The 58,409-nt window shown below is 54.8% G+C and overlaps 1 protein-coding gene across 1 annotated transcript; it reads left to right on the top strand.

Annotated features, from left to right (window-relative positions):
* Window positions 1-2,333: 2,333 nt before the first annotated feature.
* LOC144489598 (leucine-rich repeat-containing protein 71-like) lies at window positions 2,334-56,066 on the top strand (the record flags this gene model as incomplete). Its single annotated transcript, XM_078207461.1, has 5 exons — window positions 2,334-2,358; window positions 2,489-2,608; window positions 5,461-5,601; window positions 54,965-55,040; window positions 55,992-56,066. Coding segments are annotated over exons 1-5 (437 nt in total), but the record flags the coding sequence as incomplete, so codon positions are not given.
* Between the last annotated feature and the right edge of the window lie 2,343 nt (window positions 56,067-58,409).

Raw genomic sequence — 58,409 nt, forward strand, 5'->3', positions numbered from 1 at the left:
CACTCGGAGCGGCGCGGGGAGGGGGCGGGGGGGGGGGGGGATTTAATCACTGAGGGACCGGGGGGCTTGGATGGAGGAAGTGAGGAGAAAGTGTTTCCCACTGGGCAGGAGGAGAGGGGGAAACCAGAGGGGGAAACCAGAGGGGGCACAGATTGGAGAGAATCGGGACAAGAACCAGACGGGAGGGAGATGGGGAGAATTTTGATGGAAACGCAGCGAGTTGTTGTGATCTGGAAGGCGCTGCCTGAAAGGGCGCTGGAAGCAGATTCAACAGGAACTCTCAAAATGGGGGGGCGTTTTAAACGGGATTTGCCCTTCTGTGTTCCGCTTTCCTACATTAATTGTCGCTGGCTTGTCAATCCCGCAGCATGTGCTGGGGACCCGGGTTCGAATCCCACCACGGCCGATAGTGAGATTGAAATTCATTCAACATCTGGGAGTAAAAATTCAATGGTGACCATGGAACCCATTGTAAAAACCCATCTGGTTCACTGATCATCAAATCATAGCATCCCGACAGTGCAGAAAGAGGCCATTCGGCCCATCGAGTCTGCACCGACAACCATCCCACCCAGGTCCTATCCCCATATCCCCACAAATTTACCCTGCTAATCCCCCTGACACTAAGGGACAATTTAGCATGGCCAATCCCCCTAACCCACACATCTTTGGACACGAAGGGACCTGGCCAATCCACCTAACCTACCCATCTTTGGACACTAAGGGGCAATTTAGCATGGCCAATCCACCTAACCTACCCATCTTTGGACACTAAGGGGCAATTTAGCATGGCCAATCCCCCTAACCTATACATATTTGGACACTAAGGGGCAATTTAGCATGGCCAATCCACCTAACCTACCCATCTTTGGACACTAAGGGGCAATTTAGCATGGCCAATCCACCTAACCTACCCATCTTTGGACACTAAGGGACAATTTAGCATGGCCAATCCACCTAACCTACACATCTTTGGACACTAAGGGGCAATTTAGCATGGCCAATCCACCTAACCTACCCATCTTTGGACACTAAGGGACAATTTAGCATGGCCAATCCACCTAACCTACCCATCTTTGGACACTAAGGGACAATTTAGCATGGCCAATCCACCTAACCTACACATCTTTGGACACTAAGGGACAATTTAGCATGGCCAATCCACCTAACCCACACATCTTTGGACACTAAGGGACAATTTAGCATGGCCAATCCACCTAACCTACCCATCTTTGGACACTAAGGGGCAATTTAGCATGGCCAATCCCCTAACCTACACATCTTTGGACACTAAGGGGCAATTTAGCATGGCCAATCCAACTAACCTACACATCTTTGGACACTAAGGGACAATTTAGCACGGCCAATCCACCGAACCCGCACATCTTCGGACTGTGGGAGGAAACCGGAGCACCCGGAGGAAACCCACGCAGACACGGGGAGAACGTGCAGACTCCGCACAGACAGTGACCCAAGCCAGGAATGGAACCCGGCTCCCTGGCGATGTGAGGCAGCAGTGCTAATCGCTGTGTCACAGGTGCTGGCCAGCCAGTGACGTCCATCTCCCATGACTGAATAAAGGAAAAAGAGATGTGGGCCCTGCCTCGAAAAAGGGACAGAATGTAAAATACTGGAAATCGAAACAGCAGCTGCTGGATAAACTCAGCAGGCCGGGCAGCATCTGCAGATCCGTGCGACTCTTCCTCAAGAGAACAGAGAACCGCACAGGAACAGGCCCTTCGGCCCCTCCAAGCCTGCGCCGATCATGCTGCCTAAACTAAAACCGTTCGCACTTACAGACCCCGTATCCTTCCATTCCCATCCTATTCATGTATCCGTCTAGTTGCCCCTTAAATGCCGCTATCGTACCCGCTCCCACCCCCTCCCCGGGCAGCGCGTTCCAGACATTCACCACCTTCTGTGTAAAAAAACTTACCTCGCACATCTCCTCTAAACTTTTCCCCACGCACCTTAAACCTGTGTCCCCGAGTACTTGGCTCTTCCACCCTGGGGAAAGAGCTTCTGACTACCCACTCTGTCCGTGCCCCTCATAATCTTGTAAACCTCTATCAGGCCACCCCCTCAACCTCCGTCGTTCCAATGAGAACAAACCGAGGTTTTCTCCAACCTCTCCTCATAGCTAACACCCTCCAGACCAGGCAACATCCTGGTAAAACTTCTTCTGTACCCTCTCCAAACCCCCACATCCTTCTAGTATTGAGGCGACCAGAATTGGACACAATATTCTAAATGAGGCCGAACTAAGGTTTTCTAAAGCACAGTACGAAAGGTGGAGACGGGGGGTCGGTGGGGAAGGGGCCTCTAAAGACGGGATGGGCTTGAGGAAGAGGCCAGCAGGTAGGTGGGAGCTCCGAGAGGTTTGGAGTTTTGGCGAAGGGAGTGTTTATGGCCAGGGTTAAAAACTAAAGAGGATGCTAACAGCTGCGTCTCGAATTGGTGATCGAATCTTGTTTTTGCTTTTGCGCAGAGGACTACATTTGCACGGAAAACCTGGAGCTGGACTTCATTGAGATTTGCACTCGCTTGGAGCTGATGGAGATGCCCATAGTGACCCTCCGACATCAGGGAATCTCGGCGAGCGGATTGTGTGAGTTCTCTTCCATAGCGACATCGGAATAAGGCTAATTCAGCCCCTTCGAGCCTGCTCCGCCATTCAATCAGATCATGGCTGATCTCTCCCTGGCCTCCAATCCACCTCCCCATCTATTTTTTATTCATTCATGGTTCATGGGCGTCGCTGGCTGGGCCAGCATTTATTGCCCATCCCTAGTTGCCCTTGTTCAGAGTTCCTGTGTGGCTCTGGAGTCACATGTAGGCCAGACCAGGGTAAGGACGGCAGATTTCCTTCCCTCAAGGGAACCAGATGGGTTTTTCCCACAATGGGTCATCAGTCGATTCTTAATTCCCAGATATTTTTTATTGAGTTTAAATTCCACCATCTGCCGTGGCGGATTCGAACCCGGGTCCCCAGAACAGTAGCTGAGTTTCTGGATTAATAATCTAGTGATAATACCACTCGGCCATCGCCTACCCTTGCCTGTTCCCCGTATCCCCTTATCCCTTTTTTTCATTCGGAATATATCTATCTCCTTCTGAAACCATTCAACGATTCAGACTCCCCCACGCTATGGTGCGGCACGGTGGCCCAGTGGGTAGCACTGCTGCCTCACAGCGCCAGGGACCCGGGTTCGATTCCCGACTTGGGTCACTGTCTGTGCAGAGTCTGCACATTCTCCCCGTGTCTGTGTAGGTTTCCTCCGGCAGCTCTGGTTTCCTCCCACAGTCCAAAGATGTGTAGGTTAGGTGGATTGGCCATGCTAAATTGCCCCTTTGTGTCAAGGGGACTAGCTAAGGTAAATGCATGGGGTTATGGGGATAGGGCTTGGGTGGGCTTGTGGTCGGTGCAGGTTCAAAGGGCCGAATGGCCTCCTGTACTGTAGGGTTCTACGTAGCAACCGCCTCAAAAAGTTTAGGATTGATACAGGGCTACATGGAGAGATATTATCACATGTATTCATATGAAGTTTATATTGTTTCTTGCGTGTTATACAGTCAAAGCATACCGTTCATAGAGAAGGAAAGGAGAGAGTGCAGAATGTAGTGTTAAAGTCATAGCTAGGGTGAAGAGAAAGGTCAACTTAATGCGAGGTAGGTCCATTCAAAAGTCTGACAGCAGCAGGGAAGAAGCTGTTCTTGAGTCGGTTGGTCCGTGACCTCAGACTTTTGTATCTTTTTTCCCGACGGAAGAAGGTGGGAGAGAGAATGTCCGGGGTGCGTGGGGTCTTTGATTATGCTGGCTGCTTTCCCGAGGCAGCGGGAAGTGTAGACAGAGTCAATGGATGGGAGGCTGGTTTGCGTGATGGATTGGGCTACATTCACGACCTTTGTAGTTTCTTGCGGTCTTGGGCAGAGCAGGAGCCCATACCAAGCTGTGATACAACCAGAAAGAATGCTTTCTATGGTGCATCTGTAAAAGTTAGTGAGAGTCGTAGCGGAAATGCCAAATTTCCTTAGTCTTCTGAGAAAGTAGAGGCGTTGGTGGGGCTTTCTTAACTATAGTGTCGGCGTGGGGGACCAGGACAGGTTGTTGGTGATCTGGACACCTGAAAACTTGAAGCTCTCGACCTTTCTACTTCATCCCCGTTGATGTAGACAGAGGCATGTTCTCCTTTACGCTTCCTGAAGTCGATGACAATCTCCTTCGTTTTGTTGACATTGAGGGAGAGGTTATTGTGGCCGCACCGGTTGTGTGGAGGGGGGAGGGTCTGTGTGCGAGAGTGGGTTGTGTCGGGGGGGGAGGGTCTGTGTGCGAGAGTGGGTTGTGTCGGGGGGGGAGGGTCTGTGTGCGAGAGTGGGTTGTGTCGGGGGGGGCGGCGGCAGGGTGGGGGGGGAGTGTTGCCCGGTCGGGTGGGAGGGGGAGGGTCTGTGTGCGAGAGTGGGATGTGTTGGGGGGGGGTGGGAGTGTTGCCCGGTCGGGTGGGAGGGGGAGGGTCTGTGTGCGAGAGTGGGTTGTGTCGGGGGGGAGGGTCTGTGTGCGAGAGTTGGTTGTGTCGGGGGGGGGGGGGGGGAGGGGGGGGCGGGGGGAGGGGGAGTGTTGCCCGGTCGGGTGGGGGGGGGCGGGTCTGTGTGCGAGAGTGGGTTGTGTCGGGGGGGCGGGTCTGTGTGCGAGAGTTGGTTGTGTCGGGGGGGGGGGGGGGGAGTGTTGCCCGGTCGGGTGGGAGGGGGAGGGTCTGTGTGCGAGAGTGGGATGTGTCGGGGGGTTGGGGGGGGGGTGGGAGTGTTGCCCGGTCGGGGGGGAGGGTCTGTGTGCGAGAGTGGGATGTGTCGGGGGGGGGGGGGGGGGGGCGGCGGGGGGGGGGGGGGGGGGGGGAGTGTTGCCCGGTCGGGTGGGAGGGGGAGGGTCTGTGTGCGAGAGTGGGATGTGTCGGGGGGGGGGCGGGGGGGGGGGGGGGGGGGAGTGTTGCCCGGTAGGGTGGGAGGGGGAGGGTCTGTGTGCGAGAGTGGGATGTGTCGGGGGGAGGGTCTGTGTGCGAGAGTGGGATGTGTCGGGGGGTTGGGGGGGGTGGGAGTGTTGCCCGGTCGGGTGGGAGGGGGAGGGTCTGTATGCGAGAGTGGGATGTGTCGGGGGGTTGGGGGGGGGGGGGGGGGAGTGTTGCCCGGTCGGGTGGGAGGGGGAGGGTCTGTGTGCGAGAGTGGGATGTGTCGGGGGGTTGGGGGGGGGGGGGGGGGGGGGGAGTGTTGCCCGGTCGGGTGGGAGGGGGAGGGTCTGTGTGCGAGAGTGGGATGTGTCGGGGGGTGGGGGGGGGGGGGGGTGGGAGTGTTGCCCGGTCGGGTGGGAGGGGGAGGTCTCTCCGTGAGTGGATGGACGGCTCGCTGCGATTTGGAACGTTCCGGCTCACTCGCTGTCTGATTTTCCCCCCTCCCCCCACCCCGCCACAGTCGACGAGATGGAGTCTCTCACAGCCTCAGATGTCTCCTCCGCCCCCCCCACTAAGGATCAGATCTCCTTCTTCAGGCCCAGCATCCAGGTGGAACTGGAGAACGATGACCCGAAGATGGTGAAGGCTATCTACATCCGAGGTAGGCCTCTCGACGGAGGACAGAGCTCCGGAATCCAGGCCCGTCCTGAAACACCAGGGAGGTGGCGTGGGACACTGGGGAACTCCAGTTCGCAGTGCCAGAGAATGGGCGGAGGGAGTGGGATCAGTCTGGGGATTGATACAGGGCTATGGGGAGAGAGCGGGGCAGTGGGATTAGTTTGGGAATTGATACAGGGCTATGGGGAGAGAGCAGGGCAGTGGGATCAGTTTGGGAATTGATACAGGGCTATGGGGAGAGAGCGGGGCAGTGGGATTAGTTTGGGAATTGATACAGGGCTATGGGGAGAGAGCAGGGCAGTGGGATCAGTTTGGGAATTGATACAGGGCTATGGGGAGAGAGCGGGGCAGTGGGATCAGTTTGGGAATTGATACAGGGCTATGGGGAGAGAGCGGGGCAGTGGGATCAGTTTGGGAATTGATACAGGGCTATGGGGAGAGAGCGGGGCAGTGGGATTAGTTTGGGGATTGATACAGGGCTATGGGGAGAGAGCGGGGCAGTGGGATCAGTTTGGGTATTGATACAGGGCTATGGGGAGAGAGCGGGGCAGTGGGATCAGTTTGGGAATTGATACAGGGCTATGGGGAGAGAGCGGGGCAGTGGGATCAGTTTGGGAATTGATACAGGGCTATGGGGAGAGAGCGGGGCAGTGGGATTAGTTTGGGGATTGATACAGGGCTATGGGGAGAGAGCGGGGCAGTGGGATTAGTTTGGGGATTGATACAGGGCTATGGGGAGAGAGCGGGGCAGTGGGATTAGTTTGGGGATTGAAACAGGGCTATGCGGAGAGAGCGGGGCAGTGGGATTAGTTTGGGAATTGATACAGGGCAATGGGGAGAGAGTGGGGCAGTGGGATCAGTTTGGGGATTGATACAGGGCTATGAGAAGAGAGCGGGAATGTGGGATTAGTTTGGGGATTGATACAGGGCTATGGGGAGAGAGCAGGGCAGTGGGATCAGTTTGGGAATTGATACAGGGCTATGGGGAGAGAGCGGGGCAGTGGGATCAGTTTGGGAATTGATACAGGGCTATGGGGAGAGAGCAGGGCAGTGGGATCAGTTTGGGAATTGATACAGGGCTATGGGGAGAGAGCAGGGCAGTGGGATCAGTTTGGGAATTGATACAGGGCGATGGGGAGAGAGCGGGGCAGTGGGATCAGTTTGGGAATTGATACAGGGCTATGGGGAGAGAGCGGGGCAGTGGGATCAGTTTGGGAATTGATACAGGGCTATGGGGAGAGAGCGGGGCAGTGGGATTAGTTTGGGGATTGAAACAGGGCTATGCGGAGAGAGCGGGGCAGTGGGATTAGTTTGGGGATTGATACAGGGCTATGGGGAGAGAGCGGGGCAGTGGGATCAGTTTGGGGATTGATACAGGGCTATGGGAAGAGAGCGGGAATGTGGGATTAGTTTGGGGATTGATACAGGGCTATGGGGAGAGAGCAGGGCAGTGGGATCAGTTTGGGAATTGATACAGGGCTATGGGGAGAAAGCGGGGCAGTGGGATCAGTTTGGGAATTGATACAGGGCTATGGGGAGAGAGCAGGGCAGTGGGATCAGTTTGGGAATTGATACAGGGCTATGGGGAGAGAGCAGGGCAGTGGGATCAGTTTGGGAATTGATACAGGGCGATGGGGAGAGAGCGGGGCAGTGGGATCAGTTTGGGAATTGATACAGGGCTATGGGGAGAGAGCGGGGCAGTGGGATCAGTTTGGGAATTGATACAGGGCTATGGGGAGAGAGCGGGGCAGTGGGATGAGTTTGGGGATTGATACAGGGCTATGGGGAGAGAGCGGGGCAGTGGGATCAGTTTGGGGATTGATACAGGGCTATGGGGAGAGAGCGGGGCAGTGGGATCAGTTTGGGAATTGATACAGGGCTATGGGGAGAGAGCGGGGCAGTGGGATCAGTTTGGGGATTGATACAGGGCTATGGGGAGAGAGCGGGGCAGTGGGATCAGTTTGGGAATTGATACAGGGCTATGGGGAGAGAGCGGGGCAGTGGGATCAGTTTGGGAATTGATACAGGGCTATGGGGAGAGAGCGGGGCAGTGGGATTAGTTTGGGGATTGATACAGGGCTATGGGGAGAGAGCGGGGCAGTGGGATTAGTTTGGGGATTGATACAGGGCGATGGGGAGAGAGCGGGGCAGTGGGATTAGTTTGGGGATTGATACAGGGCTATGCGGAGAGAGCGGGGCAGTGGGATCAGTTTGGGGATTGATACAGGGCTATGGGAAGAGAGCGGGAATGTGGGATTAGTTTGGGTATTGATACAGGGCTATGGAGAGAGAGCGGGGCAGTGGGATTAGTTTGGGGATTGATACAGTGCTATGGGGAGAGAGCGGGGCAGTGGGATTAGTTTGGGGATTGATACAGGGCTATGGGGAGAGAGCGGGGCAGTGGGATTAGTTTGGGGATTGTTACAGGGCTGTGGGGAGAGTGCGGGGCAGTGGGATTAGTTTGCGGATTGATAAAGGGCTATGGGGAGAGAGAGGGGCAGTGGGATTAGTTTGGGATTGATACAGGGCTATGGGGAGAGAGCGGGGCAGTGGTATTAGTTTGGGGATTGATACAGGGCTATGGGGAGAGAGCGGGGCAGTGGGATTATTTTGGGGATTGATACAGGGCTATGGGGAGAGAGCGGGGCAGTGGGATTAGTTTGGGATTGATACAGGGCTATGGGGAGAGAGCGGGGCAGTGGGATTAGTTTGGGATTGATACAGGGCTATGGGGAGAGAGCGGGGCAGTGGGATTAGATTGGGCATTGATACAGGGCTATGGGGAGAGAGCGGGGCAGTGGGATTAGTTTGGGGATTGATACAGGGCTATGGGGAGAGAGTGGGGCAGTGGGATTAGTTTGGGGATTGATACTGGGCTATGGGGAGAGAGTGGGTCAGTGGGATTAGTTTGGGGATTGATACAGGGGTATGGGGAGAGAGTGGGGCAGTGGGATTAGTTTGGGGATTGATACAGGGCTGTGCGGAGAGAGAGGGACAGTGGGATCAGTTTGGGGATTGATACAGGGCTATGGGAAGAGAGCGGGAAAGTGAGATTTGATTGGGGATTGATACAGGGCTATGCGGAGAGAGCGGGGCAGTGGGATTAGTTTGGGGATTGATACAGTGCTATGGGGAGAGAGTGGGGCAGTGGGATTAGTTTGGGGATTGATACAGGGCTATGGGGAGAGAGCTGGGCAGCGGGATTAGTTTGGGGATTGATACAGGGCTATGGGGAGAGAGCGGGGCAGTGGGATTAGTTTGGGGATTGATGCAGGGCGATGGGGAGAGAGCGGGGCAGTGGGATTAGTTTGGGGATTGATACAGGGCTATGCGGAGAGAGCGGGGCAGTGGGATCAGTTTGGGGATTGATACAGGGCTATGGGAAGAGAGCGGGAATGTGGGATTAGTTTGGGTATTGATACAGGGCTATGGAGAGAGAGCGGGGCAGTGGGATTAGTTTGGGGATTGATACAGTGCTATGGGGAGAGAGCGGGGCAGTGGGATTAGTTTGGGGATTGATACAGGGCTATGGGGAGAGAGCGGGGCAGTGGGATTAGTTTGGGGATTGTTACAGGGCTGTGGGGAGAGTGCGGGGCAGTGGGATTAGTTTGCGGATTGATAAAGGGCTATGGGGAGAGAGTGGGGCAGTGGGATTAGTTTGGGATTGATACAGGGCTATGGGGAGAGAGCGGGGCAGTGGTATTAGTTTGGGGATTGATACAGGGCTATGGGGAGAGAGCGGGGCAGTGGGATTATTTTGGGGATTGATACAGGGCTATGGGGAGAGAGCGGGGCAGTGGGATTAGTTTGGGATTGATACAGGGCTATGGGGAGAGAGCGGGGCAGTGGGATTAGTTTGGGATTGATACAGGGCTATGGGGAGAGAGCGGGGCAGTGGGATTAGTTTGGGCATTGATACAGGGCTATGGGGAGAGAGCGGGGCAGTGGGATTAGTTTGGGGATTGATACAGGGCTATGGGGAGAGAGTGGGGCAGTGGGATTAGTTTGGGGATTGATACTGGGCTATGGGGAGAGAGTGGGTCAGTGGGATTAGTTTGGGGATTGATACAGGGGTATGGGGAGAGAGTGGGGCAGTGGGATTAGTTTGGGGATTGATACAGGGCTGTGCGGAGAGAGAGGGACAGTGGGATCAGTTTGGGGATTGATACAGGGCTATGGGAAGAGTGCGGGAAAGTGAGATTTGATTGGGGATTGATACAGGGCTATGCGGAGAGAGCGGGGCAGTGGGATTAGTTTGGGGATTGATACAGTGCTATGGGGAGAGAGTGGGGCAGTGGGATTAGTTTGGGGATTGATACAGGGCTATGGGGAGAGAGCTGGGCAGCGGGATTAGTTTGGGGATTGATACAGGGCTATGGGGAGAGAGCAAGGCAGTGGGATTAGTTTGGGCATTGATACAGGACTATGCGGAGAGAGTGGGGCAGTGGGATCAGTTTGGGGATTGATACAGGGCTGTGGGAAGAGAGCGGGAAAGTGAGATTAGTTTGGGGATTGATACAGGGCTATGGGGAGAGAGCGAGGCAGCGGGATCAGTTTGGGGATTGATACAGGGCTATGCGGAGAGAGCGGGGCAGTGGGATTAGTTTGGGGATTGATACAGGGCTGTGGTGGGAGAGCGGGGCAGTGGGATTAGTCTGGGGATTGATACAGGGCTATGGGGAGAGAGTGGGTCAGTGGGATCAGTTTGGGGATTGATACAGGGCTGTGGTGGGAGAGCGGGGCAGTGGGATTAGTTTGTGGATTGATACAGGGCTATGCGGAGAGAGCGGGGCAGTGGGATTAGTTTGGGGATTGATACAGGGCTATGGGGAGAGAGTGGGGCAATGGGATTAGTTTGGGATTGAAACAGGGCTATGGGGAGAGAGCGGGGCAGTGGGATTAGTTTGGGCATTGATACAGGGCTATGGGGAGAGAGCGGGACAGTGGGATTAGTTTGGGATTGATACAGGGCTATGCGGAGAGAGCGGGGCAGTGGGATTAGTTTGGGGATTGATACAGGGCTATGGGGAGAGAGTGGGGCAGTGGGATTAGTTTGGGGTTTGATACAGGGCTGTGCGGAGAGAGAGGGACAGTGGGATTAGTTTGGGGATTGATACAGGGCTATGGGGTGAGAGCAGGGCAGTGGGATTAGTTTGGGGATTGATACAGGGCTATGGGGAGAGAGCGGGGCAGTGGGATTAGTTTGGGGATTGATGCAGGGCTATGGGGAGAGAGCGGGGCAGTGGGATCAGTTTGGGGATTGATACAGGGCTATGAGAAGAGAGCGGGAAAGTGAGATTTGATTGGGGATTGATACAGGGCTATGCGGAGAGAGCGGGGCAGTGGGATTGGGTTGGGGATTGATACAGGGCAATGGGGAGAGAGCTGGGCAGCGGGATTATTTTGGGGATTGATACAGGGCTATGGGGAGAGAGTGGGGCAGTGGGATTAGTTTGGGGATTGATACAGGGCTATGGGGAGAGAGCTGGGCAGCGGGATTAGTTTGGGGATTGATACAGGGCTATGGGGAGAGAGCAAGGCAGTGGGATTAGTTTGGGGATTGATACAGGGCTATGGGGGGAGAGCGGGGCAGTGGGATTAGTTTGGGATTGATACAGGGCTATGGGGGGAGAGCGGGGCAGTGGGATTAGTCTGGGCATTGATACAGGACTATGGGGAGAGAGTGGGGCAGTGGGATTAGTTTGGGGATTGATACAGGGCTATGCCGAGAGAGTGGGGCAGTGGGATTAGTTTGGGGATTGATACAGGGCTATGGGGAGAGAGCGGGGCAGTGGGATTAGTTTGGGGATTGATACAGGGCTGTGGTGGGAGAGCGGGGCAGTGGGATTAGTTTGGGGATTGATACAGGGCTATGGGGAGAGAGCAGGGCAGTGGGATTAGTTTGGGGATTGATACAGGGCTATGGGGAGAGAGCGGGGCAGTGGGATTAGTTTGGGGATTGATACAGGGCTATGGGGAGAGAGCGGGGCAGTGGGATCAGTTTGGGGATTGATACAGGGCTATGGGAAGAGAGCGGGAAAGTGAGATTTGATTGGGGATTGATACAGGGCTATGGGGAGAGAGCAAGGCAGTGGGATTAGTTTGGGGATTGATACAGGGCTATGGGGGGCGAGCGGGGCAGTGGGATCAGTTTGGGGATTGATACAGGGCTATGGGAAGAGAGCGGGAAAGTGAGATTTGATTGGGGATTGATACAGGGCTATGGGGAGAGAGCAAGGCAGTGGGATTAGTTTGGTGATTGATACAGGGCTATGGGGAGAGAGTGGGGCAGTGGGATTAGTTTGGGGATTGATACAGGGCTATGGGGAGAGAGCTGGGCAGCGGGATTAGTTTGGGGATTGATACAGGGCTATGGGGAGAGAGCAAGGCAGTGGGATTAGTTTGGGGATTGATGCAGGGCTTTGGGGGGAGAGCGGGGCAGTGGGATTAGTTTGGGCATTGATACAGGACTATGCGGAGAGAGTGGGGCAGTGGGATCAGTTTGGGGATTGATACAGGGCTATGGGAAGAGAGCGGGAAAGTGAGATTAGTTTGGGGATTGATACAGGGCTATGCGGAGAGAGCGGGGCAGTGGGTTTAGTTTGGGGATTGATACAGTGCTATGGGGAGAGAGTGGGGCAGTGGGATTAGTTTGGGGATTGATACCGGGCTGTGGTGGGAGAGCGGGGCAGTGAGATTTGATTGGGGATTGATACTGCGCTACGGGGAGAGAGTGGGGCAGTGGGATCAGTTTGTGGATTGATACAGGGCTATGCGGAGAGAGTGGGGCAGTGGGATTAGTTTGGAGATTGATACAGGGCTATAGGGAGAGAGTGGGGCAGTGGGATTAGTTTGGGATTGATACAGGGCTATGCGGAGAGAGTGGGGGAGTGGGATTAGTTTGGAGATTGATACAGGGCTATAGGGAGAGAGTGGGGCAGTGGGATTAGTTTGGGGATTGATACAGGGCTATGGGGAGAGAGTGGGACAGTGGGATTAGTTTGGGGATTGATACAGGGCTGTGCGGAGAGAGAGGGACAGTGGGATTAGTTTGGGGATTGATACAGGGCTATGGGGAGAGAGCGGGGCAGTGGGATTAGTTTGGGGATTGATACAGGGCTATGGGGAGAGAGTGGGGCAGTGGGATTAGTTTGGGGATTGATACAGGGCTGTGCGGAGAGAGAGGGACAGTGGGATTAGTTTGGGGATTGATACAGGGCTATGGGGAGAGAGCGGGGCAGTGGGATTAGTTTGGGGATTGATACTGGGCTATGGGGAGAGAGCGGGGCAGTGGGATTAGTTTGGGGATTGATACAGGGCTATGGGGAGAGAGCGGGGCTGTGGGATCAGTTTGGGGATTGATACAGGGCTATGGGAAGAGAGCGGGAAAGTGAGATTTGTTTGGGGATTGATACAGGGCTATGCGGAGAGAGCGGGGCAGTGGGATTGGTTTGGGGATTGATACAGGGCTATGGGGAGAGAGCGGGGCAGTGGGATTAGTTTGGGGATTGATACAGGGCTATGGGGAGAGAGCTGGGCAGCGGGATTAGTTTGGGGATTGATACAGGGCTATGGGGAGAGAGCTGGGCAGCGGGATTAGTTTGGGATTGATACAGGGCTATGGGGAGAGAGCGGGGCAGTGGGATTAGTTTGGGGATTGATACAGGGGTATGGGGAGAGAGTGGGGCAGTGGGATTAGTTTGGGGATTGATACAGGGCTGTGCGGAGAGAGAGGGACAGTGGGATCAGTTTGGGGATTGATACAGGGCTATGGGAAGAGTGCGGGAAAGTGAGATTTGATTGGGGATTGATACAGGGCTATGCGGAGAGAGCGAGGCAGTGGGATTAGTTTGGGGATTGATACAGTGCTATGGGGAGAGAGTGGGGCAGTGGGATTAGTTTGGGGATTGATACAGGGCTATGGGGAGAGAGCTGGGCAGCGGGATTAGTTTGGGGATTGATACAGGGCTATGGGGAGAGAGCAAGGCAGTGGGATTAGTTTGGGCATTGATACAGGACTATGCGGAGAGAGTGGGGCAGTGGGATCAGTTTGGGGATTGATACAGGGCTATGGGAAGAGAGCGGGAAAGTGAGATTAGTTTGGGGATTGATACAGGGCTATGGGGAGAGAGCGAGGCAGCGGGATCAGTTTGGGGATTGATACAGGGCTATGCGGAGAGAGCGGGGCAGTGGGATTAGTTTGGGGATTGATACAGGGCTGTGGTGGGAGAGCGGGGCAGTGGGATTAGTCTGGGGATTGATACAGGGCTATGGGGAGAGAGTGGGTCAGTGGGATCAGTTTGGGGATTGATACAGGGCTGTGGTGGGAGAGCGGGGCAGTGGGATTAGTTTGTGGATTGATACAGGGCTATGCGGAGAGAGCGGGGCAGTGGGATTAGTTTGGGGATTGATACAGGGCTATGGGGAGAGAGCAAGGCAGTGGGATTAGTTTGGGGATTGATACAGGGCTATGGGGGGAGAGCGGGGCAGTGGGATTAGTTTGGGATTGATACAGGGCTATGGGGGGAGAGCGGGGCAGTGGGATTAGTCTGGGCATTGATACAGGACTATGGGGAGAGAGTGGGGCAGTGGGATTAGTTTGGGGATTGATACAGGGCTATGCCGAGAGAGTGGGGCAGTGGGATTAGTTTGGGGATTGATACAGGGCTATGGGGAGAGAGCGGGGCAGTGGGATTAGTTTGGGGATTGATACAGGGCTGTGGTGGGAGAGCGGGGCAGTGGGATTAGTTTGGGGATTGATACAGGGCTATGGGGAGAGAGCAGGGCAGTGGGATTAGTTTGGGGATTGATACAGGGCTATGGGGAGAGAGCGGGGCAGTGGGATTAGTTTGGGGATTGATACAGGGCTATGGGGAGAGAGCGGGGCAGTGGGATCAGTTTGGGGATTGATACAGGGCTATGGGAAGAGAGCGGGAAAGTGAGATTTGATTGGGGATTGATACAGGGCTATGGGGAGAGAGCAAGGCAGTGGGATTAGTTTGGGGATTGATACAGGGCTATGGGGGGCGAGCGGGGCAGTGGGATCAGTTTGGGGATTGATACAGGGCTATGGGAAGAGAGCGGGAAAGTGAGATTTGATTGGGGATTGATACAGGGCTATGGGGAGAGAGCAAGGCAGTGGGATTAGTTTGGTGATTGATACAGGGCTATGGGGAGAGAGTGGGGCAGTGGGATTAGTTTGGGGATTGATACAGGGCTATGGGGAGAGAGCTGGGCAGCGGGATTAGTTTGGGGATTGATACAGGGCTATGGGGAGAGAGCAAGGCAGTGGGATTAGTTTGGGGATTGATGCAGGGCTTTGGGGGGAGAGCGGGGCAGTGGGATTAGTTTGGGCATTGATACAGGACTATGCGGAGAGAGTGGGGCAGTGGGATCAGTTTGGGGATTGATACAGGGCTATGGGAAGAGAGCGGGAAAGTGAGATTAGTTTGGGGATTGATACAGGGCTATGCGGAGAGAGCGGGGCAGTGGGTTTAGTTTGGGGATTGATACAGTGCTATGGGGAGAGAGTGGGGCAGTGGGATTAGTTTGGGGATTGATACCGGGCTGTGGTGGGAGAGCGGGGCAGTGAGATTTGATTGGGGATTGATACTGCGCTACGGGGAGAGAGTGGGGCAGTGGGATCAGTTTGTGGATTGATACAGGGCTATGCGGAGAGAGTGGGGCAGTGGGATTAGTTTGGAGATTGATACAGGGCTATAGGGAGAGAGTGGGGCAGTGGGATTAGTTTGGGATTGATACAGGGCTATGCGGAGAGAGTGGGGGAGTGGGATTAGTTTGGAGATTGATACAGGGCTATAGGGAGAGAGTGGGGCAGTGGGATTAGTTTGGGGATTGATACAGGGCTATGGGGAGAGAGTGGGACAGTGGGATTAGTTTGGGGATTGATACAGGGCTGTGCGGAGAGAGAGGGACAGTGGGATTAGTTTGGGGATTGATACAGGGCTATGGGGAGAGAGCGGGGCAGTGGGATTAGTTTGGGGATTGATACAGGGCTATGGGGAGAGAGTGGGGCAGTGGGATTAGTTTGGGGATTGATACAGGGCTGTGCGGAGAGAGAGGGACAGTGGGATTAGTTTGGGGATTGATACAGGGCTATGGGGAGAGAGCGGGGCAGTGGGATTAGTTTGGGGATTGATACTGGGCTATGGGGAGAGAGCGGGGCAGTGGGATTAGTTTGGGGATTGATACAGGGCTATGGGGAGAGAGCGGGGCTGTGGGATCAGTTTGGGGATTGATACAGGGCTATGGGAAGAGAGCGGGAAAGTGAGATTTGTTTGGGGATTGATACAGGGCTATGCGGAGAGAGCGGGGCAGTGGGATTGGTTTGGGGATTGATACAGGGCTATGGGGAGAGAGCGGGGCAGTGGGATTAGTTTGGGGATTGATACAGGGCTATGGGGAGAGAGCTGGGCAGCGGGATTAGTTTGGGGATTGATACAGGGCTATGGGGAGAGAGCTGGGCAGCGGGATTAGTTTGGGATTGATACAGGGCTATGGGGAGAGAGCGGGGCAGTGGGATTAGTTTGGGGATTGATACAGGGGTATGGGGAGAGAGTGGGGCAGTGGGATTAGTTTGGGGATTGATACAGGGCTGTGCGGAGAGAGAGGGACAGTGGGATCAGTTTGGGGATTGATACAGGGCTATGGGAAGAGTGCGGGAAAGTGAGATTTGATTGGGGATTGATACAGGGCTATGCGGAGAGAGCGAGGCAGTGGGATTAGTTTGGGGATTGATACAGTGCTATGGGGAGAGAGTGGGGCAGTGGGATTAGTTTGGGGATTGATACAGGGCTATGGGGAGAGAGCTGGGCAGCGGGATTAGTTTGGGGATTGATACAGGGCTATGGGGAGAGAGCAAGGCAGTGGGATTAGTTTGGGCATTGATACAGGACTATGCGGAGAGAGTGGGGCAGTGGGATCAGTTTGGGGATTGATACAGGGCTATGGGAAGAGAGCGGGAAAGTGAGATTAGTTTGGGGATTGATACAGGGCTATGGGGAGAGAGCGAGGCAGCGGGATCAGTTTGGGGATTGATACAGGGCTATGCGGAGAGAGCGGGGCAGTGGGATTAGTTTGGGGATTGATACAGGGCTGTGGTGGGAGAGCGGGGCAGTGGGATTAGTCTGGGGATTGATACAGGGCTATGGGGAGAGAGTGGGTCAGTGGGATCAGTTTGGGGATTGATACAGGGCTGTGGTGGGAGAGCGGGGCAGTGGGATTAGTTTGTGGATTGATACAGGGCTATGCGGAGAGAGCGGGGCAGTGGGATTAGTTTGGGGATTGATACAGGGCTATGGGGAGAGAGTGGGGCAATGGGATTAGTTTGGGATTGAAACAGGGCTATGGGGAGAGAGCGGGGCAGTGGGATTAGTTTGGGCATTGATACAGGGCTATGGGGAGAGAGCGGGACAGTGGGATTAGTTTGGGATTGATACAGGGCTATGCGGAGAGAGCGGGGCAGTGGGATTAGTTTGGGGATTGATACAGGGCTATGGGGAGAGAGTGGGGCAGTGGGATTAGTTTGGGGTTTGATACAGGGCTGTGCGGAGAGAGAGGGACAGTGGGATTAGTTTGGGGATTGATACAGGGCTATGGGGTGAGAGCAGGGCAGTGGGATTAGTTTGGGGATTGATACAGGGCTATGGGGAGAGAGCGGGGCAGTGGGATTAGTTTGGGGATTGATGCAGGGCTATGGGGAGAGAGCGGGGCAGTTGGATCAGTTTGGGGATTGATACAGGGCTATGAGAAGAGAGCGGGAAAGTGAGATTTGATTGGGGATTGATACAGGGCTATGCGGAGAGAGCGGGGCAGTGGGATTGGGTTGGGGATTGATACAGGGCAATGGGGAGAGAGCTGGGCAGCGGGATTATTTTGGGGATTGATACAGGGCTATGGGGAGAGAGTGGGGCAGTGGGATTAGTTTGGGGATTGATACAGGGCTATGGGGAGAGAGCTGGGCAGCGGGATTAGTTTGGGGATTGATACAGGGCTATGGGGAGAGAGCAAGGCAGTGGGATTAGTTTGGGGATTGATACAGGGCTATGGGGGGAGAGCGGGGCAGTGGGATTAGTTTGGGATTGATACAGGGCTATGGGGGGAGAGCGGGGCAGTGGGATTAGTCTGGGCATTGATACAGGACTATGGGGAGAGAGTGGGGCAGTGGGATTAGTTTGGGGATTGATACAGGGCTATGCCGAGAGAGTGGGGCAGTGGGATTAGTTTGGGGATTGATACAGGGCTATGGGGAGAGAGCGGGGCAGTGGGATTAGTTTGGGGATTGATACAGGGCTGTGGTGGGAGAGCGGGGCAGTGGGATTAGTTTGGGGATTGATACAGGGCTGTGCGGAGAGAGAGGGACAGTGGGATTAGTTTGGGGATTGATCCAGGGCTATGGGGAGAGAGCAGGGCAGTGGGATTAGTTTGGGGATTGATACAGTGCTATGGGGAGAGAGTGGGGCAGTGGGATTAGTTTGGGGATTGATACAGGGCTATGGGGAGAGAGCTGGGCAGCGGGATTAGTTTGGGGATTGATACAGGGCTATGGGGAGAGAGCAAGGCAGTGGGATTAGTTTGGGCATTGATACAGGACTATGCGGAGAGAGTGGGGCAGTGGGATCAGTTTGGGGATTGATACAGGGCTATGGGAAGAGAGCGGGAAAGTGAGATTAGTTTGGGGATTGATACAGGGCTATGGGGAGAGAGCGAGGCAGCGGGATCAGTTTGGGGATTGATACAGGGCTATGCGGAGAGAGCGGGGCAGTGGGATTAGTTTGGGGATTGATACAGGGCTGTGGTGGGAGAGCGGGGCAGTGGGATTAGTCTGGGGATTGATACAGGGCTATGGGGAGAGAGTGGGTCAGTGGGATCAGTTTGGGGATTGATACAGGGCTGTGGTGGGAGAGCGGGGCAGTGGGATTAGTTTGTGGATTGATACAGGGCTATGCGGAGAGAGCGGGGCAGTGGGATTAGTTTGGGGATTGATACAGGGCTATGGGGAGAGAGTGGGGCAATGGGATTAGTTTGGGATTGAAACAGGGCTATGGGGAGAGAGCGGGGCAGTGGGATTAGTTTGGGCATTGATACAGGGCTATGGGGAGAGAGCGGGACAGTGGGATTAGTTTGGGATTGATACAGGGCTATGCGGAGAGAGCGGGGCAGTGGGATTAGTTTGGGGATTGATACAGGGCTATGGGGAGAGAGTGGGGCAGTGGGATTAGTTTGGGGTTTGATACAGGGCTGTGCGGAGAGAGAGGGACAGTGGGATTAGTTTGGGGATTGATACAGGGCTATGGGGTGAGAGCAGGGCAGTGGGATTAGTTTGGGGATTGATACAGGGCTATGGGGAGAGAGCGGGGCAGTGGGATTAGTTTGGGGATTGATGCAGGGCTATGGGGAGAGAGCGGGGCAGTTGGATCAGTTTGGGGATTGATACAGGGCTATGAGAAGAGAGCGGGAAAGTGAGATTTGATTGGGGATTGATACAGGGCTATGCGGAGAGAGCGGGGCAGTGGGATTGGGTTGGGGATTGATACAGGGCAATGGGGAGAGAGCTGGGCAGCGGGATTATTTTGGGGATTGATACAGGGCTATGGGGAGAGAGTGGGGCAGTGGGATTAGTTTGGGGATTGATACAGGGCTATGGGGAGAGAGCTGGGCAGCGGGATTAGTTTGGGGATTGATACAGGGCTATGGGGAGAGAGCAAGGCAGTGGGATTAGTTTGGGGATTGATACAGGGCTATGGGGGGAGAGCGGGGCAGTGGGATTAGTTTGGGATTGATACAGGGCTATGGGGGGAGAGCGGGGCAGTGGGATTAGTCTGGGCATTGATACAGGACTATGGGGAGAGAGTGGGGCAGTGGGATTAGTTTGGGGATTGATACAGGGCTATGCCGAGAGAGTGGGGCAGTGGGATTAGTTTGGGGATTGATACAGGGCTATGGGGAGAGAGCGGGGCAGTGGGATTAGTTTGGGGATTGATACAGGGCTGTGGTGGGAGAGCGGGGCAGTGGGATTAGTTTGGGGATTGATACAGGGCTGTGCGGAGAGAGAGGGACAGTGGGATTAGTTTGGGGATTGATCCAGGGCTATGGGGAGAGAGCAGGGCAGTGGGATTAGTTTGGGGATTGATACAGGGCTATGGGGAGAGAGCGGGGCAGTGGGATTAGTTTGGGGATTGATACAGGGCTATGGGGAGAGAGCGGGGCAGTGGGATCAGTTTGGGGATTGATACAGGGCTATGGGAAGAGAGCGGGAAAGTGAGATTTGATTGGGGATTGATACAGGGCTATGGGGAGAGAGCAAGGCAGTGGGATTAGTTTGGGGATTGATACAGGGCTATGGGGGGCGAGCTGGGCAGCGGGATTAGTTTGGGGATTGATACAGGGCTCTGGGGAGAGAGCTGGGCAGCGGGATTAGTTTGGGGATTGATACAGGGCTATGGGGAGAGAGTGGGGCAGTGGGATTAGTTTGGGGATTGATACAGGGCTATGGGGAGAGAGCTGGGCAGCGGGATTAGTTTGGGGATTGATACAGGGCTATGGGGAGAGAGCAAGGCAGTGGGATTAGTTTGGGGATTGATGCAGGGCTTTGGGGGGAGAGCGGGGCAGTGGGATTAGTTTGGGCATTGATACAGGACTATGCGGAGAGAGTGGGGCAGTGGGATCAGTTTGGGGATTGATACAGGGCTATGGGAAGAGAGCGGGAAAGTGAGATTAGTTTGGGGATTGATACAGGGCTATGCGGAGAGAGCGGGGCAGTGGGATTAGTTTGGGGATTGATACAGTGCTATGGGGAGAGAGTGGGGCAGTGGGATTAGTTTGGGGATTGATACCGGGCTGTGGTGGGAGAGCGGGGCAGTGAGATTTGATTGGGGATTGATACTGCGCTACGGGGAGAGAGTGGGGCAGTGGGATCAGTTTGTGGATTGATACAGGGCTATGCGGAGAGAGTGGGGCAGTGGGATTAGTTTGGAGATTGATACAGGGCTATAGGGAGAGAGTGGGGCAGTGGGATTAGTTTGGGATTGATACAGGGCTATGCGGAGAGAGTGGGGGAGTGGGATTAGTTTGGAGATTGATACAGGGCTATAGGGAGAGAGTGGGGCAGTGGGATTAGTTTGGGGATTGATACAGGGCTATGGGGAGAGAGTGGGACAGTGGGATTAGTTTGGGGATTGATACAGGGCTGTGCGGAGAGAGAGGGACAGTGGGATTAGTTTGGGGATTGATACAGGGCTATGGGGAGAGAGCGGGGCAGTGGGATTAGTTTGGGGATTGATACAGGGCTATGGGGAGAGAGTGGGGCAGTGGGATTAGTTTGGGGATTGATACAGGGCTGTGCGGAGAGAGAGGGACAGTGGGATTAGTTTGGGGATTGATACAGGGCTATGGGGAGAGAGCGGGGCAGTGGGATTAGTTTGGGGATTGATACTGGGCTATGGGGAGAGAGCGGGGCAGTGGGATTAGTTTGGGGATTGATACAGGGCTATGGGGAGAGAGCGGGGCTGTGGGATCAGTTTGGGGATTGATACAGGGCTATGGGAAGAGAGCGGGAAAGTGAGATTTGGTTGGGGATTGATACAGGGCTATGCGGAGAGAGCGGGGCAGTGGGATTGGTTTGGGGATTGATACAGGGCTATGGGGAGAGAGCGGGGCAGTGGGATTAGTTTGGGGATTGATACAGGGCTATGGGGAGAGAGCTGGGCAGCGGGAATAGTTTGGGGATTGATACAGGGCTATGGGGAGAGAGCTGGGCAGCGGGATTAGTTTGGGATTGATACAGGGCTATGGGGAGAGAGCGGGGCAGTGGGATTAGTTTGGGGATTGATACAGGGGTATGGGGAGAGAGTGGGGCAGTGGGATTAGTTTGGGGATTGATACAGGGCTGTGCGGAGAGAGAGGGACAGTGGGATCAGTTTGGGGATTGATACAGGGCTATGGGAAGAGTGCGGGAAAGTGAGATTTGATTGGGGATTGATACAGGGCTATGCGGAGAGAGCGGGGCAGTGGGATTAGTTTGGGGATTGATACAGTGCTATGGGGAGAGAGTGGGGCAGTGGGATTAGTTTGGGGATTGATACAGGGCTATGGGGAGAGAGCAAGGCAGTGGGATTAGTTTGGGCATTGATACAGGACTATGCGGAGAGAGTGGGGCAGTGGGATCAGTTTGGGGATTGATACAGGGCTATGGGAAGAGAGCGGGAAAGTGAGATTAGTTTGGGGATTGATACAGGGCTATGGGGAGAGAGCGAGGCAGCGGGATCAGTTTGGGGATTGATACAGGGCTATGCGGAGAGAGCGGGGCAGTGGGATTAGTTTGGGGATTGATACAGGGCTGTGGTGGGAGAGCGGGGCAGTGGGATTAGTCTGGGGATTGATACAGGGCTATGGGGAGAGAGTGGGTCAGTGGGATCAGTTTGGGGATTGATACAGGGCTGTGGTGGGAGAGCGGGGCAGTGGGATTAGTTTGTGGATTGATACAGGGCTATGCGGAGAGAGCGGGGCAGTGGGATTAGTTTGGGGATTGATACAGGGCTATGGGGAGAGAGTGGGGCAATGGGATTAGTTTGGGATTGAAACAGGGCTATGGGGAGAGAGCGGGGCAGTGGGATTAGTTTGGGCATTGATACAGGGCTATGGGGAGAGAGCGGGACAGTGGGATTAGTTTGGGATTGATACAGGGCTATGCGGAGAGAGCGGGGCAGTGGGATTAGTTTGGGGATTGATACAGGGCTGTGCGGAGAGAGAGGGACAGTGGGATCAGTTTGGGGATTGATACAGGGCTATGGGAAGGGAGCGGCAAAGTGAGATTTGATTGGGGATTGATACAGGGCGATGCGGAGAGAGCGGGGCAGTGGGATTAGTTTGGGGATTGATACAGTGCTATGGGGAGAGAGCGGGGCAGTGGGATCAGTTTGGGGATTGATACAGGGCTATGGGAAGAGAGCGGGGCAGTGGGATTAGTTTGGGGATTGATACAGGACTATGGAGAGAGAGCGGGGCAGTGGGATTAGTTTGGGGATTGATACAGTGCTATGGGAAGAGAACGGGGCAGTCGGATTAGTTGGGGATTGATTCAGGGCTTTGGGGAGAGAGTGGGGCACTGGGATTAGTTTGGGTATTGATACAGGGCTATGGGGAGAGAACGGGCAGTGAGATTTGATTGGGGATTGATACCGGGCTATGGGGAGAGAGCCGGGCAGTGGGATTAGTTTGGGGATTGATACAGGGCTATGGGGAGATAGCGGGGCAGTGGGATTAGTTTGGGATTGATACAGGGCTACGGGGAGAGAGGGGGGCAGTGGGATTAGTTTGGGATTGATACAGGGCTATGGGGAGAAAGCGGGGCAGTGGGATCAGTTTGGGGATTGATACAGGGCTACGGGAAGAGAGCGGGAAAATGAGATCTGATTGGGGATTGATACAGGGCTATGCGGAGAGAGCGGGGCAGTGGGATTGGGTTGGGGATTGATACAGGGCAATGGGGAGAGAGCGGGGCAGCGGGATTAGTTTGGTGATTGATACAGGGCTATGGGGAGAGAGCTGGGCAGCGGGATTAGTTTGGGGATTGATACAGGACTATGCGGAGAGAGTGGGGCAGTGGGATCAGTTTGGGGATTGATACAGGGCTATGGGAAGAGAGCGGGAAAGTGAGATTAGTTTGGGGATTGATACAGGGCTATGCGGAGAGAGCGGGGCAGTGGAATTAGTTTGGGGATTGATACAGTGCTATGGGGAGAGAGTGGGGCAGTAGGATTAGTTTGGGGATTGATACAGGGCTGTGGTGGGAGAGCGGGGCAGTGAGATTTGATTGGGGATTGATACTGCGCTACGGGGAGAGAGTGGGGCAGTGGGATCAGTTTGTGGATTGATACAGGGCTATGCAGAGAGAGTGGGGCAGTGGGATTAGTTTGGGGATTGATACAGGCCTATGGGGAGAGAGCGGGGCAGTGGGATTAGTTTGGAGATTGATACAGGACTATAGGGAGAGAGTGGGGCAGTGGGATTAGTTTGGGATTGATACAGGGCTATGCGGAGAGAGTGGGGGAGTGGGATTAGTTTGGAGATTGATACAGGGGTATGGGGAGAGAGTGGGGCAGTGGGATTAGTTTGGGGATTGATACAGGGCTATGGGGAGAGAGTGGGACAGTGGGATTAGTTTGGGGATTGATACAGGGCTGTGCGGAGAGAGAGGGACAGTGGGATTAGTTTGGGGATTGATACAGGGCTATGGGGAGAGAGCGGGGCAGTGGGATTAGTTTGGGGATTGATACAGGGCTATGGGGAGAGAGTGGGGCAGTGGGATTAGTTTGGGGATTGATACAGGGCTGTGCGGAGAGAGAGGGACAGTGGGATTAGTTTGGGGATTGATACTGGGCTATGGGGAGAGAGCGGGGCAGTGGGATTAGTTTGGGGATTGATACAGGGCTCTGGGGAGAGAGCGGGGCAGTGGGATTAGTTTGGGGATTGATACAGGGCTATGGGGAGAGAGCGGGGCAGTGGGATCAGTTGGGGGATTGATACAGGGCTATGGGAAGAGAGCGGGAAAGTGAGATTTGATTGGGGATTGATACAGGGCTATGCGGAGAGAGCGGGGCAGTGGGATTGGTTTGGGGATTGATACAGGGCTATGGGGAGATAGCGGGGCAGTGGGATTAGTTTGGGATTGATACAGGGCTACGGGGAGAGAGCGGGGCAGTGGGATTAGTTTGGGATTGATACAGGGCTATGGGGAGAGAGCGGGGCAGTGTGATCAGTTTGGGGATTGATACAGGGCTATGGGAAGAGAGCAAGGCAGTGGGATTAGTTTGGGCATTGATACAGGACTATGCGGAGAGAGTGGGGCAGTGGGATCAGTTTGGGGATTGATACAGGGCTATGGGAAGAGAGCGGGAAAGTGAGATTAGTTTGGGGATTGATACAGGGCTATGCGGAGAGAGCGGGGCAGTGGGATTAGTTTGGGGATTGATACAGTGCTATGGGGAGAGAGTGGGGCAGTAGGATTAGTTTGGGGATTGATACAGGGCTGTGGTGGGAGAGCGGGGCAGTGAGATTTGATTGGGGATTGATACTGCGCTACGGGGAGAGAGTGGGGCAGTGGGATCAGTTTGTGGATTGATACAGGGCTATGCAGAGAGAGTGGGGCAGTGGGATTAGTTTGGGGATTGATACAGGCCTATGGGGAGAGAGCGGGGCAGTGGGATTAGTTTGGAGATTGATACAGGGCTATAGGGAGAGAGTGGGGCAGTGGGATTAGTTTGGGATTGATACAGGGCTATGCGGAGAGAGTGGGGGAGTGGGATTAGTTTGGAGATTGATACAGGGCTATAGGGAGAGAGTGGGGCAGTGGGATTAGTTTGGGGATTGATACAGGGCTATGGGGAGAGAGTGGGACAGTGGGATTACTTTGGGGATTGATACAGGGCTGTGCGGAGAGAGAGGGACAGTGGGATTAGTTTGGGGATTGATACAGGGCTCTGGGGAGAGAGCGGGGCAGTGGGATTAGTTTGGGGATTGATACAGGGCTATGGGGAGAGAGTGGGGCAGTGGGATTAGTTTGGGGATTGATACAGGGCTGTGCGGAGAGAGAGGGACAGTGGGATTAGTTTGGGGATTGATACAGGGCTATGGGGAGAGAGCGGGGCAGTGGGATTAGTTTGGGGATTGATACAGGGCTCTGGGGAGAGAGCGGGGCAGTGGGATTAGTTTGGGGATTGATACAGGGCTATGGGGAGAGAGTGGGGCAGTGGGATCAGTTTGGGGATTGATACAGGGCTATGGGAAGAGAGCGGGAAAGTGAGATTTGATTGGGGATTGATACAGGGCTATGCGGAGAGAGCGGGGCAGTGGGATTGGTTTGGGGATTGATACAGGGCTATGGGGAGAGAGCGGGGCAGCGGGATTAGTTTGGGGATTGATACAGGGCTATGGGGAGAGAGCTGGGCAGCGGGATTAGTTTGGGGATTGATACAGGGCTATGGGGAGAGAGCTGGGCAGCGGGATTAGTTTGGGGATTGATACAGGGCTATGGGGAGAGAGTGGGGCAGTGGGATTAGTTTGGGGATTGATACAGGGCTGTGCGGAGAGAGAGGGACAGTGGGATCAGTTTGGGGATTGATACAGGGCTATGGGAAGAGAGCGGGAAAGTGAGATTTGATTGGGGATTGATACAGGGCTATGCGGAGAGAGCGGGGCAGTGGGATTAGTTTGGGGATTGATACAGTGCTTTGGGGAGAGAGCGGGGCAGTGGGATCAGTTTGGGTATTGATACAGGGCTTTGGGGAGAGAGTGGGGCACTGGGATTAGTTTGGGGATTGATACAGGGCTATGGGGAGAGAACGGGGCAGTGAGATTTGATTGGGGATTGATACCGGGCTATGGGGAGAGAGCCGGGCAGTGGGATTAGTTTGGGGATTGATACAGGGCTATGGGGAGATAGCGGGGCAGTGGGATTAGTTTGGGATTGATACAGGGCTACGGGGAGAGAGCGGGGCAGTGGGATTAGTTTGGTATTGATACAGGGCTATGGGGAGAGAGCGGGGCAGTGTGATCAGTTTGGGGATTGATACAGGGCTATGGGAAGAGAGCGGGAAAATGAGATTTGATTGGGGATTGATACAGGGCTATGGGAAGAGAGCGGGAAAATGAGATCTGATTGGGGATTGATACAGGGCAATGGGGAGACAGCGGGGCAGCGGGATTAGTTTGGGGATTGATACAGGGCTATGGGGAGAGAGCTGGGCAGCGGGATTAGTTTGGGGATTGATACAGGGCTATGGGGAGAGAGCAAGGCAGTGGGATTAGTTTGGGGATTGATACAGGGCTATGGGGGGAGAGCGGGGCAGTGGGATTAGTTTGGGCATTGATACAGGACTATGCGGAGAGAGTGGGGCAGTGGGATCAGTTTGGGGATTGATACAGGGCTATGGGAAGAGAGCGGGAAAGTGAGATTAGTTTGGGGATTGATACAGGGCTATGCGGAGAGAGCGGGGCAGTGGGATTAGTTTGGGGATTGATACAGTGCTATGGGGAGAGAGTGGGGCAGTGGGATTAGTTTGGGGATTGATACAGGGCTGTGGTGGGAGAGCGGGGCAGTGAGATTTGATTGGGGATTGATACTGCGCTACGGGGAGAGAGTGGGGCAGTGGGATCAGTTTGTGGATTGATACAGGGCTATGCAGAGAGAGTGGGGCAGTGGGATTAGTTTGGGGATTGATACAGGGCTATGGGGAGAGAGCGGGGCAGTGGGATTAGTTTGGAGATTGATACAGGGCTATAGGGAGAGAGTGGGGCAGTGGGATTAGTTTGGGATTGATACAGGGCTATGCGGAGAGAGTGGGGGAGTGGGATTAGTTTGGAGATTGATACAGGGCTATAGGGAGAGAGTGGGGCAGTGGGATTAGTTTGGGGATTGATACAGGGCTATGGGGAGAGAGTGGGACAGTGGGATTAGTTTGGGGATTGATACAGGGCTGTGCGGAGAGAGAGGGACAGTGGGATTAGTTTGGGGATTGATACAGGGCTATGGGGAGAGAGCGGGGCAGTGGGATTAGTTTGGGGATTGATACAGGGCTATGGGGAGAGAGCGGGGCAGTGGGATTAGTTTGGGGATTGATACAGGGCTATGGGGAGAGAGCGGGGCAGTGGGATCAGTTTGGGGATTGATACAGGGCTATGGGAAGAGAGCGGGAAAGTGAGATTTGATTGGGGATTGATACAGGGCTATGCGGAGAGAGCGGGGCAGTGGGATTGGTTTGGGGATTGATACAGGGCTATGGGGAGAGAGCGGGGCAGCGGGATTAGTTTGGGGATTGATACAGGGCTATGGGGAGAGAGCTGGGCAGCGGGATTAGTTTGGGGATTGATACAGGGCTATGGGGAGAGAGCTGGGCAGCGGGATTAGTTTGGGGATTGATACAGGGCTATGGGGAGAGAGTGGGGCAGTGGGATTAGTTTGGGGATTGATACAGGGCTGTGCGGAGAGAGAGGGACAGTGGGATCAGTTTGGGGATTGATACAGGGCTATGGGAAGAGAGCGGGAAAGTGAGATTTGATTGGGGATTGATACAGGGCTATGCGGAGAGAGCGGGGCAGTGGGATTAGTTTGGGGATTGATACAGTGCTATGGGGAGAGAGCGGGGCAGTGGGATCAGTTTGGGGATTGATACAGGGCTATGGGAAGAGAGCGGGGCAGTGGGATTAGTTTGGGGATTGATACAGGACTATGGAGAGAGAGCGGGGCAGTGGGATTAGTTTGGGGATTGATACAGTGCTATGGGAAGAGAGCGGGGCAGTCGGATTAGTTTGGGGAGTGATTCAGGGCTTTGGGGAGAGAGTGGGGCACTGGGATTAGTTTGGGGATTGATACAGGGCTATGGGGAGAGAACGGGCAGTGAGATTTGATTGGGGATTGATACCGGGCTCTGGGGAGAGAGCCGGGCAGTGGGATTAGTTTGGGGATTGATACAGGGCTATGGGGAGATAGCGGGGCAGTGGGATTAGTTTGGGATTGATACAGGGCTACGGGGAGAGAGCGGGGCAGTGGGATTAGTTTGGGATTGATACAGGGCTATGGGGAGAGAGCGGGGCAGTGGAATCAGTTTGGGGATTGATACAGGGCTATGGGAAGAGAGCGGGAAAATGAGATCTGATTGGGGATTGATACAGGGCAATGGGGAGAGAGCGGGGCAGCGGGATTAGTTTGGGGATTGATACAGGGCTATGGGGAGAGAGCTGGGCAGCGGGATTAGTTTGGGGATTGATACAGGGCTATGGGGAGAGAGCAAGGCAGTGGGATTAGTTTGGGGATTGATACAGGGCTATGGGGGGAGAGCGGGGCAGTGGGATTAGTTTGGGCATTGATACAGGACTATGCGGAGAGAGTGGGGCAGTGGGATCAGTTTGGGGATTGATACAGGGCTATGGGAAGAGAGCGGGAAAGTGAGATTAGTTTGGGGATTGATACAGGGCTATGCGGAGAGAGCGGGGCAGTGGGATTAGTTTGGGGATTGATACAGTGCTATGGGGAGAGAGTGGGGCAGTGGGATTAGTTTGGGGATTGATACAGGGCTGTGGTGGGAGAGCGGGGCAGTGAGATTTGATTGGGGATTGATACTGCGCTACGGGGAGAGAGTGGGGCAGTGGGATCAGTTTGTGGATTGATACAGGGCTATGCAGAGAGAGTGGGGCAGTGGGATTAGTTTGGGGATTGATACAGGGCTATGGGGAGAGAGCGGGGCAGTGGGATTAGTTTGGAGATTGATACAGGGCTATAGGGAGAGAGTGGGGCAGTGGGATTAGTTTGGGATTGATACAGGGCTATGCGGAGAGAGTGGGGGAGTGGGATTAGTTTGGAGATTGATACAGGGCTATAGGGAGAGAGTGGGGCAGTGGGATTAGTTTGGGGATTGATACAGGGCTATGGGGAGAGAGTGGGACAGTGGGATTAGTTTGGGGATTGATACAGGGCTGTGCGGAGAGAGAGGGACAGTGGGATTAGTTTGGGGATTGATACAGGGCTATGGGGAGAGAGCGGGGCAGTGGGATTAGTTTGGGGATTGATACAGGGCTCTGGGGAGAGAGCGGGGCAGTGGGATTAGTTTGGGGATTGATACAGGGCTATGGGGAGAGAGCGGGGCAGTGGGATCAGTTTGGGGATTGATACAGGGCTATGGGAAGAGAGCGGGAAAGTGAGATTTGATTGGGGATTGATACAGGGCTATGCGGAGAGAGCGGGGCAGTGGGATTGGTTTGGGGATTGATACAGGGCTATGGGGAGAGAGCGGGGCAGCGGGATTAGTTTGGGGATTGATACAGGGCTATGGGGAGAGAGCTGGGCAGCGGGATTAGTTTGGGGATTGATACAGGGCTATGGGGAGAGAGCTGGGCAGCGGGATTAGTTTGGGGATTGATACAGGGCTATGGGGAGAGAGTGGGGCAGTGGGATTAGTTTGGGGATTGATACAGGGCTGTGCGGAGAGAGAGGGACAGTGGGATCAGTTTGGGGATTGATACAGGGCTATGGGAAGAGAGCGGGAAAGTGAGATTTGATTGGGGATTGATACAGGGCTATGCGGAGAGAGCGGGGCAGTGGGATTAGTTTGGGGATTGATACAGTGCTATGGGGAGAGAGCGGGGCAGTGGGATCAGTTTGGGGATTGATACAGGGCTATGGGAAGAGAGCGGGGCAGTGGGATTAGTTTGGGGATTGATACAGGACTATGGAGAGAGAGCGGGGCAGTGGGATTAGTTTGGGGATTGATACAGTGCTATGGGAAGAGAGCGGGGCAGTCGGATTAGTTTGGGGAGTGATTCAGGGCTTTGGGGAGAGAGTGGGGCACTGGGATTAGTTTGGGGATTGATACAGGGCTATGGGGAGAGAACGGGCAGTGAGATTTGATTGGGGATTGATACCGGGCTCTGGGGAGAGAGCCGGGCAGTGGGATTAGTTTGGGGATTGATACAGGGCTATGGGGAGATAGCGGGGCAGTGGGATTAGTTTGGGATTGATACAGGGCGACGGGGAGAGAGCGGGGCAGTGGGATTAGTTTGGGATTGATACAGGGCTATGGGGAGAGAGCGGGGCAGTGGAATCAGTTTGGGGATTGATACAGGGCTATGGGAAGAGAGCGGGAAAATGAGATCTGATTGGGGATTGATACAGGGCTATGCGGAGAGAGCGGGGCAGTGGGATTGGGTTGGGGATTGATACAGGGCAATGGGGAGAGAGCGGGGCAGCGGGATTAGTTTGGGGATTGATACAGTGCTATGGGAAGAGAGCGGGGCAGTGGGATTCGTTTGGGGATTGATTCAGGGCTTTGGGGAGAGAGTGGGGCACAGGGATTAGTTTGGGGATTGATTCAGGGCTATGGGGAGAGAGCGGGGCAGTGGGATCAGTTTGGGGATTGATACAGGGCTATGGGAAGAGAGCGGGAAAGTGAGATTTGATTGGGGATTGATACAGGGCTATGCGGAGAGAGCGGGGCAGTGGGATTGGTTTGGGGATTGATACAGGGCTATGGGGAGAGAGCGGGGCAGCGGGATTAGTTTGGGGATTGATACAGGGCTATGGGGAGAGAGCTGGGCAGCGGGATTAGTTTGGGGATTGATACAGGGCTATGGGGAGAGAGCTGGGCAGCGGGATTAGTTTGGGGATTGATACAGGGCTATGGGGAGAGAGTGGGGCAGTGGGATTAGTTTGGGGATTGATACAGGGCTGTGCGGAGAGAGAGGGACAGTGGGATCAGTTTGGGGATTGATACAGGGCTATGGGAAGAGAGCGGGAAAGTGAGATTTGATTGGGGATTGATACAGGGCTATGCGGAGAGAGCGGGGCAGTGGGATTAGTTTGGGGATTGATACAGTGCTTTGGGGAGAGAGCGGGGCAGTGGGATCAGTTTGGGTATTGATACAGGGCTTTGGGGAGAGAGTGGGGCACTGGGATTAGTTTGGGGATTGATACAGGGCTATGGGGAGAGAACGGGGCAGTGAGATTTGATTGGGGATTGATACCGGGCTATGGGGAGAGAGCCGGGCAGTGGGATTAGTTTGGGGATTGATACAGGGCTATGGGGAGATAGCGGGGCAGTGGGATTAGTTTGGGATTGATACAGGGCTACGGGGAGAGAGCGGGGCAGTGGGATTAGTTTGGTATTGATACAGGGCTATGGGGAGAGAGCGGGGCAGTGTGATCAGTTTGGGGATTGATACAGGGCTATGGGAAGAGAGCGGGAAAATGAGATTTGATTGGGGATTGATACAGGGCTATGGGAAGAGAGCGGGAAAATGAGATCTGATTGGGGATTGATACAGGGCAATGGGGAGAGAGCGGGGCAGCGGGATTAGTTTGGGGATTGATACAGGGCTATGGGGAGAGAGCTGGGCAGCGGGATTAGTTTGGGGATTGATACAGGGCTATGGGGAGAGAGCAAGGCAGTGGGATTAGTTTGGGGATTGATACAGGGCTATGGGGAGAGAGTGGGGCAGTGGGATTAGTTTGGGGATTGATACAGGGCTGTGGTGGGAGAGCGGGGCAGTGAGATTTGATTGGGGATTGATACTGCGCTACGGGGAGAGAGTGGGGCAGTGGGATCAGTTTGTGGATTGATACAGGGCTATGCAGAGAGAGTGGGGCAGTGGGATTAGTTTGGGGATTGATACAGGGCTATGGGGAGAGAGCGGGGCAGTGGGATTAGTTTGGAGATTGATACAGGGCTATAGGGAGAGAGTGGGGCAGTGGGATTAGTTTGGGATTGATACAGGGCTATGCGGAGAGAGTGGGGGAGTGGGATTAGTTTGGAGATTGATACAGGGCTATAGGGAGAGAGTGGGGCAGTGGGATTAGTTTGGGGATTGATACAGGGCTATGGGGAGAGAGTGGGACAGTGGGATTAGTTTGGGGATTGATACAGGGCTGTGCGGAGAGAGAGGGACAGTGGGATTAGTTTGGGGATTGATACAGGGCTATGGGGAGAGAGCGGGGCAGTGGGATTAGTTTGGGGATTGATACAGGGCTATGGGGAGAGAGCGGGGCAGTGGGATTAGTTTGGGGATTGATACAGGGCTATGGGGAGAGAGCGGGGCAGTGGGATCAGTTTGGGGATTGATACAGGGCTATGGGAAGAGAGCGGGAAAGTGAGATTTGATTGGGGATTGATACAGGGCTATGCGGAGAGAGCGGGGCAGTGGGATTGGTTTGGGGATTGATACAGGGCTATGGGGAGAGAGCGGGGCAGCGGGATTAGTTTGGGGATTGATACAGGGCTATGGGGAGAGAGCTGGGCAGCGGGATTAGTTTGGGGATTGATACAGGGCTATGGGGAGAGAGCTGGGCAGCGGGATTAGTTTGGGGATTGATACAGGGCTATGGGGAGAGAGTGGGGCAGTGGGATTAGTTTGGGGATTGATACAGGGCTGTGCGGAGAGAGAGGGACAGTGGGATCAGTTTGGGGATTGATACAGGGCTATGGGAAGAGAGCGGGAAAGTGAGATTTGATTGGGGATTGATACAGGGCTATGCGGAGAGAGCGGGGCAGTGGGATTAGTTTGGGGATTGATACAGTGCTATGGGGAGAGAGCGGGGCAGTGGGATCAGTTTGGGGATTGATACAGGGCTATGGGAAGAGAGCGGGGCAGTGGGATTAGTTTGGGGATTGATACAGGACTATGGAGAGAGAGCGGGGCAGTGGGATTAGTTTGGGGATTGATACAGTGCTATGGGAAGAGAGCGGGGCAGTCGGATTAGTTTGGGGAGTGATTCAGGGCTTTGGGGAGAGAGTGGGGCACTGGGATTAGTTTGGGGATTGATACAGGGCTATGGGGAGAGAACGGGCAGTGAGATTTGATTGGGGATTGATACCGGGCTCTGGGGAGAGAGCCGGGCAGTGGGATTAGTTTGGGGATTGATACAGGGCTATGGGGAGATAGCGGGGCAGTGGGATTAGTTTGGGATTGATACAGGGCTACGGGGAGAGAGCGGGGCAGTGGGATTAGTTTGGGATTGATACAGGGCTATGGGGAGAGAGCGGGGCAGTGGAATCAGTTTGGGGATTGATACAGGGCTATGGGAAGAGAGCGGGAAAATGAGATCTGATTGGGGATTGATACAGGGCAATGGGGAGAGAGCGGGGCAGCGGGATTAGTTTGGGGATTGATACAGGGCTATGGGGAGAGAGCTGGGCAGCGGGATTAGTTTGGGGATTGATACAGGGCTATGGGGAGAGAGCAAGGCAGTGGGATTAGTTTGGGGATTGATACAGGGCTATGGGGGGAGAGCGGGGCAGTGGGATTAGTTTGGGCATTGATACAGGACTATGCGGAGAGAGTGGGGCAGTGGGATCAGTTTGGGGATTGATACAGGGCTATGGGAAGAGAGCGGGAAAGTGAGATTAGTTTGGGGATTGATACAGGGCTATGCGGAGAGAGCGGGGCAGTGGGATTAGTTTGGGGATTGATACAGTGCTATGGGGAGAGAGTGGGGCAGTGGGATTAGTTTGGGGATTGATACAGGGCTGTGGTGGGAGAGCGGGGCAGTGAGATTTGATTGGGGATTGATACTGCGCTACGGGGAGAGAGTGGGGCAGTGGGATCAGTTTGTGGATTGATACAGGGCTATGCAGAGAGAGTGGGGCAGTGGGATTAGTTTGGGGATTGATACAGGGCTATGGGGAGAGAGCGGGGCAGTGGGATTAGTTTGGAGATTGATACAGGGCTATAGGGAGAGAGTGGGGCAGTGGGATTAGTTTGGGATTGATACAGGGCTATGCGGAGAGAGTGGGGGAGTGGGATTAGTTTGGAGATTGATACAGGGCTATAGGGAGAGAGTGGGGCAGTGGGATTAGTTTGGGGATTGATACAGGGCTATGGGGAGAGAGTGGGACAGTGGGATTAGTTTGGGGATTGATACAGGGCTGTGCGGAGAGAGAGGGACAGTGGGATTAGTTTGGGGATTGATACAGGGCTATGGGGAGAGAGCGGGGCAGTGGGATTAGTTTGGGGATTGATACAGGGCTCTGGGGAGAGAGCGGGGCAGTGGGATTAGTTTGGGGATTGATACAGGGCTATGGGGAGAGAGCGGGGCAGTGGGATCAGTTTGGGGATTGATACAGGGCTATGGGAAGAGAGCGGGAAAGTGAGATTTGATTGGGGATTGATACAGGGCTATGCGGAGAGAGCGGGGCAGTGGGATTGGTTTGGGGATTGATACAGGGCTATGGGGAGAGAGCGGGGCAGCGGGATTAGTTTGGGGATTGATACAGGGCTATGGGGAGAGAGCTGGGCAGCGGGGTTAGTTTGGGGATTGATACAGGGCTATGGGGAGAGAGCTGGGCAGCGGGATTAGTTTGGGGATTGATACAGGGCTATGGGGAGAGAGTGGGGCAGTGGGATTAGTTTGGGGATTGATACAGGGCTGTGCGGAGAGAGAGGGACAGTGGGATCAGTTTGGGGATTGATACAGGGCTATGGGAAGAGAGCGGGAAAGTGAGATTTGATTGGGGATTGATACAGGGCTATGCGGAGAGAGCGGGGCAGTGGGATTAGTTTGGGGATTGATACAGTGCTATGGGGAGAGAGCGGGGCAGTGGGATCAGTTTGGGGATTGATACAGGGCTATGGGAAGAGAGCGGGGCAGTGGGATTAGTTTGGGGATTGATACAGGACTATGGAGAGAGAGCGGGGCAGTGGGATTAGTTTGGGGATTGATACAGTGCTATGGGAAGAGAGCGGGGCAGTCGGATTAGTTTGGGGAGTGATTCAGGGCTTTGGGGAGAGAGTGGGGCACTGGGATTAGTTTGGGGATTGATACAGGGCTATGGGGAGAGAACGGGCAGTGAGATTTGATTGGGGATTGATACCGGGCTCTGGGGAGAGAGCCGGGCAGTGGGATTAGTTTGGGGATTGATACAGGGCTATGGGGAGATAGCGGGGCAGTGGGATTAGTTTGGGATTGATACAGGGCGACGGGGAGAGAGCGGGGCAGTGGGATTAGTTTGGGATTGATACAGGGCTATGGGGAGAGAGCGGGGCAGTGGAATCAGTTTGGGGATTGATACAGGGCTATGGGAAGAGAGCGGGAAAATGAGATCTGATTGGGGATTGATACAGGGCTATGCGGAGAGAGCGGGGCAGTGGGATTGGGTTGGGGATTGATACAGGGCAATGGGGAGAGAGCGGGGCAGCGGGATTAGTTTGGGGATTGATACAGGGCTATGGGGAGAGAGCTGGGCAGCGGGATTAGTTTGGGGATTGATACAGGGCTATGGGGGGAGAGCGGGGCAGTGGGATTACTTTGGGCATTGATACTGGGCTATGCGGAGAGAGTGGGGCAGTGGGATCAGTTTGGGGATTGATACAGGGCTATGGGAAGAGAGCGGGAAAGTGAGATTAGTTTGGGGATTGATACAGGGCTATGCGGAGAGAGCGGGGCAGTGGGATTAGTTTGGGGATTGATACAGTGCTATGGGGAGAGAGTGGGGCAGTGGGATTAGTTTGGGGATTGATACAGGGCTGCGGTGGGAGAGCGGGGCAGTGAGATTTGATTGGGGATTGATACTGCGCTACGGGGAGAGAGTGGGGCAGTGGGATCAGTTTGTGGATTGATACAGGGCTATGCAGAGAGAGTGGGGCAGTGGGATTAGTTTGGGGATTGATACAGGCCTATGGGGAGAGAGCGGGGCAGTGGGATTAGTTTGGAGATTGATACAGGGCTATAGGGAGAGAGTGGGGCAGTGGGATTAGTTTGGGATTGATACAGGGCTATGCGGAGAGAGTGGGGGAGTGGTATTAGTTTGGAGATTGATACAGGGCTATAGGGAGAGAGTGGGGCAGTGGGATTAGTTTGGGGATTGATACAGGGCTATGGGGAGAGAGTGGGACAGTGGGATTACTTTGGGGATTGATACAGGGCTGTGCGGAGAGAGAGGGACAGTGGGATTAGTTTGGGGATTGATACAGGGCTATGGGGAGAGAGCGGGGCAGTGGGATTAGTTTGGGGTTTGATACAGGGCTATGGGGAGAGAGTGGGGCAGTGGGATTAGTTTGGGGATTGATACAGGGCTGTGCGGAGAGAGAGGGACAGTGGGATTAGTTTGGGGATTGATACAGGGCTATGGGGAGAGAGCGGGGCAGTGGGATTAGTTTGGGGATTGATACAGGGCTCTGGGGAGAGAGCGGGGCAGTGGGATTAGTTTGGGGATTGATACAGGGCTATGGGGAGAGAGCGGGGCAGTGGGATCAGTTGGGGGATTGATACAGGGCTATGGGAAGAGAGCGGGAAAGTGAGATTTGATTGGGGATTGATACAGGGCTATGCGGAGAGAGCGGGGCAGTGGGATTGGTTTGGGGATTGATACAGGGCTATGGGGAGAGAGCGGGGCAGCGGGATTAGTTTGGGGATTGATACAGGGCTATGGGGAGAGAGCTGGGCAGCGGGATTAGTTTGGGGATTGATACAGGGCTATGGGGAGAGAGCTGGGCAGCGGGATTAGTTTGGGGATTGATACAGGGCTATGGGGAGAGAGTGGGGCAGTGGGATTAGTTTGGGGATTGATACAGGGCTGTGCGGAGAGAGAGGGACAGTGGGATCAGTTTGGGGATTGATACAGGGCTATGGGAAGAGAGCGGGAAAGTGAGATTTGATTGGGGATTGATACAGGGCTATGCGGAGAGAGCGGGGCAGTGGGATTAGTTTGGGGATTGATACAGTGCTATGGGGAGAGAGCGGGGCAGTGGGATCAGTTTGGGGATTGATACAGGGCTATGGAAAGAGAGCGGGGCAGTGGGATTAGTTTGGGGATTGATACAGGGCTATGGAGAGAGAGCGGGGCAGTGGGATTAGTTTGGGGATTGATACAGTGCTATGGGAAGAGAGCGGGGCAGTGGGATTCGTTTGGGGATTGATTCAGGGCTTTGGGGAGAGAGTGGGGCACAGGGATTAGTTTGGGGATTGATTCAGGGCTATGGGGAGAGAGCGGGGCAGTGGGATCAGTTTGGGGATTGATACAGGGCTATGGGAAGAGAGCGGGAAAGTGAGATTTGATTGGGGATTGATACAGGGCTATGGGGAGAGAGCAAGGCAGTGGGATTAGTTTGGGGATTGATACAGGGCTATGGGGAGAGAGCTGGGCAGCGGGATTAGTTTGGGGATTGATACAGGACTATGCGGAGAGAGTGGGGCAGTGGGATCAGTTTGGGGATTGATACAGGGCTATGGGAAGAGAGCGGGAAAGTGAGATTAGTTTGGGGATTGATACAGGGCTATGCGGAGAGAGCGGGGCAGTGGGATTAGTTTGGGGATTGATACAGTGCTATGGGGAGAGAGTGGGGCAGTAGGATTTGTTTGGGGATTGATACAGGGCTGTGGTGGGAGAGCGGGGCAGTGAGATTTGATTGGGGATTGATACTGCGCTACGGGGAGAGAGTGGGGCAGTGGGATCAGTTTGTGGATTGATACAGGGCTATGCAGAGAGAGTGGGGCAGTGGGATTAGTTTGGGGATTGATACAGGCCTATGGGGAGAGAGCGGGGCAGTGGGATTAGTTTGGAGATTGATACAGGGCTATAGGGAGAGAGTGGGGCAGTGGGATTAGTTTGGGATTGATACAGGGCTATGCGGAGAGAGTGGGGGAGTGGGATTAGTTTGGAGATTGATACAGGGCTATGGGGAGAGAGTGGGGCAGTGGGATTAGTTTGGGGATTGATACAGGGCTATGGGGAGAGAGTGGGACAGTGGGATTAGTTTGGGGATTGATACAGGGCTGTGCGGAGAGAGAGGGACAGTGGGATTAGTTTGGGGATTGATACAGGGCTATGGGGAGAGAGCGGGGCAGTGGGATTAGTTTGGGGATTGATACAGGGCTATGGGGAGAGAGTGGGGCAGTGGGATTAGTTTGGGGATTGATACAGGGCTGTGCGGAGAGAGAGGGACAGTGGGATTAGTTTGGGGATTGATACTGGGCTATGGGGAGAGAGCGGGGCAGTGGGATTAGTTTGGGGATTGATACAGGGCTCTGGGGAGAGAGCGGGGCAGTGGGATTAGTTTGGGGATTGATACAGGGCTATGGGGAGAGAGCGGGGCAGTGGGATCAGTTGGGGGATTGATACAGGGCTATGGGAAGAGAGCGGGAAAGTGAGATTTGATTGGGGATTGATACAGGGCTATGCGGAGAGAGCGGGGCAGTGGGATTGGTTTGGGGATTGATACAGGGCTATGGGGAGATAGCGGGGCAGTGGGATTAGTTTGGGATTGATACAGGGCTACGGGGAGAGAGCGGGGCAGTGGGATTAGTTTGGGATTGATACAGGGCTATGGGGAGAGAGCGGGGCAGTGTGATCAGTTTGGGGATTGATACAGGGCTATGGGAAGAGAGCAAGGCAGTGGGATTAGTTTGGGCATTGATACAGGACTATGCGGAGAGAGTGGGGCAGTGGGATCAGTTTGGGGATTGATACAGGGCTATGGGAAGAGAGCGGGAAAGTGAGATTAGTTTGGGGATTGATACAGGGCTATGCGGAGAGAGCGGGGCAGTGGGATTAGTTTGGGGATTAATACAGTGCTATGGGGAGAGAGTGGGGCAGTAGGATTAGTTTGGGGATTGATACAGGGCTGTGGTGGGAGAGCGGGGCAGTGAGATTTGATTGGGGATTGATACTGCGCTACGGGGAGAGAGTGGGGCAGTGGGATCAGTTTGTGGATTGATACAGGGCTATGCAGAGAGAGTGGGGCAGTGGGATTAGTTTGGGGATTGATACAGGCCTATGGGGAGAGAGCGGGGCAGTGGGATTAGTTTGGAGATTGATACAGGGCTATAGGGAGAGAGTGGGGCAGTGGGATTAGTTTGGGATTGATACAGGGCTATGCGGAGAGAGTGGGGGAGTGGGATTAGTTTGGAGATTGATACAGGGCTATAGGGAGAGAGTGGGGCAGTGGGATTAGTTTGGGGATTGATACAGGGCTATGGGGAGAGAGTGGGACAGTGGGATTACTTTGGGGATTGATACAGGGCTGTGCGGAGAGAGAGGGACAGTGGGATTAGTTTGGGGATTGATACAGGGCTCTGGGGAGAGAGCGGGGCAGTGGGATTAGTTTGGGGATTGATACAGGGCTATGGGGAGAGAGTGGGGCAGTGGGATTAGTTTGGGGATTGATACAGGGCTGTGCGGAGAGAGAGGGACAGTGGGATTAGTTTGGGGATTGATACAGGGCTATGGGGAGAGAGCGGGGCAGTGGGATTAGTTTGGGGATTGATACAGGGCTCTGGGGAGAGAGCGGGGCAGTGGGATTAGTTTGGGGATTGATACAGGGCTATGGGGAGAGAGTGGGGCAGTGGGATCAGTTTAGGGATTGATACAGGGCTATGGGAAGAGAGCGGGAAAGTGAGATTTGATTGGGGATTGATACAGGGCTATGCGGAGAGAGCGGGGCAGTGGGATTGGTTTGGGGATTGATACAGGGCTATGGGGAGAGAGCGGGGCAGCGGGATTAGTTTGGGGATTGATACAGGGCTATGGGGAGAGAGCTGGGCAGCGGGATTAGTTTGGGGATTGATACAGGGCTATGGGGAGAGAGCTGGGCAGCGGGATTAGTTTGGGGATTGATACAGGGCTATGGGGAGAGAGTGGGGCAGTGGGATTAGTTTGGGGATTGATACAGGGCTGTGCGGAGAGAGAGGGACAGTGGGATCAGTTTGGGGATTGATACAGGGCTATGGGAAGAGAGCGGGAAAGTGAGATTTGATTGGGGATTGATACAGGGCTATGCGGAGAGAGCGGGGCAGTGGGATTAGTTTGGGGATTGATACAGTGCTTTGGGGAGAGAGCGGGGCAGTGGGATCAGTTTGGGTATTGATACAGGGCTATGGGAAGAGAGTGGGGCAGTGGGATTAGTTTGGGGATTGATACAGGGCTATGGAGAGAGAGCGGGGCAGTGGGATTAGTTTGGGGATTGATACAGTGCTATGGGAAGAGAGCGGGGCAGTGGGATTAGTTTGGGGATTGATTCAGGGCTTTGGGGAGAGAGTGGGGCACTGGGATTAGTTTGGGGATTGATACAGGGCTATGGGGAGAGAACGGGGCAGTGAGATTTGATTGGGGATTGATACCGGGCTATGGGGAGAGAGCCGGGCAGTGGGATTAGTTTGGGGATTGATACAGGGCTATGGGGAGATAGCGGGGCAGTGGGATTAGTTTGGGATTGATACAGGGCTACGGGGAGAGAGCGGGGCAGTGGGATTAGTTTGGTATTGATACAGGGCTATGGGGAGAGAGCGGGGCAGTGTGATCAGTTTGGGGATTGATACAGGGCTATGGGAAGAGAGCGGGAAAATGAGATTTGATTGGGGATTGATACAGGGCTATGGGAAGAGAGCGGGAAAATGAGATCTGATTGGGGATTGATACAGGGCAATGGGGAGAGAGCGGGGCAGCGGGATTAGTTTGGGGATTGATACAGGGCTATGGGGAGAGAGCTGGGCAGCGGGATTAGTTTGGGGATTGATACAGGGCTATGGGGAGAGAGCAAGGCAGTGGGATTAGTTTGGGGATTGATACAGGGCTATGGGGGGAGAGCGGGGCAGTGGGATTAGTTTGGGCATTGATACAGGACTATGCGGAGAGAGTGGGGCAGTGGGATCAGTTTGGGGATTGATACAGGGCTATGGGAAGAGAGCGGGAAAGTGAGATTAGTTTGGGGATTGATACAGGGCTATGCGGAGAGAGCGGGGCAGTGGGATTAGTTTGGGGATTGATACAGTGCTATGGGGAGAGAGTGGGGCAGTGGGATTAGTTTGGGGATTGATACAGGGCTGTGGTGGGAGAGCGGGGCAGTGAGATTTGATTGGGGATTGATACTGCGCTACGGGGAGAGAGTGGGGCAGTGGGATCAGTTTGTGGATTGATACAGGGCTATGCAGAGAGAGTGGGGCAGTGGGATTAGTTTGGGGATTGATACAGGGCTATGGGGAGAGAGCGGGGCAGTGGGATTAGTTTGGAGATTGATACAGGGCTATAGGGAGAGAGTGGGGCAGTGGGATTAGTTTGGGATTGATACAGGGCTATGCGGAGAGAGTGGGGGAGTGGGATTAGTTTGGAGATTGATACAGGGCTATAGGGAGAGAGTGGGGCAGTGGGATTAGTTTGGGGATTGATACAGGGCTATGGGGAGAGAGTGGGACAGTGGGATTAGTTTGGGGATTGATACAGGGCTGTGCGGAGAGAGAGGGACAGTGGGATTAGTTTGGGGATTGATACAGGGCTATGGGGAGAGAGCGGGGCAGTGGGATTAGTTTGGGGATTGATACAGGGCTCTGGGGAGAGAGCGGGGCAGTGGGATTAGTTTGGGGATTGATACAGGGCTATGGGGAGAGAGCGGGGCAGTGGGATCAGTTTGGGGATTGATACAGGGCTATGGGAAGAGAGCGGGAAAGTGAGATTTGATTGGGGATTGATACAGGGCTATGCGGAGAGAGCGGGGCAGTGGGATTGGTTTGGGGATTGATACAGGGCTATGGGGAGAGAGCGGGGCAGCGGGATTAGTTTGGGGATTGATACAGGGCTATGGGGAGAGAGCTGGGCAGCGGGATTAGTTTGGGGATTGATACAGGGCTATGGGGAGAGAGCTGGGCAGCGGGATTAGTTTGGGGATTGATACAGGGCTATGGGGAGAGAGTGGGGCAGTGGGATTAGTTTGGGGATTGATACAGGGCTGTGCGGAGAGAGAGGGACAGTGGGATCAGTTTGGGGATTGATACAGGGCTATGGGAAGAGAGCGGGAAAGTGAGATTTGATTGGGGATTGATACAGGGCTATGCGGAGAGAGCGGGGCAGTGGGATTAGTTTGGGGATTGATACAGTGCTATGGGGAGAGAGCGGGGCAGTGGGATCAGTTTGGGGATTGATACAGGACTATGGAGAGAGAGCGGGGCAGTGGGATTAGTTTGGGGATTGATACAGTGCTATGGGAAGAGAGCGGGGCAGTCGGCTTAGTTTGGGGAGTGATTCAGGGCTTTGGGGAGAGAGTGGGGCACTGGGATTAGTTTGGGGATTGATACAGGGCTATGGGGAGTGAACGGGGCAGTGAGATTTGATTGGGGATTGATACCGGGCTCTGGGGAGAGAGCCGGGCAGTGGGATTAGTTTGGGGATTGATACAGGGCTATGGGGAGATAGCGGGGCAGTGGGATTAGTTTGGGATTGATACAGGGCTACGGGGAGAGAGCGGGGCAGTGGGATTAGTTTGGGATTGATACAGGGCTATGGGGAGAGAGCGGGGCAGTGGAATCAGTTTGGGGATTGATACAGGGCTATGGGAAGAGAGCGGGAAAATGAGATCTGATTGGGGATTGATACAGGGCTATGCGGAGAGAGCGGGGCAGTGGGATTGGGTTGGGGATTGATACAGGGCAATGGGGAGAGAGCGGGGCAGCGGGATTAGTTTGGGGATTGATACAGGGCTATGGGGAGAGAGCTGGGCAGCGGGATTAGTTTGGGGATTGATACAGGGCTATGGGGGGAGAACGGGGCAGTGGGATTACTTTGGGCATTGATACAGGACTATGCGGAGAGAGTGGGGCAGTGGGATCAGTTTGGGGATTGATACAGGGCTATGGGAAGAGAGCGGGAAAGTGAGATTAGTTTGGGGATTGATACAGGGCTATGCGGAGAGAGCGGGGCAGTGGGATTAGTTTGGGGATTGATACAGTGCTATGGGGAGAGAGTGGGGCAGTGGGATTAGTTTGGGGATTGATACAGGGCTGCGGTGGGAGAGCGGGGCAGTGAGATTTGATTGGGGATTGATACTGCGCTACGGGGAGAGAGTGGGGCAGTGGGATCAGTTTGTGGATTGATACAGGGCTATGCAGAGAGAGTGGGGCAGTGGGATTAGTTTGGGGATTGATACAGGCCTATGGGGAGAGAGCGGGGCAGTGGGATTAGTTTGGAGATTGATACAGGGCTATAGGGAGAGAGTGGGGCAGTGGGATTAGTTTGGGATTGATACAGGGCTATGCGGAGAGAGTGGGGGAGTGGTATTAGTTTGGAGATTGATACAGGGCTATGGGGAGAGAGTGGGGCAGTGGGATTAGTTTGGGGATTGATACAGGGCTATGGGGAGAGAGTGGGACAGTGGGATTAGTTTGGGGATTGATACAGGGCTGTGCGGAGAGAGAGGGACAGTGGGATTAGTTTGGGGATTGATACAGGGCTATGCGGAGAGAGCGGGGCAGTGGGATTAGTTTGGGGATTGATACAGGGCTATGGGGAGAGAGTGGGGCAGTGGGATTAGTTTGGGGATTGATACAGGGCTGTGCGGAGAGAGAGGGACAGTGGGATTAGTTTGGGGATTGATACAGGGCTATGGGGAGAGAGCGGGGCAGTGGGATTAGTTTGGGGATTGATACAGGGCTCTGGGGAGAGAGCGGGGCAGTGGGATTAGTTTGGGGATTGATACAGGGCTATGGGGAGAGAGCGGGGCAGTGGGATCAGTTGGGGGATTGATACAGGGCTATGGGAAGAGAGCGGGAAAGTGAGATTTGATTGGGGATTGATACAGGGCTATGCGGAGAGAGCGGGGCAGTGGGATTGGTTTGGGGATTGATACAGGGCTATGGGGAGAGAGCGGGGCAGCGGGATTAGTTTGGGGATTGATACAGGGCTATGGGGAGAGAGCTGGGCAGCGGGATTAGTTTGGGGATTGATACAGGGCTATGGGGAGAGAGTGGGGCAGTGGGATTAGTTTGGGGATTGATACAGGGCTGTGCGGAGAGAGAGGGACAGTGGGATCAGTTTGGGGATTGATACAGGGCTATGGGAAGAGAGCGGGAAAGTGAGATTTGATTGGGGATTGATACAGGGCTATGCGGAGAGAGCGGGGCAGTGGGATTAGTTTGGGGATTGATACAGTGCTATGGGGAGAGAGCGGGGCAGTGGGATCAGTTTGGGGATTGATACAGGGCTATGGAAAGAGAGCGGGGCAGTGGGATTAGTTTGGGGATTGATACAGGGCTATGGAGAGAGAGCGGGGCAGTGGGATTAGTTTGGGGATTGATACAGTGCTATGGGAAGAGAGCGGGGCAGTGGGATTCGTTTGGGGATTGATTCAGGGCTTTGGGGAGAGAGTGGGGCACAGGGATTAGTTTGGGGATTGATACAGGGCTATGGCGAGAGAACGGGGCAGTGAGATTTGATTGGGGATTGATACAGGGCTGTGCGGAGAGAGAGGGACAGTGGGATTAGTTTGGGGATTGATACAGGGCTATGGGGAGAGAGCGGGGCAGTGGGATTAGTTTGGGGATTGATACTGGGCTATGGGGAGAGAGCGGGGCAGTGGGATTAGTTTGGGGATTGATACAGGGCTATGGGGAGAGAGCGGGGCAGTGGGATCAGTTTGGGGATTGATACAGGGCTATGGGAAGAGAGCGGGAAAGTGAGATTTGATTGGGGATTGATACAGGGCTATGCGGAGAGAGCGGGGCAGTGGGATTAGTTTGGGGATTGATACAGGGCTATGGGGAGAGAGCGGGGCAGCGGGATTAGTTTGGGGATTGATACAGGGCTATGGGGAGAGAGCTGGGCAGCGGGATTAGTTTGGGGATTGATACAGGGCTATGGGGAGAGAGCTGGGCAGCGGGATTAGTTTGGGGATTGATACAGGGCTATGGGGAGAGAGTGGGGCAGTGGGATTAGTTTGGGGATTGATACAGGGCTGTGCGGAGAGAGAGGGACAGTGGGATCAGTTTGGGGATTGATACAGGGCTATGGGAAGAGAGCGGGAAAGTGAGATTTGATTGGGGATTGATACAGGGCTATGCGGAGAGAGCGGGGCAGTGGGATTAGTTTGGGGATTGATACAGTGCTATGGGGAGAGAGCGGGGCAGTGGGATCAGTTTGGGGATTGATACAGGGCTATGGGAAGAGAGCGGGGCAGTGGGATTAGTTTGGGGATTGATACAGGGCTATGGAGAGAGAGCGGGGCAGTGGGATTAGTTTGGGGATTGATACAGTGCTATGGGAAGAGAGCAGGGCAGTCGGATTAGTTTGGGGATTGATTCAGGGCTTTGGGGAGAGAGTGGGGCACTGGGATTAGTTTGGGGATTGATACAGGGCTATGGGGAGAGAACGGGCAGTGAGATTTGATTGGGGATTGATACCGGGCTATGGGGAGAGAGCCGGGCAGTGGGATTAGTTTGGGGATTGATACAGGGCTCTGGGGAGATAGCGGGGCAGTGGGATTAGTTTGGGATTGATACAGGGCTACGGGGAGAGAGCGGGGCAGTGGGATTAGTTTGGGATTGATACAGGGCTATGGGGAGAGAGCGGGGCAGTGTGATCAGTTTGGGGATTGATACAGGGCTATGGGAAGAGAGCGGGAAAATGAGATTTGATTGGGGATTGATACAGGGCTATGGGAAGAGAGCGGGAAAATGAGATCTGATTGGGGATTGATACAGGGCAATGGGGAGAGAGCGGGGCAGCGGGATTAGTTTGGGGATTGATACAGGGCTATGGGGAGAGAGCTGGGCAGCGGGATTAGTTTGGGGATTGATACAGGGCTATGGGGAGAGAACAAGGCAGTGGGATTAGTTTGGGGATTGATACAGGGCTATGGGGGGAGAGCGGGGCAGTGGGATTAGTTTGGGCATTGATACAGGACTATGCGGAGAGAGTGGGGCAGTGGGATCAGTTTGGGGTTTGATACAGGGCTATGGGAAGAGAGCGGGAAAGTGAGATTAGTTTGGGGATTGATACAGGGCTATGCGGAGAGAGCGGGGCAGTGGGATTAGTTTGGGGATTGATACAGTGCTATGGGGAGAGAGTGGGGCAGTGGGATTAGTTTGGGGATTGATACAGGGCTGTGGTGGGAGAGCGGGGCAGTGAGATTTGATTGGGGATTGATACTGCGCTACGGGGAGAGAGTGGGGCAGTGGGATCAGTTTGTGGATTGATACAGGGCTATGCAGAGAGAGTGGGTCAGTGGGATTAGTTTGGGGATTGATACAGGGCTATGGGGAGAGAGCGGGGCAGTGGGATTAGTTTGGAGATTGATACAGGGCTATAGGGAGAGAGTGGGGCAGTGGGATTAGTTTGGGATTGATACAGGGCTATGCGGAGAGAGTGGGGGAGTGGGATTAGTTTGGAGATTGATACAGGGCTATAGGGAGAGAGTGGGGCAGTGGGATTAGTTTGGGGATTGATACAGGGCTATGGGGAGAGAGTGGGACAGTGGGATTAGTTTGGGGATTGATACAGGGCTGTGCGGAGAGAGAGGGACAGTGGGATTAGTTTGGGGATTGATACAGGGCTCTGGGGAGAGAGCGGGGCAGTGGGATTAGTTTGGGGATTGATACAGGGCTATGGGGAGAGAGTGGGGCAGTGGGATTAGTTTGGGGATTGATACAGGGCTGTGCGGAGAGAGAGGGACAGTGGGATTAGTTTGGGGATTGATACAGGGCTATGGGGAGAGAGCGGGGCGGTGGGATCAGTTTGGGGATTGATACAGGGCTATGGGAAGAGAGCGGGAAAGTGAGATTTGATTGGGGATTGATACAGGGCTATGCGGAGAGAGCGGGGCAGTGGGATTGGTTTGGGGATTGATACAGGGCTATGGGGAGAGAGCGGGGCAGCGGGATTAGTTTGGGGATTGATACAGGGCTATGGGGAGAGAGCTGGGCAGCGGGATTAGTTTGGGGATTGATACAGGGCTATGGGGAGAGAGCTGGGCAGCGGGATTAGTTTGGGGATTGATACAGGGCTATGGGGAGAGAGTGGGGCAGTGGGATTAGTTTGGGGATTGATACAGGGCTGTGCGGAGAGAGAGGGACAGTGGGATCAGTTTGGGGATTGATACAGGGCTATGGGAAGAGAGCGGGAAAGTGAGATTTGATTGGGGATTGATACAGGACTATGCGGAGAGAGCCGGGCAGTGGGATTAGTTTGGGGATTGATACAGTGCTTTGGGGAGAGAGCGGGGCAGTGGGATCAGTTTGGGTATTGATACAGGGCTATGGGAAGAGAGTGGGGCAGTGGGATTAGTTTGGGGATTGATACAGGGCTATGGAGAGAGAGCGGGGCAGTGGGATTAGTTTGGGGATTGATACAGTGCTATGGGAAGAGAGCGGGGCAGTGGGATTCGTTTGGGGATTGATTCAGGGCTTTGGGGAGAGAGTGGGGCACTGGGATTAGTTTGGGGATTGATACAGGGCTATGGGGAGAGAACGGGGCAGTGAGATTTGATTGGGGATTGATACCGGGCTATGGGGAGAGAGCCGGGCAGTGGGATTAGTTTGGGGATTGATACAGGGCGATGGGGAGATAGCGGGGCAGTGGGATTAGTTTGGGATTGATACAGGGCTACGGGGAGAGAGCGGGGCAGTGGGATTAGTTTGGGATTGATACAGGGCTATGGGGAGAGAGTGGGGCAGTGGGATTAGTTTGGCGTTTGAAACAGGGCTGTGGGGAGAGTGCGGGGCAGTGAGATTTGATTGGGGATTGATACAGGGCTATGGGGAGAGAGCGGGGCAATGGGATTAGTTTGGGATTGATACAGGGCTATGGGGAGGGAGCGGGGCAGTGGGATTAGTTTGGGGATTGATACAGGGCTGTGGGGAGAGTGCGGGGCAGTGAGATTTGATTGGGGATTGATACAGGGCTATGGCGAGAGAGCGGGGCGGTGGAATTAGTTTGGGATTGATACCGGGCTGCGGGGAGAGAGTGGGGCAGTGGGATCAGTTTGGGGATTGATACAGGGCTGTGGGGAGAGTGCGGGGCAGTGAGATTTGATTGGGGATTGATACAGGGCTATGGCGAGAGAGCGGGGCGGTGGAATTAGTTTGGGATTGATACCGGGCTGCGGGGAGAGAGTGGGGCAGTGGGATCAGTTTGGGGATTGATACAGTGCTTTGGGGAGAGAGCGGGGCAGTGGGATCAGTTTGGGTATTGATACAGGGCTATGGGAAGAGAGTGGGGCAGTGGGATTAGTTTGGGGATTGATACAGGGCTATGGAGAGAGAGCGGGGCAGTGGGATTAGTTTGGGGATTGATACAGTGCTATGGGAAGAGAGCGGGGCAGTGGGATTCGTTTGGGGATTGATTCAGGGCTTTGGGGAGAGAGTGGGGCACTGGGATTAGTTTGGGGATTGATACAGGGCTATGGGGAGAGAACGGGGCAGTGAGATTTGATTGGGGATTGATACCGGGCTATGGGGAGAGAGCCGGGCAGTGGGATTAGTTTGGGGATTGATACAGGGCGATGGGGAGATAGCGGGGCAGTGGGATTAGTTTGGGATCGATACAGGGCTACGGGGAGAGAGCGGGGCAGTGGGATTAGTTTGGGATTGATACAGGGCTATGGGGAGAGAGTGGGGCAGTGGGATTAGTTTGGCGTTTGAAACAGGGCTGTGGGGAGAGTGCGGGGCAGTGAGATTTGATTGGGGATTGATACAGGGCTATGGGGAGAGAGCGGGGCAATGGGATTAGTTTGGGATTGATACAGGGCTATGGGGAGGGAGCGGGGCAGTGGGATTAGTTTGGGGATTGATACAGGGCTGTGGGGAGAGTGCGGGGCAGTGAGATTTGATTGGGGATTGATACAGGGCTATGGCGAGGGAGCGGGGCGGTGGAATTAGTTTGGGATTGATACCGGGCTGCGGGGAGAGAGTGGGGCAGTGGGATCAGTTTGGGGATTGATACAGGGCTCCCGGGAGAGAGTGGGAAAGTGGGATTAGTTTGGGGTTTGATACAGGGCTGTGGGGAGAGAGCGGGGCAGTGGGATTAGTGGGGATTGGTACAGGGCTATGGGGAGAGAGTCGGGCAGTGGGATTAGTTTGGGATTGATACAGGGCTATGGGGAGAGAGTGGGGCAGTGGGATTAGTTTGGGGATTGATACAGGGCTATGGGGAGAGAACGGGGCAGTGAGATTTGATTGGGGATTGATACCGGGCTATGGGGAGAGAGCGGGGCAGTGGGATTAGTTTGGGGATTGATACAGGGCTATGGGGTGAGAACGGGGCAGTGAGATTTGATTGGGGATTGATACCGGGCTATGGGGAGAGAGCGGGGCAGTGGGATTAGTTTGGGATTGATACAGGGCTACGGGGAGAGAGCGGGGCAGTTGGATTAGTTTGGGATTGATACAGGGCCATGCGGAGAGAGTGGGGCAGTGGGATTAGTTTGGGGATTGAAACAGGGCTGTGGGGAGAGTGCGGAGCAGTGGGATTAGTTTGGGGATTGATACAGGGCTATGGGGAGAGAGCGGGGCAGTTGGATTAGTTTGGGGATTGATACAGGGCTATGGGGAGAGAGTGGGGCAGTGGGATTAGTTTGGGGATTGATACAGGGCTATGGGGAGAGAACGGGGCAGTGAGATTTGATTGGGGATTGATACCGGGCTATGGGGAGAGAGCCGGGCAGTGGGATTAGTTTGGGGATTGGTACAGGGCTATGGGGAGATAGCGGGGCAGTGGGATTAGTTTGGGATTGATACAGGGCTATGCGGAGAGAGTGGGGCAGTGGGATTAGTTTGGGGATTGATACAGGGCTGTGGGGAGAGTGCGGGGCAGTGAGATTTGATTGGGGATTGATACAGGGCTATGTGGAGAGAGCGGGGCGGTGGGATTAGTTTGGGATTGATACCGGGCTGCGGGGAGAGAGTGGGGCAGTGGGATCAGTTTGGGGATTGATACAGGGCTGCGTGGAGAGAGTGGGAAAGTGGGATTAGTTTGGGGTTTGATACAGGGCTGTGGGGAGAGAGCGGGGCAGTGGGATTAGTGGGGATTGGTACAGGCCTATGGGGAGAGAGTCGGGCAGTGGGATTAGTTTGGGATTGATACAGGGCTATGGGGAGAGAGTGGGGCAGTGGGATTAGTTTGGGGATTGATACAGGGCTGTGCGGAGAGAGAGGGACAGTGGGATCAGTTTGGGGATTGATACAGGGCTATGGGAAGAGAGCGGGAAAGTGAGATTTGATTGGGGATTGATACAGGGCTATGCGGAGAGAGCCGGGCAGTGGGATTAGTTTGGGGATTGATACAGTGCTTTGGGGAGAGAGCGGGGCAGTGGGATCAGTTTGGGTATTGATACAGGGCTATGGGAAGAGAGTGGGGCAGTGGGATTAGTTTGGGGATTGATACAGGGCTATGGAGAGAGAGCGGGGCAGTGGGATTAGTTTGGGGATTGATACAGTGCTATGGGAAGAGAGCGGGGCAGTGGGATTCGTTTGGGGATTGATTCAGGGCTTTGGGGAGAGAGTGGGGCACTGGGATTAGTTTGGGGATTGATACAGGGCTATGGGGAGAGAACGGGGCAGTGAGATTTGATTGGGGATTGATACCGGGCTATGGGGAGAGAGCCGGGCAGTGGGATTAGTTTGGGGATTGATACAGGGCGATGGGGAGATAGCGGGGCAGTGGGATTAGTTTGGGATTGATACAGGGCTACGGGGAGAGAGCGGGGCAGTGGGATTAGTTTGGGATTGATACAGGGCTATGGGGAGAGAGTGGGGCAGTGGGATTAGTTTGGCGTTTGAAACAGGGCTGTGGGGAGAGTGCGGGGCAGTGAGATTTGATTGGGGATTGATACAGGGCTATGGGGAGAGAGCGGGGCTATGGGGAGAGAGCGGGGCAATGGGATTAGTTTGGGATTGATACAGGGCTATGGGGAGGGAGCGGGGCAGTGGGATTAGTTTGGGGATTGATACAGGGCTGTGGGGAGAGTGCGGGGCAGTGAGATTTGATTGGGGATTGATACAGGGCTATGGCGAGAGAGCGGGGCGGTGGAATTAGTTTGGGATTGATACCGGGCTGCGGGGAGAGAGTGGGGCAGTGGGATCAGTTTGGGGATTGATACAGGGCTGTGGGGAGAGTGCGGGGCAGTGAGATTTGATTGGGGATTGATACAGGGCTATGGCGAGAGAGCGGGGCGGTGGAATTAGTTTGGGATTGATACCGGGCTGCGGGGAGAGAGTGGGGCAGTGGGATCAGTTTGGGGATTGATACAGTGCTTTGGGGAGAGAGCGGGGCAGTGGGATCAGTTTGGGTATTGATACAGGGCTATGGGAAGAGAGTGGGGCAGTGGGATTAGTTTGGGGATTGATACAGGGCTATGGAGAGAGAGCGGGGCAGTGGGATTAGTTTGGGGATTGATACAGTGCTATGGGAAGAGAGCGGGGCAGTGGGATTCGTTTGGGGATTGATTCAGGGCTTTGGGGAGAGAGTGGGGCACTGGGATTAGTTTGGGGATTGATACAGGGCTATGGGGAGAGAACGGGGCAGTGAGATTTGATTGGGGATTGATACCGGGCTATGGGGAGAGAGCCGGGCAGTGGGATTAGTTTGGGGATTGATACAGGGCGATGGGGAGATAGCGGGGCAGTGGGATTAGTTTGGGATCGATACAGGGCTACGGGGAGAGAGCGGGGCAGTGGGATTAGTTTGGGATTGATACAGGGCTATGGGGAGAGAGTGGGGCAGTGGGATTAGTTTGGCGTTTGAAACAGGGCTGTGGGGAGAGTGCGGGGCAGTGAGATTTGATTGGGGATTGATACAGGGCTATGGGGAGAGAGCGGGGCAATGGGATTAGTTTGGGATTGATACAGGGCTATGGGGAGGGAGCGGGGCAGTGGGATTAGTTTGGGGATTGATACAGGGCTGTGGGGAGAGTGCGGGGCAGTGAGATTTGATTGGGGATTGATACAGGGCTATGGCGAGAGAGCGGGGCGGTGGAATTAGTTTGGGATTGATACCGGGCTGCGGGGAGAGAGTGGGGCAGTGGGATCAGTTTGGGGATTGATACAGGGCTCCCGGGAGAGAGTGGGAAAGTGGGATTAGTTTGGGGTTTGATACAGGGCTGTGGGGAGAGAGCGGGGCAGTGGGATTAGTGGGGATTGGTACAGGGCTATGGGGAGAGAGTCGGGCAGTGGGATTAGTTTGGGATTGATACAGGGCTATGGGGAGAGAGTGGGGCAGTGGGATTAGTTTGGGGATTGATACAGGGCTATGGGGAGAGAACGGGGCAGTGAGATTTGATTGGGGATTGATACCGGGCTATGGGGAGAGAGCGGGGCAGTGGGATTAGTTTGGGGATTGATACAGGGCTATGGGGTGAGAACGGGGCAGTGAGATTTGATTGGGGATTGATACCGGGCTATGGGGAGAGAGCGGGGCAGTGGGATTAGTTTGGGATTGATACAGGGCTACGGGGAGAGAGCGGGGCAGTTGGATTAGTTTGGGATTGATACAGGGCCATGCGGAGAGAGTGGGGCAGTGGGATTAGTTTGGGGATTGAAACAGGGCTGTGGGGAGAGTGCGGAGCAGTGGGATTAGTTTGGGGATTGATACAGGGCTATGGGGAGAGAGCGGGGCAGTTGGATTAGTTTGGGGATTGATACAGGGCTATGGGGAGAGAGTGGGGCAGTGGGATTAGTTTGGGGATTGATACAGGGCTATGGGGAGAGAACGGGGCAGTGAGATTTGATTGGGGATTGATACCGGGCTATGGGGAGAGAGCCGGGCAGTGGGATTAGTTTGGGGATTGGTACAGGGCTATGGGGAGATAGCGGGGCAGTGGGATTAGTTTGGGATTGATACAGGGCTATGCGGAGAGAGTGGGGCAGTGGGATTAGTTTGGGGATTGATACAGGGCTGTGGGGAGAGTGCGGGGCAGTGAGATTTGATTGGGGATTGATACAGGGCTATGTGGAGAGAGCGGGGCGGTGGGATTAGTTTGGGATTGATACCGGGCTGCGGGGAGAGAGTGGGGCAGTGGGATCAGTTTGGGGATTGATACAGGGCTGCGTGGAGAGAGTGGGAAAGTGGGATTAGTTTGGGGTTTGATACAGGGCTGTGGGGAGAGAGCGGGGCAGTGGGATTAGTGGGGATTGGTACAGGCCTATGGGGAGAGAGTCGGGCAGTGGGATTAGTTTGGGATTGATACAGGGCTATGGGGAGAGAGTGGGGCAGTGGGATTAGTTTGGGGATTGATACAGGGCTATGGGGTGAGAACGGGGCAGTGAGATTTGATTGGGGATTGATACCGGGCTATGGGGAGAGAGCGGGGCAGTGGGATTAGTTTGGGGATTGATACAGGGCTATGGGGAGATAGCGGGGCAGTGGAATTAGTTTGGGATTGATACAGGGCTACGGGGAGAGAGCGGGGCAGTGGGATTAGTTTGGGATTGATACAGGGCTATGCGGAGAGAGTGGGGCAGTGGGATTCGTTTGGGGATTGATACAGGGCTATGGGGAGAGAACGGGGCAGTGAGATTTGATTTGGGATTGATACCGGGCTATGGGGAGAGAGCGGGGCAGTGGGATTAGTTTGGGGATTGATACAGGGCTATGGGGAGAGAGCCGGGCAGTGGGATTAGTTTGGGGATTGATACAGGGCTATGGGGAGAGAACGGGGCAGTGAGATTTGATTTGGGATTGATACCGGGCTCTGGGGAGAGAGCTGGGCAGTGGGATTAGTTTGGGGATTGATACAGGGCTATGGGGAGAGAGCCGGGCAGTGGGATTAGTTTGGGATTGATACAGGGCTACGGGGAGAGAGCGGGGCAGTGGGATTAGTTTGGGATTGATACAGGGCTCTGCGGAGAGAGTGGGGCAGTGGGATTAGTTTGGGGATTGAAACAGGGCTGTGGGGAGAGTGCGGAGCAGTGGGATTAGTTTGGGGATTGATACAGGGCTATGGGGAGACAGCGGGGCAGTGGGATTAGTTTGGGATTGATACCGGGCTATGGGGAGGGAGCGGGGCAGTGGGATTCGTTTGGGGATTGATACAGGGCTGTGGGGAGAGTGCGGGGCAGTGAGATTTGATTGGGGATTGATACAGGGCTATGGGGAGAGAGCGGGGCAGTGGGATCAGTTTGGGGATTGATACAGGGCTACGGGGAGAGAGTGGGAAAGTGGGATTAGTTTGGGGTTTGATACAGGGCTGTGGGGAGAGAGCGGGGCAGTGGGATTAGTGGGGATTGGTACAGGGCTATGGGGAGAGAGCGGGGCAGTGGGATTAGTTTGGGATTGATACAGGGCTATGGGGAGCGAGTGGGGCAGTGGGATTAGTTTGGGATTGATACAGGGCTATGCGGAGACAGCGGGACAGTGGGATTCGTTTGGGGTTTGATACAGGGCTGTGGGGAGAGAGTGGCAAAGTGGGATTAATTTGGGATTGATACAGGGCTATGGGGAGAGAGTGGGGCAGTGGGATCAGTTTGGGGATTGATACAGGGCTCTGGGGAGTGAGCGGGGCAGTGGGATTAGTTTGGGGATTGATACAGGGCTATGGGGAGAGAGTGGGGCAGTGGGATCAGTTTGGGGATTGATACAGGGCTATGGGGAGTGAGCGGGGCAGTGGGATTAGTTTGGGGATTGATACAGGGCTATGGGGAGAGAGCGGGACAGTGGGATTAGTTTGGGGATTGATACAGGGCTATGGGGAGTGAGCGGGGCAGTGGGATTAGTTTGGGGATTGATACAGGGCTATGGGGAGAGAGTGGGGCAGTGGGATTAGTTTGGGGATTGATACAGGGCTATGGGGAGAGCGCGGGGCAGTGCGATTAGTTTGGGTGATTGATACAGTGCTATGGGGAGAGAGTGGGGCAGTGGGATTAGTTTGGGGATTGATACAGGGCTATGGGGAGAGAGCCGGGCAGTGGGATTAGTTTGGGGATTGATACAGGGCTATGGGGAGAGAGTGGGGCAGTGCGATTAGTTTGGGTGATTGATACAGGGCTATGGGGAGAGCGCAGGGCAGTGGGATTAGTTTGGGTGATAGTATAGAATCTGGATGAACGGTTTAAATGTTCTGGTGTGTCTGTTAACTGCTCTGCTGTTGTTTTTCAGGATGGATGATTGATCAGAGATACATTTTCATCTTCAACAAGTGTCTTCCTGCACTCAGTAATCTGCACACTGTGAAGTAGGTGTGGGAATCTGGGCTGGTGTATCCGTCACTGAGTGATCCGCATCCTAATCTCTGCTTTGAGGCGATTTGACCAAAATCTGGCAGAGTTTAACGGGAGGGAGTGTCTGCGATCGAGGGAAATATCCCCTCTTTGTGCTGGCAGCACCTATGGAAAGAGGGCCGAATGGCCTTTTCCTGCCCCTAGTTCATAGTCATGATGTGGAGATGCCGGCGTTGGACCGGCGTAAACACAGTAAGAAGTTTAACAACACCAGGTTAAAGTTCAACTCAGGCTCCGAAAGCTTGTGGCTTTTGCTACCAAATAAACCTGTTGGACTTTAACCTGGTGTTGTGAAACTTCTTACCGAGTTCATAGTGTCAGTGTTGGAAACCAGCCCTCCTCTCGTGTAATTGGGGAGCGCGGGTAGCACGGTGGCACAGTGGGTTAGCACTGCTGCCTCACAGCGCCAGGGACCCGGGTTCGATTCCCGGCTCGGGTCACTGTCTGTGTGGAGTCTGCACGTTCTCCCCATGTCTCCGTGGGTTTCCTCCCACAGTCCAAAAGATGTGTAGGTGAGGTGGATTGGCCATGCTAAATTGCCCTTTAGTGTCCAAAGATGTGCAGGTTAGGGAGGATTCGTGGGATAAATGTGTGGGGTTACGGGCATAGGGCAAGAATGCTCTGTCAGAGAGTCGGTGCAGGCCCGATGGGCTGAATGGCCTCCTTCTGCACTGTGGGGATTGTGACTTGTATGCATTGCATTGCTTGCATCGTTGGATATTTTGGCAGTGGTGTTCGATGGACCTTTAGTCTGCTGAGGGACCGGGGGATGGGGCGGGAGTTGACTGGGAAATGAGCCGTGTTCGTAACAAATAGTGGAACAGTGTGACGGAGGCGGGGTGGGGGTAGCTCTACGCCGGTTCCTGTGTCCCTCCCATTCCGTTTGTTCCTGTGTTCTGTTGCAGCCTCTGGAACGTGGGCCTGACTGAAGCCACCTTCACTGCATTCCTCCTCACTTTGCGTCAGTGTTTTTACCTCAAGTAAGATTCCAATCGCGGCAGTTGGCCATGTTAGCCCGAGGGGAGGGGTGGAAGGCCTCACTGCTGGTGGGGGTTCCGTTGTCGTAGCCCCGCTGTCACATGACCTGACCTGTCAATCACCCCCCAAATTTAGCGATTCCAGGGGACACTTTAAAACCACAGGACACTGCATTAGTTCAGATTAAAGTCAGCACCATATCAATTATACTGCTTCAGTCACAATAAAGGACACCAGCTACAGACAACACGGCACCGACAATGCATCCTGCAGAGAATTAGGATTGTAATATATCTCTCAGAGTATCGTCACAGGAGAGAGAGCACCAGAGCGGTGTCTGGCCGATTACATAGAAACTAGAAGCAGGCACAGGCCATTCGGCCCATCGAGTCTGTACCGCCATTCATCTCGATCATGGCTGATCATCGAATTCAACATCCTGATTCCCCCCCCTTCCCCCCGATATCCCTCGATCCTTCAGCCCCAAGAGCGAAATCTAATTCCTTCTCCAAACCACACAACGTTTTGGCCTCAACTACTTTCTGTGGGAGTGAATTCCACACATTCACCACCCTCTGGGTGAAGAAATTTCCCCTCACCTCAGTCCTAAAAGGTTTACCCCTTATCCTCAAACTCTGACCCCCTCGTTCTGGACTCCCCCCACCATCGGGAACATTCTTTCTGAATCCACCCTGTTAGAATTTTATAAGTTTCTATGAGATCCCCTCTCACTCTTCTAAACTCCAGTGAATATAATCCTCACCGACTCAGTCTCTCCTCACATGACAGACCCGCCCTCCCAGGAATCAGCCTGGTAAACCTTCGCTGCGCTCCTCTATAGCAAGGACATCCTTCCTCAGATAAGGAGACCAAAACTACTCACAACACTCCAGGTGTGGCCTCACCAACACCCTGTACAATTGCAGCAAAACATCCCTATCCCTAAACTCGAATCCTCTCGCTGTGAAGGGCAACACACCTTCTTTACTGCCTCCTGTACCTGCGCGCTTACTCTCAGCGACTGATGCACGGGGACACCGAGGTCTCACTGAGTATCCGCCTCTCCCAATTTACACCCATTCAGATAATAACCTGTCTTCCTATTATTGCTACCAGATTGGATAACCTCACATTTATCCACATTACACTGCATCTGCCATGCAAAACCCACTCACTCAGCCTGTCCAAATCACACTGAAACATCTCTGCATCCTCCTCACAGCTCACCCTCCCACCCAACTCATAGATAATCTTCACAGCTACGAAATAGTTGCAGAACCGATCGGGGGAAAAGGGGGATGGAATTTGGATCCTGTACACATGGGGGCCAGAACTGGGTCACACTGGGGTGGGGGGAAGTTTCACACTGGAGGGCAGGGGACACACCGGGTGGTAAGTGGGGCGTCAGACTGGGGGAGGGGGGGAGTGGGGGGGGGTCACACTGGGGGGGGAATGTGAGGTCACACTGGGGTGGGGGAACAGTTTCACACTGGAGGGCAGGGGACACACCGGGGGGGGGTAAGTGGGGCGTCACACTGGGGGGGAGTGGGGGGGGTCACACTGGGGGGGGAGTGCGGGGTCACACTGGGGGGGGGAGGGAGTGTGGGGTCACACTGGGGGGGGGGGGGGGGAGTGTGGGGTCACACTGGGGGGGGGGGAGTGTGGGGTCACACTGGGGGGGGGGGGAGTGTGGGGTCACACTGGGGGGGGGGAGTGTGGGGTCACACTGGGGGGGTAGTGCGGGGTCACACTGGGGGGGGAGTGCGGGGTCACACTGGGGGGGGGAGTGCGGGGTCACACTGGGGGGGGAGTGGGGGGTCACACTGGGGGGGGGAGTGGGGGGTCACACTGGGGGGGTAGTGCGGGGTCACACTGCGGGGGGGAGTGGGGGTCACACTGGGGGGGGAGTGGGGGGTCACACTGGGGGAGTGGGGGGTCACACTGGGGGGGGGGAGTGGGGGGTCACACTGGGGGGAGTGGGGGGTCACACTGGGGGGTAGTGCGGGGTCACACTGGGGGGAGTGGGGGGTCACACTGGGGGGAGTGGGAGGTCACACGGGGGGGGGGGGGAGTGTGGGGTCACCCTTGGCGGGGGGAGGGGGGGTCACCCTTGGCGGATGGAGTGGGGGGGGTCACCCTTGGCGGGGGGAGTGGGGGGTCACACAGGGGGAGGAGTGGGGGGGTCACACTGGGGGGCAGTGGAGATTCACGCTGGGGGAGTGGGGGGTCACACTGGGGTGGAGTGGGGGGCAATGGGGGTCACACGGGAGGAGTAGGGAGCAGTGGGGAGGTTACAGTGCGGGGGGGTGCCAACTGGGGGGGGCAGTGGGGGGGTCACACTGGGG

Source organism: Mustelus asterias, unplaced genomic scaffold (genome assembly GCF_964213995.1).
Source record: "Mustelus asterias unplaced genomic scaffold, sMusAst1.hap1.1 HAP1_SCAFFOLD_2341, whole genome shotgun sequence".
In the NCBI taxonomy this organism is placed as follows: Eukaryota; Metazoa; Chordata; class Chondrichthyes; order Carcharhiniformes; family Triakidae; genus Mustelus; species Mustelus asterias.